At 32.7% G+C, this 72,089-nt stretch overlaps 2 protein-coding genes across 2 annotated transcripts in view; one reads left to right on the top strand and one right to left on the bottom strand.

The window, feature by feature from the left end:
• Nucleotides 1-9,234, top strand: part of LOC139492779 (uncharacterized) — a gene marked incomplete in the record, with an annotated part of 23,455 nt that extends 14,221 nt beyond the window's left edge. The window contains 6 exon segments of the mRNA XM_071280930.1: nt 141-192; nt 1,351-2,039; nt 2,634-2,870; nt 3,460-3,646; nt 4,114-4,453; nt 5,175-9,234. Of these exon segments, the coding sequence (XP_071137031.1) occupies nt 141-192; nt 1,351-2,039; nt 2,634-2,870; nt 3,460-3,646; nt 4,114-4,453; nt 5,175-5,399 (1,730 nt within the window).
• Nucleotides 9,235-20,505: 11,271 nt separating this feature from the next.
• On the bottom strand, nt 20,506-37,951 carry LOC139492778 (mucin-2-like). Its single transcript, XM_071280928.1, has 14 exons — nt 37,891-37,951; nt 37,231-37,560; nt 36,221-36,550; nt 34,454-34,762; nt 31,486-32,160; nt 30,218-30,721; nt 27,928-28,743; nt 26,938-27,171; nt 25,946-26,179; nt 24,955-25,188; nt 23,963-24,196; nt 22,971-23,204; nt 21,439-22,212; nt 20,506-20,855 (listed from the first exon to the last, which is right to left on the bottom strand). The coding sequence occupies exons 1-14, from the start codon at nt 37,949-37,951 to the stop codon at nt 20,506-20,508; spliced, it is 5,319 nt and encodes a 1,772-aa protein (XP_071137029.1).
• Between the last annotated feature and the right edge of the window lie 34,138 nt (nt 37,952-72,089).

Below are 72,089 nucleotides of genomic sequence, written 5' to 3'. Positions count from 1 at the left end.
GGTTAGTGTTAAGATAAATATTTTTGTCAAGAATAGTTTTAATTGAAATCAATTTTAAATTATTAAAAAAATGTTATCACCATTTAACATAAGCTTATCAGTCTTCAATGTAAATGTATATTTTCTTCATTTCAATACAGCATTTGTAATGTCAAATGATTCTGTAATTGTTTTGATATCAACATATTACATGTAGCTTAACCTTTCATGTATTTTGGTGTGAGCATTGATTTTTATAGATTCAGGAAAAATATTTTTTTTGTGTAAGAAAATTTGTTGCTTTGAAAAGGTCTGCAGTCAAGCCTCTAATTTTTTTGGGGGTTCATAACTAGAATTTCCTATATGATAGCAACGAAAATCGCATCCGACATATCAACTTATTATATATAAGAGCTTTTTGTTTTACAGTGACTTGACTGTTAGTGTTGCTCTCCACCAATTGCAACTCATTCAAAATTTTGACCCAATTGCAATTTGTTTTATTAAACCAAATTGTTCAACTGGTCAGAATATTGAACAAATTGTTCAGTCAAAATGTGAAAGTGCAAGGTGATAAAATAAAATATACTTACAATCCTATAAGACTTTAACTCCACTTTAATGATGTTGTGACAAAATTAGTTTATCAATTTGTATAGTTATATTATAGTCAATTCCATGCTGAAGAGGAACTGTTTATTTTGAATTGCTATAAAATTGTCCAAACTAAGCTTTCATATAGTTTTTCTTTCTAAAAGTATTCTATATTTATAAGAATCAGATACCCTTTTAAATAAAACATCATATATTCAGTAAAATATGTGTAAAATAACAATATGCTATTGATAAGTTTTCAGGGGAGATAACCTAAAATATTATTCTTTTGAATAAAGACTTTGAAAGAAAAGTTATTATCTCCCCCATGGAAACTTCCTACAAACATATATTGCAATTTTACACATATTTTATTGAATATGAAATGTTTTAATTCACATAATGTCTGATTCTTATAAATATAGAATACTTTTAGAAAGAAAAACTATATGAAAGCTTAGTTTGGACAATTTAATAGCAATTCAAAATAAACAGTTCCCCTTCAGCATGGAAATGAATATAATATAACTATACAAACTGATAAACTAATTTTGTCACAACATCATTAAAGTGGAGTTAAAGTCTTATAGGATTGTAAATATGTTTTATTTTATCAGCTTGCACTTTCATGACTTGGCTGTGGTTTTCTACAGCAGTTGGTTCAAATTTCTGACCAGTTGAACAATTTGATTTTATAAAACAAATTGCAATTTGGTCAAAATTTTGAATGAGTTGCAATTGGTGGAGAGCAACACTAACAGTCAAGTCACTGTAAAGAAGTGAAATTGAATGGGTTTTTTTCTGGAACAATAATGGCATAAATTTACACAAGTGTTTATATTTTGCAGGAACAACACTTACAAATGGCGAGCTTGAACGAAAAATAAGTATGCAGCTGAATGAACATAAACAATTACTTGATGAACAAGAAAAAGAAAAGGTAGGAAAAGATAAAGAAGAAACATATTGTGGAATATCAGACAAGGAAAAAGAAGAACAAAGAGTAAGAGAGGAAGCTTTACTGCTAAGACAAGAACAAGAAAGGGCAGAACTAAGAGAGAAAGAAAGAATACAAATGCTAAGACGAGAAGAAGAAAGGAAAATGGATGAGCAAGAAAGACACAGGTTTCTGGAAGAATTAAGAAGAAAAGAAGAAGTAATTTCTGGAAAAAGACAAGTTACCGAAACTGAGGAGATAGAAAATAGATTACAAGAGCAAAAATTGGCAGACGCATATGGTGAATGGAAATCGGCTGAATGGGAATTAGCATTGGAAACAGAACGATTGGAACATATAGCTCGACTTGAAGAAATTGAAAAGTTACGGGAACTTGGTGGTGATAGATTATTGCAAAAGAGACAAAAACAGGAAGAAAATATGTTTAAAAAGTCTGTATCATTCAGGGGAGATAACGAGGTCAAACGAGAACGACCACAGTCAGCACAAGTTCTTAGGTCTGATACTGGTATGTTTATTTTTAAGCGTTATTGTAACATCTATGCTATCAGTGATTATTTTAATGTTTTTAATCAAAACAAATATAATTATCACTGCAATATGCTAAAGGAACAAAATTCAATTTTTTTTAAAATTTACATGCATACAAATTAAAATGCTTATTTTCTGAATTACTTAATTGAATTTCACAAAATTTAACAACATCCATTTTTCTACCAGTTTTACCATCCATCATCAGGGATTTATATATATTCAAATATTCAAATGTTATTGCTCGTAATCATTTGTTGCTTGTTAAACTATGAAAAATATTCATTCATATTCAGAATAAGAACAATTAAAACAATGGATCTTGTAATAATAGCTTCTGAAACGTAGTAAGAATGGAATAAACATCAGTCAATTTCAAGTCGCACTGCAGTGATCAGGGACAGACCACTTGCCTGACAGAAAACAAGTTTATAGCTTCTTGGAAACCGAAGTTTGTGAATTGTGAATTGATGCCTTGAAAATTGGTACCGTTATCCAATCAAAATGAACGTTACAAACAATGTTGTTTTAGAATTACATTTCTCATCTTATTATGTCTATTTTGTTGTAGGTGAAGAACAGTTTGACTACAGGAGATTTGCTGTTGATGATATGGATATGTCCAGGAGAAGCAGATTAGGTCTTTATCGTCGCTCAAGAAATAAGTCCCCTCAGCGACCTGCATGGAAAAAATATTGGAAGAGTGATCCTGCTCCTGAGATCATTGCACCAAATACACATGGTGCATTCAGGGAAACAGCTCTGCAATGTCCTCTAGAAGCTAGAGATCAAAGAGGACAATATATTGGTAAGGAGGTTTAATATCACTTTGAGTTTGTTAACTGGAAAATCCAAATATGGAGCAAAATTCTCTATTAAGGACCGGTATATAAGCTTATCAACACATACTACATTTCATAGGAATTTGGCACAATATTACTGAAAAAGGAAAGAAAATAACTATGAATTTTAAAATAAATTCAAGCTGGCTTATGATAGTGTAATATGATGCACATAAAACTTGCCTTCCTTTCGAAACATGAAAAGAGTGCATTGAAAACCTGCTTTTAAGGTATTTTACTATCATAGATATTATTCTAGCCGAAATGTGGTTGTGAACAGGGGACATTTGTGTTACACTGACACTTCCTGTTTTTAAAATTGGCAAGATTAATTTAAATTCAGAAATTAAGAACCCTTGACCACTGTCAAAATAGTATTATACGGTAAATGTGATGGACAAAATTTCATGATAGGAAATCACTTCTGAAATTATAAATGTGTGGTTTTGTAAAAATCTGTCACCCTTTTTGCATTTATTAAAAAACATTGCAATTATTTTTTGAATTGACAGTGACTATATGCCAAGCAATAAGTATTTTTGTGTCATTTTACAGCTGAATGGACAAGTCCTATGTCTAAGTATGTAGATAATTACGCCACACACGACTATTCCAATTCTGTTGAATTACTCATGAGGCACCCACAACCCCCTCCTCCTAGTAAGACAAGGACAGAAGTCAAACGACAGGTGGTTCAAAGGCATCCAGCAGAAGAGAAGGAGGAAAGACGAATGAATTTTAGGTATAATATTTGTTGTAACCTTTTTGACCTCCTAAGTCTGTTCTGGGACAACGTATTGGCTCCACTTGTTATCCACATTTAAAAAAAAAGATTAAGCTCATGATTGTCTGATATGTGGCCATTTTTTAAAAGTTGTTGCGGCTGTGAAACATGTGAGAGCACAGTCCATATAGAAAAGATGAAAATTGTTGACCCAGACTTTGGCTGCTAGGTTCTATTCGAAAATCATGAAATATTTATTTTAACATTTATCCTTTGTTTTGTTATTAAAAAAACCCATCTTTTATTGCTGTTGTTCATCATAAGTTCACCTCCTTTCAGCCAAAATATGTCTTGACAGGTAACCTACTTTTTTGACCATCAATTTATAATTTATTGATCATTTTTAAAAATTTTGTGACGCCTACTCGAAATCTGTAAAAAATTGGTATCCATCAAAAATAATTGTATGAAATAATTCTTTGCAGGAGGCAGCAGGTACAAAATAGGCAGCAAGCTTGGGACAAAAGGTCAAGACAAGAAGACAGCATGAAAGAATTGATGCAAGACCATCATCGTGATCGTGTGATTGCTCAACTAGAACGTGACCACCAACGGCAAGTCAAAGAACAACAAACTGTAGAAAAAGCAAGGGAAGCTAAGAAACATATCAGTGCTGAGATACGGTCAAAGATAGAGGCTAATCAGCTGAAAGAGAGAGAAAGAGACCAACAACGAATAGATGCTTTGAGGCTGAGGAGAGAAAGAAGGGAGGCAATTCAGGGACAACGAGCTCGAGAAGTGGAGCAAGTTGAAATGAAAAGACAGGTATGAAAATAAAAATATTATGAAATAACATTTTTTTGCTTTAAATGAAAGAAGTTTTCTTTCATGGCACAATGAAGTGCTTATTTTGACAGTTTTATTTATGTATGATGAACTGAATATACAGCTATCGGCTAAAAATAATTTGAGATCCTAAACAAAAGGAAAGCAAGAAAAAAGTAAAATGTCAGTAACATAGAATTTTATATATTTATGTTCATTTCAAATAAATACACATTTTTTTAGTTTTTTTTTAACATATTATTGCTTCATCTCTGACTGCCAAGCAAAATGTAAATTGTGACAGAAACAGTTATTTGAACATCACAAGTGGTGCATGGTAATAGCAGGATAGCAGGATATTCATGTATTAATATTATATATGTTTATTGCATAAGTTTATTTGTACACAGTTTTGTGTGTAAAATTGCTGGTTGCAGGATATAAGTAGAGAAGCTTAAAACTTAAAGTTAGTTATAAAACAGAAAATGTTTTCTTGAATTGATAAGATAGATGATGGAATTTTGGTGTTGTTCCTTAGATTTGATTTCATGATGATTAATTTCTGTGGCTTCCAAAACATAAAAGTGGCATTCTTTGTAAATTAAAATTTCAGGTTTTAATTTCATGAATAAAGTCTATCCACTTAAATATATAGATAAAAACCCAAACTTAAACTCTGCTTTAAAAGTATTAAAAGATTATTTTTATGTTATGATTTCAGGAAGTCAAAGAGAGAAACTCACAAGCCAGATGGGATTCCCATAATCAGAGACTTATATATGAAGATAACCAAAATCATACTGAAGATTGTAGGGTGAGAGCCGCCAAAATAAATCGCATTCAGCATTTCCGTAAATTGGAAGAACAGGGACAAATGAGGAAGGATGCTAGAATCGGAATTACTAATCAACACATAGCAATGTACCAATCTCAAGTGTTACCATAGATACATTGTTCAATAGGTCAAAGGTGAAGGTCAAATTGTATTTGTATACTAGTCTGTTTGAAGAAGTAGAATAATGCTTTTAGATAACTCACTGAATGTGTTAACTGTCTTAAAAAACTAACAAAGGAAGACTTGTTTGCCGTTTTACAAGTACTAGAGAGATTATGAACATGATTTCTTTTTTTAAATTTGCAGTAGAAAAAAATGTGCTCTTTATTTTTAATCAGTAATTATTAGACCCAATACAAATAATCATGATTTCTGATCAGTTATAATTATTGGCTAATCAATGTTTTTTGTGCACACTTCTGAAAATATTACCAGAATGCTTTAAATTCTGAAATTTGTATTTACAGCAGAAGGTACTGTTTGATATTACAAATATAAGTTATCTCCCTTGTATAGTAAACTTTTTTCAAATCCGAGTTATCTCCCTCATATAGTAAAGGTTTGTTGGTATTTTCTGTCTCAATGTAAATATTAAATTAGAATCACCTAGATTAATGCGCACAGATGCCTTATAGATGTAATTGCTCAGTTTTGTTATAGAAGAATTAAATGAATTGTTACATGTATATTTTTATATATGACCCCAGCAAGAATGTGATAGTGTTTTTAGAAATTTATTTTATGTGATGATATGTGATAATGATTTTTGATTACAAAATATGTAAATGTAAAAATCTTTCCCAATTTCATGTTACTCTATAGACCATTTTAAAAGGTTAGATTTGAAGAAAACAAAACCATCTTATTATGGGAAATAAAGGCAACAGTAGGATATGGCTGTTCAAAAATAGATGGAAATGAATAAGAAACAACCATTGATGAATAGAACATTAATATTGATGAATAGAAAACAGATATTAATGAATAAAACATTATTAGAAATGAATAAACATCAATTTGATTTAAATAAAAGATATAAAAGTGTATCATATAAAGTCTTTTTATCATGAACATTCATATTATTTTCAGTTTTACTTTCATTTGTCATCATCATATATTCCAGTATGGAAAATTTGTGATTTATTCGTGTAAAAATGCAATTTTGTGATTTCATTATCATTATGGCATGTGTCTGTCAAACATTTATTTGTGAAAGAATAAGAAAATGTGTGTTGATTTAATTTAAGTTTTAAATTGTAGAATGAACAAAAATTGATTCTGATTTCTTTTGAATCAGAAAATGTATTGTATTGTATAATGAACATCAATATTTTTAGTTATCTCAAATGGAAACACACTTTTATAAATGTGTAGATGTTTTACAAATACATATGTCATTTGTACTGTATAAGGAATGTCTTAAAGTTACAGCTATGCATTTTTACTTTAATTACATTTAAAAGATTTTATCATGAAATCAGGTACTGTCAGTTTCAATTTTTTTTTACCATTTTATATATACAATAAGTAAATGAAGACGGCATTAAATGTTTATTTTCTTATATAAAATGTTTTATCTTCATGCTGTATGATTTATAATTACAGAGCTATTTTATTTCATGAAAACTTTTGTAATATAAATATCTTTGAAGAGTTACGCATCAGATTTTCACATAAGTGTGTATGAAGTTTAGAGCTATTTTTAATGATGATTGATCCAGAGCTATTTTTAGTTTTGTTTGTAGTGTAACTGATACACATACAGTCAAGTCAGGTAAATCATTTGTCTGGTAAGTCCTTGCTTTTTTATCAGACTTATAAAATGAACAGAATTACCGGCCATCATTGTAAATCATTTCATCATGGTGTGGAACTTTTCAAAGGCTTAAATGATCAAAATACCGTCCAAGCTAGTTGTCATTAATCATTATTAAATGTTACCCCAAACAGTCTGTTGTTCTTAACCTGTTTGTGTTTAGATTCATATTGTTTTTATGTTAAATGGAAGTAGTATTGCATATAGGGTACTAAATGGTCATCAGTATTCGATGAAATCATCAAGCTTCAAATGTTCATTAAAATTTCAGAAGAATCTGCAGTTTTCATGTTCTTTTTCATAGTTCCTAAGAAATTTGCTATTAAAATTGAAATTGACTTACTAAAAGAATTTCCTTGTGATAAATTTTTTATAATGACTAAATTTAAATGACGTATAAACTTCTACTAGAAGTGATAGAACACTACAGTCATTCTGAGTAGAAAGTATGATGTTGTTTCAATGTTAGTTTTTTTTACTTCTTGCAAATATTGTAATTCGTGTCTTGCAATTGGCAAACTTAAATGAATAAAACATTTCAATAAATTAATACATAGACAATTTTCATGATATTCCCATCATCCTTTTAAACTTTAAAAACTTTAAATGCTCTTTGTATATATATGTTAGAATCCAGTTTTAGTTCAACTGCCTTGTTTTAAAAATAGAATAGATTTTTTACTTTTATGTACTCAGTTTTTAACTTAGAAAATATTGTTCAAGTTTGATGTAAAAATTATCATACACAGAATGGGATTTGTAATTCTTAGTAACCTGTAAGGAAAAGTGTACATAACTATCCTGAAAAATTCAGAATCAACAATTGAAAACAAAATTGAAGTATATTGATTTTTTTAAATCACAAAATCAAGGGTTGAAAATTATTTTAGAATTTCCTAAAAACTTTTAGAAGGCCTGATAATACTAAAAAACTAAGACATATAAGGCCTGAGATTATTCAGAATTTGAGATATATTACAAATATGTTTCTCCTTTTGTAACAGGTTTTTGGTAAAATTTCCCCGAAGGTCATCATACAAAGCAACTTAGTCCATCTATTACTTTGGGTGTTAAAGAGACTCTAAGTACCTTAACTAACAATTTAAAGATCCAATTTGTGAAGATATTTTTGACACAGAACTTGATACAAAATAGATTCTATTGCTATTTGATAGGGTGGCTCATTAGAAAAAAACATTTTCCTTTTCGCTCTGACATCCAATGTTTTCTCTTGTGATGTTGCCTTATATGGAAATACCTATGATATCCATTATTTGTAATCAAATAGCAATAAGATTTATGTTTTTTGCTTTGCTCAACACATTCCAGTATTTATATTAGTCAGCTAATTTTGGTAGATTTTTCGATTTGTTATTCTTAACATGCATTCATGTAGTACAGATAGTAGAGGCCAAAATCTTCCTAGAAATGTTTTAGTGCTATCATACTGTATTAGTTTAATTACACATAAATAATTCCCAATGAATTCTTCTAGAAATTAAAATTGTTATATTTTTTATATTTTTCTAATTGATTTAAAAAAGGTTTACAAGAAATACATTTGTTAGTTAACAATATTTTTAAAATTAAACTAATTTAGCAAGCGCACAATACCTAGATTAAATTAGTTCTTTCTCTTTTCATTTAATCTGTTGAGTTTTACCATGTCTGATTTAAAACATTTAAACAGACTTTTATATCTATTTGACTTTCAACAGTTTGAGGGATAGTGGAATTATAAGTTAAATTAATGTAACCAGATATAACATTAGGAATCTCTGTCAGTCAGGTCTTTTTTTTTTCGAAAATCAAAATCTTTTTTCCTGTTCTTTATTCATTGTAACAACTTAAGTAAACACAAGGTGGCACTTTTATGATAGACAATTTGAACATTTATTTACAATAGACTGGTATCCTAATAAAATTGAGAGGAATACAGTCATAAAAAATACACAAGAAGTAGCGCCACCTTCTGTTTATTAAAGTTGTTAGATATTGTTATGTTTATGTGTTGTTTATCTGTTAACTATGTCTGTGATAATTGGGGTGTTGATTCACCAGATCAGGATTTTTATAGCTGATTGCTTGAAATAGATTCTGTTGTAGAAAATAAAATTGAAAACATAAAAATGTGTTGTTTTTTCTTACCTGATTCTAATATTCGTTAAAGAGAGATGTATGAATGCTCATCTTGCATTGTAAATGACCGTTAGAGAGTTGTATTTAAAAAGGGCTCCAGGGACCCCGTTCACTTTTATATGGAGCTTCATTTATGGTTTATGTATTGTTAAGTTTGGGGGTCCACTGGTCCTTCCTTTTTGAAAATTCTAGATTCGCAAATGACCATGACAGTGTAATCTATTGTATTAATTTAATATTACACAAAAAGAATTTCATGTTGCACATCGAAAGGAGTAGGTCCGGTAAGGACCGATTTTGGCCTCAAATTTCAGGTTTATCTGACGAAAGATGTTGACCACTTTTTAATCACTTAAGTGTCTATTTAATTTGATTCAAATAATTTATGTGAAAGATTTTAACTAATTTAGTCATTAAAATCGCTCCCATTAAAGCTAAAAATGAAAAATCTACCAAATATGCTGAAAAATATCACTTTTAAGATGGTTTTTGTCAAAAACGAAAGTGGCCACATCCGTGTTCATCCTCAACCTTTATATATGTTATGTATTATCATCAAATACAACTTACATTTAAATATTTTGGATGAACACGAATGCGGCCACTTAAGTTTTACACGGAAACCGTCTAAAATTTAACCAAAATGCTAGAATTGTGAAGATTTCAGTAATTTAGCATGACTTAATGGTGCTAGTACTCGATATATGTACATAGCATTGTCAAAAACAGCCCATATTTATGTAGCGGAAGCATTCTACTGTCCAATAAATAACTTAAAGTATACATTTTAACAATTTTGTAAAACTGCTATATTTTGGGGCCAAAAAGGGGTCTTACTGGACCTACTCCTTTCTTTCACTCTCCAACATACCATTATTTTGTGGCTGTCCAACAATGCAGTTCTCCATTTCTGCGTGTGACCTGTCAGAACCTACCCATTATATTAAGAATTGAATGCTGCCTTTTTATAAATTTATTGTGGTGTAAACATGGTAAAAGCGTTGACTGAAGTACATTTTGTATGAAGCACGGAAGCTGCTGGATGTTGACCAAGCAACAACCAATTATACAATCAAATAAAGAAAACCCTAATACTCATATGCTCTTTAATTAAGTTCTGGCATATGTCTCGACTTTGAGCCCTTACAATTATGTGAATAATTAAATGAAAAAGACCTTATTTAAGTTTTTTGTTACATGATCTCTCCTAATACTTTGAGTAATACCTTAACTGAATTTTGTCAATAAAATCATTGCAAGTTGACATTTTCATTTGACAGAGCTCACCTGAATTGACCTCCTTTTTCATTGAACTATTTCAATGGATTCGTAGTGGCGTGCTTGAGTGCAGGAGGTTCTTGGATTTTAACCGAGGCCGAATCAAATAAGACTAATTTGCTTGTTTCGGGAGGTCATGTATAATAACCCCAGCCGTATCAACCTAGACTTGAATAATGGTATTTGCTGCTTTTCTCATTAAACACGCGACACTATGGAGTTAGAGCAATTTCTGAATTGTTTGAATCAGAATAATTTGTCTGGAGAAGGTGAACTGTCTTACTATGAACTGTTATCTTTTTAACTAATACTTAAAAATCCGGCTCAGTGTGTTGGTCTTGTATAAGGTAGGTTTAAGTTCCAATCACATTTTATCATGTTCTCGTCCTGAATATACGTTTAATTTGTCACTGGATGTGAATGATTCACCATCAATCTTTTGTAACTGTCATACAAGTAAAAGGTTTATTTAGCTAAAAAGTCAGGTTTAGTCCAAAATGTTCTATATAAGAAAATGCCTGTACCAAGTGGAGAAAATGACAGTTGTTTTCCATTCGTTTGAAGTGTTTTCAGCTTTTGATTATGCCATTTAAGACCGGATACGTAGACATGATAAGCGTGTCATGCAAGGCATGCATAACCCACCATGGTAATTAACACTCGGTCCAAATGTTGCAATTGGGAATAGGGCACAATCGGTTTAAGTACAGATCATAAGACTTTACTGGTATCAAAAGATTTTAGACAGCAAACACACGTCGCTAGTGAGCTCATTGAGATATTGATCGTAGTAATGCAGCTCTTAAAGCAGATGTTGATTTATTGACCGTTCAGAAAGAATTTGCAGTCCAGAAACCAGAAGTCCAAGCATTGCCATCCGAAATTGTAACAAATAAAAGTGGAATAAACTCTGTATAATGCAAACACTAGAAAAGTTTCCCTTTGTTTTTACATATAACAACATAGTCTTTCGATTGAGAATTCAAATACTCCAGAATTGCATTCATATGCAACTTTACCGTGTGAAAAAAACAACTTATGTATTACAGTGAGTCTACCACAAGGCTCAAGTATACTTAAACTAAGCTTTCCGATCTTTCCTGGAAAAGAATACTAGTAAATAAATTGAAAAGGACCGTATTTAATTTATTCCACCGAGTTTGTTTATTAGTGGTTAGAGGTTTCAGAGGTAAGTATGAATAATTATACACATTCAGAGATGAGCTACAAATACGGATTGATAAATGCTTAACGTCATGTAAAATAAAGTTAGAATAAGTACAATTACAAACATATATTGCACAAAAATACACAAACATAGCATTAATGTGATTGAAGACAACTTGTTACTTCTGACAACATAACAACCCCAATTACACGTATCATGAAATACTCTGCAATGCACAGCTTGATACTATGACAAAGGGTGAACCCTAATCACTTGGAGCTAGTATTGAAACAACATTCAAGCATGATACAACTCTGAATTTAGAATGTGATTAAATACTTGTATACTTGCTGTCAAAGGAGGAATGTGGTTTCAGATAATTGAGCATTAGCCTATTATGGTCCATTATCATAAATCTAAATACATGTTATATTCAGCATACCAAAGAACCACCAGATTAGAATTTTTAATTAAATCGCATAATGTTTAATTTATCACTGGATGTGAATGATTCACCAATTAATCTTTTGTGAATGTCATACAAGTGAAAAGTTTATTTAGCCATAAAACCAGGTTTAATCTAACATGATCTACATAAGAAAATGCCTGTACCAAATTAGGAAAATTATAGTTGTTTTCCATTCGTTTGATGTGTTTTGAGCTTTTGAATTTGCAATTTGAGACCGGACACGTCGACATGATAAGCGTGTCATGCAAGGCATGCATATCCCGCCATGGTATTTAACACTCAGTCAAAATGTTGCAATTGGGAATAGGGTACAATCGGTTTAAGTACAGATCATACGACTTTACTGGTATCAAAAGATATTAGACATCAAACACACGTCGCTAAATTTTTGAGATATTGAATGTAATAATGCAGCTCTTAAAGGATATGTTGATTTGTTGACCGTTCATAAAGATGTTGCAGTCCAGAAACCAGAAGTTTAAACATTGCCATCCGAAATTGTAGCAAATATAAGTGGAATAAACTCCCTGTAATGCAAACACTAGAAGAGTTTCCAATTGTTTTAACATATAGCAACATAGTCGTTTGATTGAGGATGAATATTTTTTCAACAATGAATCAAATGTATTCAAATACTTCAGAATTGTATTCATATGCAATTTTACCGTTTACAAAATACTTTATCTATTACAGTGAGTCTACCGCAAGCCTCAAGTATACTGAAATTATAAAGCTTTCCGATCTTTCTTGAAAAAGAATAAATAAATTGAAAACGACCGTATGTACTTTATTCCATCCGAGTTTGTTTATTATCGACAAAGAGGTTTCAGAGGTAGGTATGAACGACATTCAGAGATGAGCTTCAAATATGGATTGATAAATGCTTAACGTCTAGTGGCATACATTTCATGTCAAATAAAGTTAGAATAAGTACAAAATATGAGCAATTTTTATTACAAACATATATTGCACAAAAATACACAAGCATAGCATAAATATGATTGAAGAAAACTTGTTACTTCTGACAACATAACAGCCCCTATTACACTTATAATGATATACTCCGCATGGCACAGCTTGATACTATAACAAAAGGCGAAACTTAATTAGTTGGAGCTAGTATGGAAACAACATTCAAGCATGATACAGCTATGAATTTGGAATGTAATTAAATACTTGTATACTTGCTGCCAAAGAAGGACAGTGATTTCAGAATTTAAAATGTTTTAATTGAGCATTTGCTTTTTAAGGTCCAATATTATAAATCTAAATACGTGGTTATGTTCAGCATATCAAAGAACCCCAAGATTTGAATTTTTGATGAAATCACATAAAGTTTAATTTTTGACACCTATGACCTCCATGTGTACTTATTGTGTTAACGCGACAAAATAGTTTGCGATTATAAACTAGAGGCTCTTAAGAGCCTGTGTCGCTCACCTTGGTCTATGTGCATATTAAACAAAGGACACAGATGGATTCATGACAAAATTGTGTTTTGGTGATGGTGATGTGTTTGTAGATCTTACTTTATTGAACATTCTTGCTTCTTACAATTATCTCAATTTACAATTAACTTGGTCCATTAGTTACAGAGGAAAATATTACAAAAATTTACAAAATTTACAAAATTATTAAAAATTGACTATAAAGGGCAATAACTCCTTAAGGGGTCAACTGACCTTTTTGGTCATTTGACTTATTTGTGTATCTTACTTTGCTGAACATTATTGCTGTTTACAGTTTATCTCTATCTATAATAATATTCCAGATAATAACCAAAAACAGCAAAATTTCCTTAAAAATTTCCAATTCAGGGGCAGCAACCCAACAACCAGTTGTCGGATTCATCTGAAAATTTCAGGGCAGATAGATCTTGATGTGTAAAACAATTTAAATCCTGTTTGAATTGCTCTAAATGCTTTGGTTTCAGATTTATAAGCCAATATCTATACATTTTACCCCTATGTTCTATTTTTAGCCATGGCGGCCATCTTAGTTGGTTGGCCGGGTCACGTCACACATTTTTTTTAAAACTAGATATCCCAATGATGATTGTGGCCAAGTTTGGTTTAATTTGGCCAAGTAGTTTCAGAGGAGAAGATTTTTGTAAAAGCAAACGACGGACGACGACGATGACGACGGACGACGACGGACGCCGGATGCAAAGTGATGAGGAAAGCTCACTTGGCCCTTCGGGCCAGGTGAGCTGAAAAAGTGGAGGAAAGGCTCACACATCATTAACAAGTTGTCTTTATATTGTATCCTTTTCGTGATTATTGTTTACAGACTTATATATTTATTTTGCATGTCATTTTTTTGCAAGCTGGCCTACTAGTATGTCAATTTTCCTTATAATGAATTCTGTTTTGTTTGTTTGATGGTGTTTATTTTAAATCGACTTTTAAAAATGGCTTCATGACGTTGCTCAGTTTTGAATAAATAATAATAAAAAAGATAATCTTTCTTTCAAGAGGATTATCACATTAGTTGAAATTTATCTTCCTCAGAGTCCTCAAAATAGTATTAACATATTTATAGGTAACAAGCTATTTTAATGATATATAATGAATGGATGGAAGAAGAGGGAGTTTTCGAACAGATTCCACGACCGTCGGTAAAATCATGGAAATTGTTGTGACAGTGCACAGTTACGACTCGGGTACTACATAACATAGAAGCGTCTGGATACAGGTTCATTCTATAGTGTTTTGACTATTCTTTGTTATTTGATATCATTTTCTACATGTCAATTTGTTGAAAGGAGAATTTGGTATGAATCCTGAATCTTGAATCTAGTATGTTTCTATTACTACTGTATTTCGTTGAAATTACGTTTCGCGGTTTTTTTTTACCTTAAAAATTGGTATCCACAAATATTTACGAATCCACAGTACTAGTATATTAACGGTTTTAACCCCAGGCCAAGTTAGAGCTTGCCATATTCTTTACAAATAATTCATACCATTAAAAAGAATAGATACCAAATTTCAATAGATAATCATAATAAGTAACTTTTGCATCACATTTACTTTATATGGTCATATATACATATGAAAAAATGCTATCCCAATCAATATATAAAACGTACAAGCTTAATAAGATTATCAGTACACATACTAATAAAGATGAACACATAAACAGATATGAATGCAACAATCATTTCATATTAATTTAAAACAAATCTTCAAAGTACTCTTTAAGTCAAACTCACATGAAATTGCAAAAACACAACATACAACACTAAGATAAAAAAGACAAACACTACTATCTGAAGGAAATATGAGTTCTATAGAAAACATTTTTTTTTAAAAGTACTAACAGGTACTAAAATGCAAATTCTATGAAAATCTAGTTATAGAACAACGAATATATAAAAAATAAATAAATAAAAAAGCCGCTTTGCATGCTATGCTAAAATCCCTGGTATTCAATACAAAGATAATTCTATTTAAAACGTTTAATTTGCTAGTTCTGACTGCACTGAAGTTTTTATATAAATCTGAAAGTCATCTGATACACATATATTTAAAATTGCTTGCTTTTGTTTAGCGTATTAATTTATAAGCGTGGTGTTTTTGATGATTTTTAACTAACAAATACTTATCTAAGTATGTGATTTATATTTCTGATGTTAACCATACCAGGATCAAGTTCTGTAAACACATGCATCGATTTTTCTGATGTGAGTCAATCGAAATGTGACTTTACGAAAATGCATTAAAAGTGGCTTGCAAGTGCCCTATAGCTATCGATTTTTCATCCGTACGTCCGTCTGTGGTCCATGAATAATTATTTTAAATGAAAAAAAAATCGGAATTGTTGGGAGCACGTTGATAATTTTTGTACAGCTGCTGTGCATCATATGTAGCTGTGGATGTCATAAAATGGAGAAAATAGGAAAATCATAATAAAAAAGTCTTTAAAAATCACAAATGCTGAGAAATAATTTTTATGAACTCACAATTTGAAAGTATGAGAAAGATTGCGAGACACTTTGGTGTCAGCATTAACTTTTCTTTCGCCGTTTTTAAAATGGTCTCCTTAATAGGATATATTATGTCCAGTTTCTCAAGTCAAACATTATCCATTGAATCTAATTTTCAATATATCTGTTGTTCACCTTTTATAAACATGGTGATTTTTTTTAATTGATTCAGTAAAACTCAATGGCAAATACAAATAGGCACGTTTTATCTGGACTAAATTTCATTTTGAGCTTGTGACAAAAACTAAAAAAATAGATTAGTTATGGACAATCAAGGAACGTTTACATCAAATTTTATCATTTCTATCGTTGCTCAACACAAAAATGTACAACTAAGCACCCAGTTTCATATTTGAAATTCTTGCTCGAAGGTTGTAAACAAGGCATGATAAACTTGATTGTTCATGTAGTATTAATCAAGAGTATGAAACAGGAACTGCACAAACTATAACAAGCAATTTAAAGCTTTCATATAGGTTTGTTCAATTAATATTATAACATTTAAAAAAATATAAATAGTAATACTATAGTTTAAAAGGGGATAACACCACTAGAAATTAATAAATATTTCGAATTAAAAATATCGTCACTATGTGTTGACTGATTCAAAATGGAAATATCTACCTAACAAAAAAAAATATATTTTTGTTTGGATAACAATGAAAGATATTAACATATATCATGTATATTAGTGAAATCTCTGGTCTTACAATTACTTCGTCATCCTCTGTTATAAAACATAGGCCAGATTTTATGTCCTTGCAAAACATATCTACTCTGCCAGTAAACCGCAAAATAAGAAGAAAGCTTAGGGTCAATTTTTAAACAGGCATTTTTTTATTTCCATATGTTTTATTGAATATGTTTTTCCTATGGTTATGTTTGTGAAATGTATTTTGTTTGCATTCATATAATATGTCACAAACCTTTTTGTAAGAGTTTATATGACAATAAACATTTGAATTTAATTTGAAAATTATACATTATCCCACAAAATGCTTAAATTCTGAGTGATCGTATTCAAGCGAAAACCGATATAGGCCATACTATTATGAATTATTTCTCGTGGACTACTTTTGTTCTATATATGTCTGTAAATCACCACCAAAAACACGGTTTTATAAGCCTGGCATCTTTGGTGAGGGTGAAAAAAATTATACAGAAGAAATAAATTTGAAATAACAAGTGTGCACTTTTTCTTCACAATATTTCACATTGCGCTTGTAACAAATATTAAAAATTGGAATAAAAGTGGATAACTCAAGTTCGTTTAGACCAAATTTTATCATTTGTTTTAGATGGTTCACACAAAAAATGTACAACTGATATTTCATTTTAATAGTACAGATTTATTGCTCGAAGTGCATGCAAAAACTTAATGGCCTCTATTGTTATTATAAAGATCGTAAAATGGGAACAGCATGAAATAGTATATGTGACGTAAATCATTCGCATTGGTGTATACAATCAATATGATGGAATCCGAAAAATGAATAGCAATAATATACACCAATAGAACAACAACACAAAAAATCAATAAATATTTCGGATAAAAATATCTTTCATTAGAATGAGTTGCAAAGTATGGGACTAGTTTTCATTCTTTTTCATGTATAATAATTACTTTAAACGTTAAATGTTTTATCAGCACCACAATCTATTTTGTAAAAATGTGTAGACTTCTGTTCCCTTAGGTCAGGTTTTAGAACTAGTTTACATTCTCGTTAAAATTCTTGAATAAAACAATATTTATGATATGCAATTATGGTTTCATAAAGTCTTCGGAAAGACAGACCATATCGGTTTAACAAAATACATTTGGTAAACTTAAGACATATATAATGTTTCACAAGAATTCGTTAGCTTGATTGAAAAAAATCAACATTCATGTGACACGTGCTTCTACAAAAATTTACCATTAAATAAAATCAAAATTTTGTTATTTTTTGTTTTCATTGTCTTATAAGTATAAATGTGATTATAAGTAATTATATTTTTGGTGTAAAAGTGGTGATCATGTACACATTTCTAAAACCGCGCTTCATACAAAATGTTTTGGTCAGCACTTTAACACCCTAAACATTACAAAAGTATCAATCGCTTCTTAAATATATGTAATTGAGAAAGAATCACATAAATGATTAGAAAAACCCAACAGAATAGCGGACTTCATGCATGAAATAATCTAGATAATTTTGAAGATAAACTTTTGATGAAGGTCATGATCATTTGATTGTATACTACAAACGCTTAAAAAGTGTACAACAATATAAACTAGAGGCTCTAAAGAGCCTGTGTCGCTCACCTTGATCATTGTGCATATTAAACAAAGGACACATGACAAAATTGTGTTTTGGTGTTGGTGATGTGTTTGTAGATCTTACTTAACTGGACATTCTTGCTGCTCACAATTATCTTTATCTTTAAATAATTTGGCCCAGAATTGACAGTTGAAAATAATTTGTCAAAATAAAAAAAATAAAATACAAAACTTACAAAAATTGTTAAAAATTGACTATAAAGGGCAATAACTCCTTAAGGGGTCAATTGACCATTTTGGTAATTTTGACTAATTTGGAGTTCTTACTTTGCTGTACATTATTGCTGTTTACAGTTTATCTCTATCTATAATAATATTCCAGATAATAACCAAAAGCTGCAAAATGTTCTTAAAATTACCAATTCATGGACAGCAACCAAAAAACAGTTGTCCGATTGGTCTGAAAATTTCAAGACAGATAGATTTTGACCTAATGAACAATTTTATCTACAGCAGATTTGCTCTAAATGCTTTGGTTTCAGAGATATGAACCAAAAACTGCATTTTACCCTATGTACTATTTTTAGCCATTTCGGCCATCTTGGTTCATGGGCAGGATCATCGGACACATTTTTAAAGTACATACCCCATTGATGATTATGGCCAAGTTTGGTTAAATTTGGCCTAGTAGTTTCAGAGGAAAAGATTTTTTTTAAAGATTACTAAAATTTTTAAAAAATGGTTAAAAATTGACTATAAAGGGCAAAAACTCCTTAAAGGTTTACTGACAATTTTGGTCATGTTTGACATATTTGTAGATCTTACTGTGCTGTACATTTTTGCTGTTTACAGTTTATCTCTATCTATAATAATATTCAAGATAATAACCAAAAACTGCAAAATTTCCTTAAAATTACTAATTTCGGGGGCAGCAACCCAACAACGGGTTGTCTGATTTGTCAGAAAATTGTAAGGCAGATAGATCTTTACCTGATAAACAATTTTATCTCATGTCAGATTTGCTCTAAATGCTTTGGTTTCAGAGTTATAATTCAAAATACATTTTACCCCTATGTTCTATTTTTAGCCATGGCGGCCATCTTGGTTGGTTGGCCGGGTCATCGGACACATTTTTTTAAACTAGATACCCTAGTGATGATTGTGGCCAAGTTAAATTTGGCCCAGTAGTTTTAGAGGAGAAGATTTTTGTAAAAGTTAACAGACGACAACGGACGACGGACGCCAAGTGATGAAAAAAGCTCACTTGGCCCTGTGGGCCAGGTGAGCTAAAAATAAAATGATATTTCAGATTACAGTTATCCTTTATAAGTATTCATTTTGCAGATGCAAAGTGATACCGATAATTTGGTGAAAATGATAAATTATTAAAACTAGAACCATGCACGTAATGTTGACAGATACTCTGATGGTTCATTGCACACAAACGAATCATTTGACTACATTAATTTTATTAAAAAAACGATTGCAATTTCAATGTATGAACATAACCCTGTCAAACATAATAAGATATCGATTATAGGCTCTGTCATCCAATAAGCCAAAAACGTTTTTATACATTGCTCGTCTACCTTGCGTGTATGATAATTCTGAAAATAGCAAATAAATTATTATCCAATGGTATGCATGGATGATTATTATGGAAGTTTGCATTTAGTTGTATTTTACTTTAAGAGTTATCACATTTACATAGTTGTTTTTAAAGGACCTGTAAAAAATATACATGAATGCTGTGTTTGCTCTTTTTTTTATAACAGTAACAAATGAATGCAAGTGACGATCACGTTTTAGCTAGATGCGACTCCGCTGAACTTGCACAGTGTGATTATTATCATTTTGTATAAATTATAAAAAAAAACCAACATGCAGATCTATAATTAGAGAAAGTCATATCTAGTTCAACGACAAGAAGGAAGAACTTTTTACCACCCGATGACACAATCTGCAAGGTATATTCCAAAGAGTTTATATTCACTGGAACGTTCTTGAAATATCAATTCAAAGGGTGTCCCGTTGAAAACGAAACACGTTTAAGTATCTTGCTTAAAACATGAAGTATGAAGTCAAATTTTGTAAGTCATCTAGTCTGACCCTTGTTCTGGTTCTGAAGTATCAGTTTTTCCTCTCTTCAATTTAGGTCTCAGGAAATTAATAAATGACATCATATCTATGATAACAACGCACAAGATGACTGAAACAATGAAGACTATTCCAAAAATACCAATAGACTGAGAAGACTTTCTATTATCTTTTGCACTGATCCTTTTATTAATCGTCGCCGATAAGTTGGATTTGTCAACTGATAATTCTTTTTCCAATTTTGCCAGTTGAGGACCTAACATTTCGAGTAGTTCAGCCATTGTATAGTTTGATAAATCTTGCCTTGCCCCAATTCCAAGAGAGCTACATGGACATTGACATGAAATTGCCTCTGCAAAATATCATTTAAAAAGATATAAAAAGGTACACTAGACTGTTCATCTTTTCCACGTTTAATTAAGCTTTTGCCAACGTGGATTATAGAGTAATTGGTACGTTGAAAGGGATGTGAAATGCACCATTATAATGGTGCACGTTGTTCATACTCAGTTCTGATAAATGCCACTAATTCTATATTATTCCTTTAAGCTATTAAAAACTTGTATTCCAAATACATTCTTATTAGTTGTACCAATGGTTTTTAATATTTAAACTTTCCCAAAAAAACCCAGCTACACACGATTTTTCGTTCGCAAATTGCTACGTTGTTTAATAGCAAATAAATATATTGGGACATCCCAAATGCTAAATGTAATAACCATCGAGACTTTTACTAAATCAAGTGTTGTTTGATACTTTGAACGCAGAAGAGAAGCGCCTGTAGATGAGAATTATATTACTTCGCTTTCTTTACTTTTTTGAAACTTGAAATATGAGCATTCCCTTTTCTTTTTACAAAAACAAATTAAAGCATTTACAAAATGTTATTAAACGATAAACTTTATAGAAAAAAAAGATTCCAATAAAACATTTACCAGGGTTTTTAGTCGTTTTTGATGTAGTTAGCAGCCTTGATGAAGATGGAGTTTCAGGATTTTGGGGTGAAGTGGATGTTGTTGATGAAGATGCAGTTCCAGGATTATGAGTTGAAGTGGACGTCCTTGAAGGAGATGTTGTTTCAGGATTTGGGGATGAAGTGGACGACCGTGAATGAAATGTTGTTCCAGCAGTTTGGGGTGAAGTGGCCGTCGTTGAATGAGATGCAGTTTCAGGAATTTGAGTTGAGGAAAACGTCTTTGAAGGAGATGTAGTTCCAGAATTTTGAGTTGAAGAAGACGTCGTTGTAGGAGATGTTGTTCCAAGATTTTGAGTTGAAGTGGACGTCGTTGAAGGAGATGTAGTTCCAGGGTTTTGAGTTGGAGTGGACGTCGTTGAAAGAGATGTTGTTCCAGTATTTTGAGTTGAAGTGGTCGTCGTTGTAGGAGATGCTGTTCCAGGATTTCGAGTTGAAGTGGACGTCGTTAAATGAGATGCAGTTTCAGGGTTTTGAGATGGAGTGGACGTCGTTGAAAGAGATGTTGTTCCAGTATTTTGAATTGAAGTGGTCGTCGTTGTAGGAGATGCTGTTCCAGGATTTTGAGTTGGAGTGGACGTCGTTGAAAGAAATGTTGTTCCAGTATTTTGAGTTGAAATGGTCGTCGTTGTAGGAGATGCTGTTCCAGGATTTCGAGTTGAAGTGAACGTCAATGAATGAGAAGCAGTTTCCGGATTTTGAGTTGTAGTGGTAGTCAAAAATGGATCTGTAGTTTCTAGGAATTAAAGTCAAACAAATCATATTTTCAATAGTTAAATATAACTTAAGTGGCTAAGAATTTGATACGTGATAGATGTTGTGACAGACGCCAGACGAACACCAGTATACCAAAAAATGAATATCATCGCGCGGTTTGACGAAAAGTAGCATTTTCGTGGATATTTGATTTCGTAGCTTTGCCAAAAACTTCATACAAACTTTAAGAAAATTTGAAATTTGTAGAGCGTTTGAATTCGTTGTTGATATGTACCCACAAACTCCACGAATTGTTGGTTTACAACCAATATTAACGAATTCACAGTAGATGACCTTCAAAAATGTTTCTCGTATCTCATTTTTCATGTAGATTAGACCGTTGTTCACGTTTGAATGGTTTTACACTTGTCCTTTTTTCGGCCCTTTATAGCTTGCTGTTCGGTGTGAGCCAAGGCTCCGTGTTGGAGACCGTACTTTGACGATGTTTCGTTTGCAAATTGCTACATTATTTAAGAGCAAATAAATGTATTGGGACATCCCAAATGCTTAATGTAATCATCATAGAGACTTTTACTAAATTAAGTGTTGTTTGATACTTTGGACGCAGCAGGGCAGCGGCTGTAGATGAGAATTATATTACTTTGCGTTCTTTACTTTTTTGAAACTTGAAATATGAGCATTCCCTTTTCTTTTTACAAAAACAAATTAAAGCATTTACAAAATGTTATTAAACGATAAACTTTATAGAAAAAAAAAAGATTCCAATGAAATATTTACCAGGGTTTTTACTCGTTTTTGATGTAGTTAGCAGCCTTGATGAAGATGTAGTTTCAGGATTTCGGGGTGAAGTGGATGTTGTTGATGAAGATACAGTTCCAGGATTATGAGTTGAAGTGGTCGTCCTTGTAGGAGATGCTGTTCCAGGATTTCGAGTTGAAGTGGACGTCAATGAATGAGATGCAGTTTCCGGATTTTGAGTTGTAGTGGTAGTCAAAAATGGATCTGTAGTTACTAGGAATTAAAGTCAAACAAATCATATTTTCAATAGTTAAATATAACTTAAGTGGCTAAGAATTTGATACGTGATAGATGTTGTGACAGACGCCAGACGAACACCAGTATACCACGAAATGAATATCATCGCGCGGTTTGACGAAAAGTAGCATTTTCGTGGATATTTGATTTCGTAGCTTTGCCAAAGTCTTCATACAAACTTAAAGAAAATTTGAAATTTGTAGAGCGTTTGAATTCGTTGTTGATATGTACCCACAAACTCCACAAAAAGTTGGTTTACAACCAATATTAACGAATTCACAGTAGATAACCTTCAAAAATGTCTCTCGTTTCTCATTTTTCATGTAGATTAGACCGTTGGTCACGTTTGAATGGTTTTACACTTGTCCTTTTTTCGGCCCTTTATAGCTTGCTGTTCGGTGTGAGCCAAGGCTCCGTGTTGAAGACTGTACTTTGACAATGTTTCGTTTGCAAATTGCTACATTGTTTAAGAGCAAATAAATGTATTGGGACATCCCAAATGCTTAATGTAATCATCATAGAGACTTTTACTAAATTAAATGCTGTTTGATATTTTGGACGCAGCAGGGGGGCACCTGTAGATGAGAATTATATTACTTCGCTTTCTTTTCTTTTTTGAAACTTGAAATATGAACATTCCCTTTTCTTTTTACAAAAACAAATTAAAGCATTTACAAAATGTTATTAAACGATAAACTTTATAGAAAAAAAAAAGATTCCAATGAAATATTTACCAGGGGTTTTAGTCGTTTTTGATGTAGTTAGCAGCCTTGATGAAGATGTAGTTTCAGGATTTCGGGGTGAAGTGGATGTTGTTGATGAAGATACAGTTCCAGGATTATGAGTTGAAGTGGTCGTCGTTGTAGGAGATGCTGTTCCAGGATTTCGAGTTGAAGTGGACGTCAATGAATGAGATGCAGTTTCCGGATTTTGAGTTGTAGTGGTAGTCAAAAATGGATCTGTAGTTACTAGGAATTAAAGTCAAACAAATCATATTTTCAATAGTTAAATATAACTTAAGTGGTTAAGAATTTGATACGCGATAGATGTTGTGACAGACGCAAGACGAACACCAGTATACCACGAAATGAATATCATCGCGCGGTTTGACGAAAAGTAGCATTTTCGTGGATATTTGATTTCGTAGCTTTGCCAAAGTCTTCATACAAACTTAAAGAAAATTTGAAATTTGTAGAGCGTTTGAATTCGTTGTTGATATGTACCCACAAACTCCACGAATAGTTGGTTTACAACCAATATTAACGAATTCACAGTAGATAACCTTCAAAAATGTCTCTCGTTTCTCATTTTTCATGTAGATTAGACCGTTGGTCACGTTTGAATGGTTTTACACTTGTCCTTTTTTCGGCCCTTTATAGCTTGCTGTTCGGTGTGAGCCAAGGCTCCGTGTTGAAGACTGTACTTTGACAATGTTTCGTTTGCAAATTGCTACATTGTTTAAGAGCAAATAAATGTATTGGGACATCCCAAATGCTTAATGTAATCATCATAGAGACTTTTACTAAATTAAGTGCTGTTTGATATTTTGGACGCAGCAGGGGGGCACCTGTAGATGAGAATTATATTACTTCGCTTTCTTTTCTTTTTTGAAACTTGAAATATGAACATTCCCTTTTCTTTTTACAAAAACAAATTTAAGCATTTACAAAATGTTATTAAACGATAAACTTTATAGAAAAAAAAAAGATTCCAATGAAATATTTACCAGGGTTTTTAGTCGTTTTTGATGTAGTTAGCAGCCTTGATGAAGATGTAGTTTCAGGATTTCGGGGTGAAGTGGATGTTGTTGATGAAGATACAGTTCCAGGATTATGAGTTGAAGTGGTCGTCGTTGTAGGAGATGCTGTTCCAGGATTTCGAGTTGAAGTGGACGTCAATGAATGAGATGCAGTTTCCGGATTTTGAGTTGTAGTGGTAGTCAAAAATGGATCTGTAGTTACTAGGAATTAAAGTCAAACAAATCATATTTTCAATAGTTAAATATAACTTAAGTGGTTAAGAATTTGATACGCGATAGATGTTGTGACAGACGCAAGACGAACAACAGTATACCACAAAATGAATATCATCGCGTGGTTTGACGAAAAGTAGCATTTTCGTGGATATTTGATTTCGTAGCTTTGCCAAAGTCTTCATACAAACTTAAAGAAAATTTGAAATTTGTAGAGCGTTTGAATTCGTTGTTGATATGTACCCACAAACTCCACGAATAGTTGGTTTACAACCAATATTAACGAATTCACAGTTGATAACCTTCAAAAATGTCTCTCGTTTCTCATTTTTCATGTAGATTAGACCGTTGGTCACGTTTGAATGGTTTTACACTTGTCCTTTTTTCGGCCCTTTATAGCTTGCTGTTCGGTGTGAGCCAAGGCTCCGTGTTGAAGACTGTACTTTGACGATGTTTCGTTTGCAAATTGCTGCATTGTTTAAGAGCAAATAAATGTATTGGGACATCCCAAATGCTTAATGTAATCATCATAGAGACTTTTACTAAATTAAGTGCTGTTTGATATTTTGGACGCAGCAGGGGGGCACCTGTAGAGGAGAATTATATTACTTCGCTTTCTTTTCTTTTTTGAAACTTGTAATATGAACATTCCCTTTTCTTTTTACAAAAACAAATTAAAGCATTTACAAAATGTTATTAAACGATAAACTTTATAGAAAAAAAAAGATTCCAATGAAATATTTACCAGGGTTTTTAGTCGTTTTTGATGTAGTTAGCAGCCTTGATGAAGATGTAGTTTCAGGATTTCGGGGTGAAGTGGATGTTGTTGATGAAGATACAGTTCCAGGATTATGAGTTGAAGTGGTCGTCGTTGTAGGAGATGCTGTTCCAGGATTTCGAGTTGAAGTGGACGTCAATGAATGAGATGCAGTTTCCGGATTTTGAGTTGTAGTGGTAGTCAAAAATGGATCTGTAGTTACTAGGAATTAAAGTCAAACAAATCATATTTTCAATAGTTAAATATAACTTAAGTGGTTAAGAATTTGATACGCGATAGATGTTGTGACAGACGCAAGACGAACAACAGTATACCACGAAATGAATATCATCGCGTGGTTTGACGAAAAGTAGCATTTTCGTGGATATTTGATTTCGTAGCTTTGCCAAAGTCTTCATACAAACTTAAAGAAAATTTGAAATTTGTAGAGCGTTTGAATTCGTTGTTGATATGTACCCACAAACTCCACGAATAGTTGGTTTACAACCAATATTAACGAATTCACAGTTGATAACCTTCAAAAATGTCTCTCGTTTCTCATTTTTCATGTAGATTAGACCGTTGGTCACGTTTGAATGGTTTTACACTTGTCCTTTTTTCGGCCCTTTATAGCTTGCTGTTCGGTGTGAGCCAAGGCTCCGTGTTGAAGACTGTACTTTGACGATGTTTCGTTTGCAAATTGCTACATTGTTTAAGAGCAAATAAATGTATTGGGACATCCCAAATGCTTAATGTAATCATCATAGAGACTTTTACTAAATTAAGTGCTGTTTGATATTTTGGACGCAGCAGGGGGGCACCTGTAAATGAGAATTATATTACTTCGCTTTCTTTTCTTTTTTGAAACTTGAAATATAAACATTCCCTTTTCTTTTTACAAAAACAAATTAAAGCATTTACAAAATGTTATTAAACGATAAACTTTATAGAAAAAAAAAAGATTCCAATGAAATATTTACCAGGGTTTTTAGTCGTTTTTGATGTAGTTAGCAGCCTTGATGAAGATGTAGTTTCAGGATTTCGGGGTGAAGTGGATGTTGTTGATGAAGATACAGTTCCAGGATTATGAGTTGAAGTGGTCGTCGTTGTAGGAGATGCTGTTCCAGGATTTCGAGTTGAAGTGGACGTCAATGAATGAGATGCAGTTTCCGGATTTTGAGTTGTAGTGGTAGTCAAAAATAGATCTGTAGTTACTAGGAATTAAAGTCAAACAAATCATATTTTCAATAGTTAAATATAACTTAAGTGGTTAAGAAGTTGATACGCGATAGATGTTGTGACAGACGCCAGACGAACAACAGTATACCACGAAATGAATATCATCGCGCGGTTTGACGAAAAGTAGGATTTTCGTGGATATTTGATTTCGCAGCTTTGTCAAAGTCTTCATACAAACTTAAAGAAAATTTGAAATTTGTAGAGCGTTTGAATTCGTTGTTGATATGTACCCACAAACTCCACGAATAGTTGGTTTACAACCAATATTAACGAATTCACAGTAGATGACCTTCAAAAATGTTTCTCGTTTCTCATTTTTCATGTAGATTAGACCGTTGGTCACGTTTGAATGGTTTTACACTTGTCCTTTTTCGGCCCTTTATAGCTTGCTGTTCTGTGTGAGCCAAGGCTCCGTGTTGGAGACCGTACTTTGACGATGTTTCGTTTGCAAATTGCTACATTGTTTAAGAGCAAATAAATGTATTGGGACATCCCAAATGCTTAATGTTATCATCATAGAGACTTTTACTAAATTAAGTGTTGTTTGATACTTTGGACGCAGCAGGGGAGCGGCTGTAGATGAGAATTATATTACTTCGCTTTCTTTACTTTTTTTGAAACTTGAAATATGAGCATTCCCTTTTCTTTTTACAAAAACAAATTAAAGCATTTACAAAATGTTATTAAACGATAAACATTATAGAAAAAAAAGATTACAGTGAAATATTTACCAGGGATTTTAGTCGTTTTTGATGTAGTTAGCAGCCTTGATGAAGATGTAGTTTCAGGATTTTGGGGTGAAGTGGATGTTATTGATGAAGATGCAGTTCCAGAATTATGAGTTAAGGTGGACGTCCTTGAAGAAGATGTTGTTTCAGGATTTGGGGATGAAGTGGACGACCGTGAATGAAATGTTGTTGCAGCAGTTTGGGGTGAAGTGGCCGTCGTTGAATGAGATGCAGTTTCAGGGATTTGAGTTGAGGAAGACGTCGTTGAATAAGATGTAGTTCCAGAATTTTGAGTTGAAGAAGACGTCGTTGTAGGAGATGTTGTTCCAGGATTTTCAGTTGAATTGGAGGTCATTGAAGGAGATGTATTTCCAGGGTTTTGAGTTGGAGTGGACGTCGTTGAAAGAGATGCTGTTCCAGTATTTTGAATTGAAGACGTCGTTGTAGGAGATGTTGTTCCAGGATTTTGAGTTGAAGTGGACGTCGTTGAAGGAGATGTTGTTCCAGGATTTTGAGTTGAAGTGGACGTCGTTGAAGGAGATGTAGTTCCAGGGTTTTGAGTTGGAGTGGACGTCGTTGAAAGAGATGTTGTTCCAGTATTTTGAGTTGAAGTGGTCGTCGTTGAAGAAGATGCTGTTGCAGGATTTCGAGTTGGAGTGGACGTCGTTGAAAGAGATGTTGTTCCAGTATTTTGAGTTGAAGTGGTCGTCGTTGTAGGAGATGCTGTTCCAGGATTTCGAGTTGAAGTGGACGTCAATGAATGAGATGCAGTTTCTGGATTTTGAGTTGTAGTGGTAGTCAAAAATGGATCTGTAGTTACTAGGAATTAAAGTCAAACAAATCATATTTTCAATAGTTAAATATAACTTAAGGTAGCACAGTACAAAGATTTTTTATCCCCAATCAGACATCTTTAAACTGATGTAATTCCACTCATCTTTCTTTAAATTGTATAAATGAGGTAATAAAAGAAAGAAGAAGGACCAATCTTTCAAATTGTGATAACTTTATTATGACATAATTATTACATCATTAATTGTTATGTAATTAGTTGCCATATTGTGATGTCTATACTTGAATGAATTTAGCTTCTTTGTTATTCATAGCATCCCAAAATATTTTATAGATTCGTGCACAACACAGTTTGACCTCCAAAACTGTGTCTCAGATTTTTCCTATTGTATTACATTCTCTCATAAATCTTCAATGAAATTTGCAACATCAATTCATAAGAGACCACTAAATTCAATTTGGTATAACATTTGTTCTATTGATGTTTTGGGAAATCTGAGACACAGTTTTGGAGGTCAAGCTGTGTTGTACAAGAATATATAAAATATTTTGGGATGCTATGAAGAACAAAGAAGCTAAATTCATTCAAGTGTGGACATCACAATCTAGCAACTAATTACATAATAATTAATTATGTAATAATTATGTCATAATGAAATTATCACAATTTGAAAGTTTAATCTTTCTTCTTTCTTTTGGTACCTCATTTATAAAATATAAAGAAGGATGAAATGAATTACATCAGTATAAAGATGTCTCATTGGGAGTGAAAAAATCTTTGTATTGTGCTACCTTAAGTGGCTAAGAATTTGATACGCGATAGATGTTATGACAGACGCCAGACGAACACCAGTATACCACGAAATGAATATCATCGCGCGGTTTGACGAAAACTAGCATTTTCGTGGATATTGGATTTCGTAGCTTTGCCAAAAACTTCATACAAACTTAAAGAAAATTTAAAATTTGTAGAGCGTTTGAATTCGTTGTTGATATGTACCCACAAACTCCACGAATAGTTGGTTTACAACCAATATTAACGAATTCACAGTAGATGACCTTCAAAAATGTTTCTCGTTTCTCATTTTTCATGTAGATTAGACCGTTGGTCACGTTTGAATGGTTTTACACTTGTCCTTTTTTCGACCCTTTATAGCTTGCTGTTCGGTGTGAGCCAAGGCTCCGTGTTGGAGACCGTACTTTGACGATGTTTCGTTTTCAAATTGCTACATTGTTTAAGAGCAAATAAATGTATTGGGACATCCCAAATGCTTAATGTAATCATCATAGAGACTTTTACTGAATTAAGTGCTGTTTGATACTTTGGACGCAGCAGGGGAGCGCCTGTAGATGAGAATTATATTACTTCGCTTTCTATACTTTTTTGAAACTTGAAATATGAGCATTCCCTTTTCTTTTTACAAAAACAAATTAAAGCATTTACAAAATGTTATTAAACGATAAACTTTATAGAAAAAAAAGATTCCAGTGAAATATTTACCAGGGTTTTTACTCGTTTTTGATGTAGTTAGCAGCCTTGATGAAGATGTAGCTTCAGGATTTCGGGGTGAAGTGGATGTTGTTGATGAAGATACAGTTCCAGGATTATGAGTTAAAGTGGACGTCCTTGAAGGAGATGTTGTTTCAGTATTTGGGGATGAAGTGGTCGACCGTGAATGAAATGGTGTTCCAGTAGTTTGGGGTGAACTGGTCGTCGTTGAATGAGATGCAGTTTCAGGAATTTGAGTTGAGGAAGACTTCGTTGAAAGAGGTGTAGTTCCAGAATTTTGAGTTGAGGAAGACGTCGTTGTAAGAGATGTTGTTCCAGGATTTTGAGTTGAAGTGGACGTCGTTGAAGGAGATGTATTTCCAGTATTTTGAGTTGAAGTGGTCGTCGTTGTAGGAGATGCTGTTCCAGGATTTCGAGTTGAATTGGACGTCGTTGAATGAGATGCAGTTTCCGGATTTTCAGTTGTAGTGGTTGTCAAAGATGGATCTGTAGTTACTAGGAATTAAAGTCAAACAAATCATATTTTCAATAGTTAAATATAACTTAAGTGGTTAAGAATTTGATACTTAATGCGCAATAGATGTTGTGACAGACGGCAGACGAACACCAGTATACCACAAAATGAATATCATCGCGCGGTTTGACGAAAACTAGCATTTTCGTGGATATTTGATTTCGTAGCTTTGCCAAAGTCTGCATACAAACTTAAAGAAAATTTGAAATTTGTTGAGCGTTTGAATTCGTGGTTGATATTTACCAATTAACTCCACAAAAAGCTGGTTTACAATTAATATTAACGAATTCACAGGAGATGACCTTCAAAAATGTTTCTTGTTTTTCATTTTTCATGTAGATTATAACATTGGTCACGTTTAAATGGTTTTACACTTGTCCTTTTTCGGCCCATTATAGCTTGCTGTTCGGTGTGAGCCAAGGCTCCGTGTTGGAGATTGTACTTTGACGATATTTCGTTCGCAAATTGCTACATTGTTTAAGAGCAAATTAATGTATCGGGACATCCCAAATGCTTAATGTAATCAACATAGAGACTTTTACTAAATCAAGTGTTGTTTGAGACTTTGGACGCAGCAGGGGAGCGTCTGTAGATGAGAATTATATTAATTCCCTTTTTTTACTTTTTTGAAACTTGAAATATGAGCACTCCCTTTTCTTTTTACAAAAACAAATTAAAGCATTTACAAAATGTTATTAAACGATAAACTTTATAGAAAAAAAAAAGATTCAAATACAATATTTACCAGGGTTTTTAGTTGTTTTTGATGTAGTTAGGAGCCTTGATGAAGATGTAGTTTCAGGATTTTGGGGTGAAGTGGATGTTGTTGATGAAGATGCAGTTCCGGGATTATGAGTTGAAGTGGACGTCCTTGAAGGATATGTTGTTTCAGGATTTGGGGATGAAGTGGACGACCGTGAATGAAATGTTGTTCCAGCAGTTTGGGGTGAAGTGGCCGTCGTTGAATGAGATGCAGTTTCAGGAATTTGAGTTGAGGAAGACGTCGTTGAAGGAGATGTAGTTCCAAAATTTTGAGTTGAGGAAGACGTCGTTGTAGAAGATGTTGTTCCAGGATTTTGAGTTGAAGTGGACGTCGTTGAAGGAGATGTAGTACCAGGGTTTTGAGTTGGAGTGGACGTCGTTGAAAGAGATGTTGTTCCAGTATTTTGAGTTGAAGTGGTCGTCGTTGTAGGAGATGCTGTTCCAGGATTTCTAGTTGAAGTGGACGTCGTTGAATGAGATGCAGTTTCAGGGTTTTGAGTTGGAGTGGACGTCGTTGAAAGAGATGTTGTTCCAGTATTTTGAGTTGAAGTGGTCGTCGTTGTAGGAGATGCTGTTCCAGGATTTCGAGTTGAAGTGGGCGTCAATGAATGAGATGACGTTCCCGGATTTTGAGTTGTAGTGGTCGTCAAAGATGGATCTGTAGTTAGTAGGAATTAAAGTCAAACAAATCATATTTTCGATGGGTGAATATAACTTAAGTGGCTAAGAATTTGATACGTGATAGATGTTGTGACAGACGCCAGACGAACACCAGTATACCACGAAAGGAATATCATCGCGCGGTTTGACGAAAACTAGCATTTTCGAGGATATTTGATTTCGTAGCTTTGCCAAAGTCTTCATACAAACTTAAAGAAAATTTGAAATTTGTAGAGCGTTTGAATTCGTGGTTGATATTTACCCATAAACTCCACAAAAAGTTGGTTTACAATTGATATTAACGAATTCACAATAGATGACCTTCAAAAACATTTCTCGTTTCTCATTTTTCATGTAGATTACACCGTTGGTCACGTTTGAATGGTTTTACACTTTTCCTTTTTTTCGGCCCTTTATAGCTTGCTGTTCGGAGTGAGACAAGGCTCTGTGTTGGAGACCGTACTTTGACTTATCATGGTTTACTTTTACAAATTGTGACTTGGCTGGAGAGTTGTCTCATTGGCACTCATACCACATCTCCTTCTATCTATGAATAAAAAAAGTCCGAATTATGGCTATTTTTGACATTTTTACCTATTATGTCCGTTTGTTTGTTAACAAATCGTTGTCAATATAATGAAATTAAATGCGATTCTCATACTTTTTAGCTAGTAATAAAACCAGGTTTTATCTACCATTTTCTACATAATAAAATACCTGTACCAAGTCATGACTATGACAGTTATTAATCATTCGTTTAATGAGGTTGAGATTTTAATTTTGCCGTTTGAATAGGGACTTTCCGTTTAATAGTTCAGTATTTTGTTATTTTACTTTTCATTAAAACCACTCTTTGCTTTTGTAATTGCATTTTGAATGGAAAGCAAGAGTGTATAATGGAAACTTGAAACTTGATTGAATAGAAAACAAGCATATAGCTTCATGATAACAAATGAAGTATTTATAACCATATAAAGACTTCTCATAAAAATTGCTTGAGCAGTCACGGCAACAAAAATCATGCACAGTTGTAGGCGTAAATATTTCTTTTATTCAGAAACATTAAGAAAAGATGCATTAAAATCGACTTTTAAGATGATTCAGATGATTCATTTTCATTTTTGAATTTGGGACATTTTATTCTTCTTTAAAATTATGAGGGGTGTCCTTCATTTCTATGCTTTATAAGTTTGGCCTGTTATTCTCTATTCTTTAATTTTTAGTGACCAATTAGTCTCTACATTCTAGCTGTTTGCGTGTTGTTTCTTATTTATCTATGTATCTATTAAGCGATATGTTGAAATTCTCAAATGAGAAAACTAATCAGTAAAAAGCTAAAATTATTTTTAAGGATGTACAGGTATACACTCTGAGGAGCCAAATATTTCTAGAGTTAAAATTTTTTCTTAACCTGATTTTTGGGTTTATATAACTGTAAATAAATGTTGAGGAAAACATCGTATGGTGGTGGACTTCTCTTGTTTTGCTACGGCCCTTTGAAAGTACCCAAAATTGAAGATTTTCTAATTTTTCATAAATTTTTACCCATTTGTAGGCAATTATCCTGAAAACAAATATAGTTCCACAATTAAACTTTTTTTTTCTTAATTTCAAAAAAGATGAAGTTGGTAAATTGAATAAATTAGAATTTAAAAAAAACTATAGTTAGGTGTTAATGTAAGAAAGTTTTATAATATTTTGTTGCTTTTGTGTGTCAAATTTACCCTGGTGTCAATTTTGTAAATTTGCGATTTTTCTCTATTTCTATGATGCATATCATTTCAACTTCATTGTTATGATAATTGAAAAAAAATATATATCTAGGAAACTTAAAAAGAAAAAAAAAACAAATATATGGGATGTACATGTTTCTGGTAAAATCATTTCTTGTACCCGTCACCAATTTTCTCAACATTTGGCTAAAAAGACTGACTTGATTGGTTATAAAATTTGAAAACAATTATGATGCAAAAACTTGTTGTAAGTACACAATTTGTTCTTGTCCATTCGTTTTTGAAGCGTTTTGTTATTTGAAATTGCCATGTGATTATGGACTTTCCAAATTGCTTTTCCTCTAAGTTCAGTATTTTTGTGATTTTACTTTTTATTTCACAGAGTAAGTTTGATTATAACATTTTTAAAATTCATTGATATTTTCCGCGTGTATCAAGAGTGTTTTGAAATAATTTCAAATGAGATTACAACGAGACTGAAACGTCAGAAGAATACATCATTATAACAAAGACTAATACCAACACACTCAGTATTCTAATAACAACACAAATACTTACTTCCGTTCACTTGTATATTAACTACAGTACTTGATGTTTTCCCAAAGATGTTTTCAGCTGTACATATATACTGGCCCGTGTCTGTAAAATCTGCCGATAATATATCCAGTGACGGCGAAGTTACTGAAGATCCAGAATATTTTCCACTTATGTTGTTTTCAGATGGAAAGACCCTCGTTCCAGACTCGGTTGTAATATTCCACTCTACAGAGGTGATATCAGGATAGGCTTCTACGCTACAGTGGATGGTATGTGCTGTTTGGTATTCTGCTACAATCGGTTCTGTAACCACATGTACAATAGGCTTATCTGCAATGTTACATGTAGATTATAACTGGATTATAATGAAATGAATTTGATCAACGTAACTTTTAATGTATTTTTTAATGTAAATTATAAAGTATAACTTATAGCTAATTTGGTTATGATTGTCTACAGGTATTTCGCATGTGTTAAGCTTAGTTGTTATTACTGTACAACATATTGGTAATGTCTTTGGGCGTCGCCATTTTTTTTCTGTGCTGATGGCCATTGTTGTGAAATTATCTTTTAACTGCAACTGTGTTTTTTGCGTAGAGAAATATGCATTGACAAAATACTGTATCTAACCGTGTATGTGTAAATCTATCAGGTCGAGAAATACTGCATGTTTTTGGCAGTTTAGGAAAATATAAATGATTTTTGAATTCTAACATACGTATCGTATTTTTGATGAAAACTGATAAAACTGAATTGGTTCACAACTGCGCCGCTGATGAGTCTTATATAGAAAATCATCCATAGCATCTCTGACGAGTTAAAACAAATATAATTTAACTCTTAAAAATCTAAAGGACGATTCTCTATTTGAATTATTGGTTGATTGATTGTTGCTGGTAAACGCAACTTTCGACACTTGACATTACGTCTCTAAGGAAACACCATATCAGTTGTACACAATTCAATACTTATATGATATTAGATTACATATTTTTTAGTTCATTTTGTGATAACAATAAAGTTAAAGTTTCGATAAATATACAAATAAGAAGACGTATGATTGCCAATGACACAACTCTCCACAAGAGACCAATTGACATAGAAATTAACAACAATTATAAGTCACAGTACGGCTTTCAACAATGAACACAACTCACAGCACAGTCAGTTACATGCTATCCCACTGAAATCAAGTTCTTGTAAGAGCAGACACGTAATTTTATATGTTTCCCCATGCTATTAAGGGTGGTACATCTGGAAGGTCAGATGTAAATTGTTTGACACAAAAAGACATACCTGTAACATGTTTTCACAATTTCAAAGACGCTACAAACCTCTATTTGATATTAGGGGTCGTTCTGGTTCCTTGTTTTGTTGGACTAATGTGTTTTATGATAAATAGTTATTCATTCGCACTAATAAAATGCTGTAGAAATAAATTGTTGAACTAATGGGTAATATTTTGGGTTTCAATTTGTATTTAGAGTGACAGAATATTTAGCCGGACTGGACGGAAGACCTATTCATTTTATCCAAATTTGTTATTGGAAATTATGCATTGTGCATCATTTAATTCGTTTTGCATAGTTTAAACATATTTATTTATAGTGGATTCGTTTTGCATGTACCAGAAAAAGTATATATTTTATATATTTCATACACTGTACATCTATCTTGACTTTTTAGATTTGCATTGTTTGCGAATTGCACATGTGTGTCCCCCTTTTCAATTACATTGTTAATTACACATTTCTCTACTTAGGAATACAGTGAAGATGTCATACTTACAACCAACAACAATGTCATTTCCACATTGTTTGAAATCTGTATTATTAACACAGCACTGGTAAGAACCTGAATCACTAATCTGTGCTTTGGAAATAACTAGCTCAGGACTTCCTGTCAGGTCACATACTAAGGACTTAGTTGATACCGCCCTACGCTCGGTGTTTAAAGCTGACAAAGTATCTTTAGAGACACATTTTGGGATGGTATTTGAATCTTTCTTCCACTTGACATATGTGGCCGGAGGAAATGCTTCGTACGAACAGGGAAGTAGTATGTCATCTCCAACTTCAAACTTATATTGACTAATCGATTCTTTGAAAACAGGAGCAGCTTAAAATATACAAAGTAAAAATGCAAATAAATTTTGTTTACTTACCTAAATGTATATTGATAACATCTTTGCTCATGACAGAGTTCTCGACATTTTTTGGTGGTGCGAGGGTTTATATTTACAACCAGGGAGACAACTTATAAAACTGTTTTGGTTCCCCTAATTTTTTTATCTCTGATCTCAGGTTTTACAAAAAAATCCAATATCATAAGCGTTTCAAGACAATTCCTATTTCGAATTTGAAAAGACATTTGCCCCTTTTGATTTTTATTCCGCTGCCTATGCATTACTTGAAGATAATAACAACCTTGATTTTTTAAATTCAAATAAATATTTAAACATTAAGTCTCAAATAATATAGTTTACATTTTACAGAAATAAGACTTTTCCACGGTCATAAATCATTTTCCTAACATCTCTATTATACAAATGCAAAACGTATAAACAGATGTATAGATAGCTACACTGTATGTAGAAAAAGTGAAAACTACCAAATATCTAATGCAACGATTGGCTAACAACGCCCTAAACAATGGGAATGCAACCAATAACTTGACGTAATTTTCAGGTTCAGTTAGATTTTAAAACGGGGAAATAATAGGTTTGTAATGCCCCCTTTGCTGTCTTCCTATTTCTTGAATAGTTATTCTTGTTTAGCCGATTTAATTTAAATAAACACCTCTTTGTAACCTAACGTAAATAACAGGACCAGATCCTGGTTCCGAAGCATAATCCGTGAAAGCTTGGCACTTATATTCCCCAATATCATCTGGCATAATGTTATATATCATTAATGAAGGCGAATCTACTGTAGATCCCCCATATTTCGCCACATCTGTATTGATAACATTGTGCACTCCATGTGATTTGTCAAACATATTTAGAAAGAACCATTTAATCTTAGTAACAGGGTCGTTGTTTGCAGAATGTTCACAGTTAAGTGTAATATTGAATCCAATGTCTTCTGTATAGGAAGTTGGACTTGAAGTCACAGTTGGGGGTTTGAAGTCTGTAAAAAAAAAATTTTTTTTCTTCAGAGAAGCATACATAAGCAAATTAAGCTATTATAATAAATTATTGTATTACTTAAATGAAAAACCGTTATGTGGGATTTTTCTCGCTGCGTTGAAGTCCCATTGGTGATCTTTGTCTGTCATCTGCTCTTTTTTGTCGGGTTGTTGTCTGTTTAACATATTTCTTATTTCTATTCTTAATTTTATATTCCGAGGTCGTAGTTTGTTGGTGCGGTCCATATGTGTTTTTAAATTCTCGTTTTTTATATATAAATTAAACCGTTTGGTTTCCAGTATGAATATTTTTTCACTAGTCGTTTTTATACCCTTTATATCTTGCTTTTCAGTTAGACCACAGGCTCTGTGTTGAAGGTCATACTTTGACATCTAGTTGAAAACTGTTTATACATTGTGACTCGGCTGCATACGGAGCATATATCTCCCGATTGATTTGATATTCCCGGGCTTACGCCTCTCTTTTTTCTGGAACTCTTTTTTTCGAAGGATATGCGCAAGTAAAGTAATCCATTTCTTACTACAGTCGATTTAGCATCACGTTTAGTTCGAAATAGTTTGATTGACAATTGTTGTTTAAAATCCAGATGCAAATATTCGTGTACATTAATGACGGGACGATTTTGTTTTATTAATCACGGTAGATGTGTACTTTTAGAAGGTCAACCTGGAATTAGGCCGAAAGTTCTGATTAAAATTGAGAATGTAAATGGGGAATATGTCAAAGAGACAAAAACCCGACCAAAGAGAAAACAACAGCCGAAGGCCACCGATAGGTCTTCAACACAGCGAGAAAATCCAACACCAGGAGGTGGTCCTCAACTGGCCCCTAAATACAATTGTTAACTAGTTCATTGAAAATGGACGTCACACTAAACTCCAAAACATATACATGAACTTAAATTAAAAAAATAACATACAAGACTAACAAAAGCCAGAGGCTCCCGACTTTATATATTTAGTTTTGATGTTATATTTGTATTCTCATCGGATTTTGTGAAATGTCTTATCGTTTGTAGTTGTCAATCTAATTTTTTTCCTGTTGTATTCATGTGTTATGGTAAAGATAATTGATCACCCAATTCATTTATTAGATTTTAGTTTGGGTCGACAACTAAATTTATACGATATATTTGGTTTGCAGTTTTATTTAGAAGAAATATTGACAAAGCTAGATAACACAATTGATTATCTAATTACTACCACATTTTTATATTTAAGGAATGACTGTAATATTTTTTCTGTCTATGAAGAAATAACATTAAAAATTTGGTGCACACTGAATAACGCGCGTAGCGAGTTATTTAACAGTGTGCACCACATTTTTTATGTTATTTCGAATAGACAGAAACAATATTACAGTCATTTCTTATAATTCAATTCTAAATTCCATTTTAAACCGTAGAAAACCATGAAAAAACGTTGATTACGTCACGGTCACATGACTAAATTATGTCTATGGACTCATAACAAAATAACGTCAGCCAATCAGAAGGCACGTTACATCCAAAATTAAATTTTTAATAAGTATTGTAATTTTCATTGTTATTTAAGGAATGACTGTAATATTTTTTCTGTCTATGAAGAAATAACATTAAAAATTTGGTGCACACTGAATAACGCGCGTAGCGAGTTATTTAACAGTGTGCACCACATTTTTTATGTTATTTCGAATAGACAGAAACAATATTACAGTCATTTCTTATAATTCAATTCTAAATTCCATTTTAAACCGTAGAAAACCATGAAAAAACGTTGATTACGTCACGGTCACAAGACTAAATTATGTCTATGGGTTCATAACAAAATAACGTCAGCCAATCAGAAGACGCGTTACATCCAAAATTAAATTATTAATAAATGCTATATCAGTATTACAAACCTAATCCTGAATTCTATCCTAATTCTATTCTATTGTTTAAAAATTTTTAGAAATTCAAAAGTTGTGCCCAATACGGCTTAGGGTTTCTGCCTAGGATAAGAACTTAGTATCCTTAGTATTTCGAATAATTCATACTTTTGCAAACAGTAAATTTAACAAAAAAGACTTTATAAGAGATATACATGATAACACCGAAGTGGTGACTAACTACAGAATAAAAACGAATACCTCAAGCAAATGTATAATAAAGAAACACATAGCAAAACGAACAGTAAATCAGTTTAAACGATGACGTAGTCCGATGTAAGAATAGGTTACAAAAGAAACTAAGCAAAATGACAATGATTCAAAAATGAACAAAGACTACTAGCAGTCTGATTGCAAATCTGAAAAACGGCATGTTGGATTAAAAACAGAATTTGGGCGTTGCAACATGTTTCCCTTTATCTCTCAAAAAATTGTTATAATGTATACAGGGAGTTTGGCTTGGGACAATATGTGAAAGAAGAAAATATCAGAGTAACAAATGGCGTTGCAGAATTGTCAAAACTATCGGCACCTTCGTTCAACTTTATTTCTGATTTATTTGTTACATTAGGAAAGGCAGAACCAGCGTTCGAGAAATATATTTCAACCACTTCAACAAGTGTGTTCCGATATTTTGTCATTTCGAGACTTTCAAATTTTGATATTCAAAGTGCAAGCTATTTAAATATTTAAAACTTTACTATTGAGAGTGAAGAAATATCATGATTCACGAGATTGAGTGGTAGAGTCTGATTCTCTTATGATTATTATCCTTCCTTTTTTAAAGATTTGCAGAAAATAATTTATATATATGACGTGTTCAGGCATGGTCGCCAATTGTCATGACATGAAACATGATTCTGGGAAGAAACCAAGAAATTCTGACGTCATAAATAAATTTTGGCTAATCATTTGCCGAGAACAGTTATATTACTAATGAAGAGAACATTTTGTTCACTATCAGTTGGGTAATGTGCAAAGAGCATTATTATATTTTGTCTGACAAATCATTACTGAGAAAATGAAAGTAATTAGTATTAACTAGAATCCCGTTAAGAATATAAATACCGTAACATGCTGTAAATAGTTCCTTCAAGTATTATTACAGTTTTATAAAAGAAAAAAGTATATGTAGATTGATGAGGTTGATGTGAAAGCATCACTAACTGGTTAAAGTATATCATTTTCTCTAATTCAGACTCGATTGATCCCTTTCAGGACCTGTTCATTTTTTAAATTTAAACAACGTGTGGCTTATGACGTAAATTATTTTGCTTTCTTGCGAAATTCTTTTGTGACGTCATGGAAAAAGGCGTCCACACTGCCTGTTGAAGTCACTTTGAAATAACACATCTTTTTGCAGGTCGTCCGAAAAAAGAAGGATTCAGATTATCTACATGTCGTAAAAAGTCATTCGAGAAATATATTCCACTACTAAATCTCTTCTAACACGATATTGATCCACCCTCGACAGCAACAGTTTAGATAATTAAAACGCTCGGCAAACCTCACGTTTTAAATTGGAAATTTTACTTTCTACAGTTGATAAAAATCCTACACAGTTCATGCACTGGTGTAATCTATATCTATCACACACGCATCGTACTTTTTATTGTTGATATTCTCATTGTGTCTATAACTATGTCATTATTTTTTGTTATTTATATCATTTTGAATCAACTATTCAAGATACTAGTATTAGTTTATATACAAAAACATATTATTTTCAAATAATGATTATGGATATAATGTATGAGTAACTAGTGACCAAAAGAAATTAGTTTTGAAATCAAAAATAATGTTCATACCTGGACATTCATCAAAAAAGCTGGAATGGGGAAAATTCTCTTCCTTACATTTATCAATGTCTGAAAAGAATATTAAAGAAAACTGAATGCTATGACTATGTCATACGTATAATGTTCATTTTGTTTCGTCTGCCAACCATCAGCCATTTGGTTAATAAAGTTAAGATGTTAGAAATGAATCAACACGACGGGTGCCACATGTGGAGCAGGAGATATCAGAGATCACCCCCAGGTTTTGGTGGGGTTCGTGTTGCTCAGATTTTAGTTTTCTATGTTATTTCTTGTGTACTGTTACTTGTATGTTTGTCTTTTTCATTTTTAGCCATGGCGTTGTCAAGTTTATTTTCGATTTATGAGTTTGACTGTTCCTCTGATACATTTCGCCCCTCTTTGGTTACAAATGACTACTAGTATTTCATCTGCCATCATACATATGTGTCATCTATTAGCGACCTGCTGTTTATAGGTTAACAAGTATTCCTAGTATTGCATGGTAATATATAGTTCCCACCGATTTAAAATCCTTGTACTGGAACAATATGCAAACTTCATTCATAGTCATGGTATAAAGTAAATATCAATTGCAAATTTATATTTTAAAGCATGATGGAAGTATGATGAACACTGATAACTTGCGTCTAATGCCCTTAACTCTGCATACAGTCATCGGACCGGAACAAAATCCACACTTGATCTGTAACTTGGCATGATAAAGCTATATACTCAACAGCAAATATTCAAGCACGAACAAAAAACTGTTGAAAACTAATTTGTCGGACTGACGGACCTAGAACATATAAAATACATGCTTTACAATGTTTTGAACGCTTCCTCTGTCACTGAAATGTTTCCATCAACAAAACACAAAATAAGGAATTTTATCATAATTAGGTATATTTGACTTTTTTCATATTACCTAATTTGCCGCAGGATTATATAATTTAACACACGTTATCTTTTCTGTAGAAGGACATCCAGGTACTCGGTCAAGTAAGAGCAACACAAAGGAGTAAAATCTGTTTTCGGATGACTCCGCCGTGTAAAGCATTTAGTTTTTCGCCAAAATTATATCGATTGAAAGCTTGGTTTTACCTCTTTACGTTGCCCTTATTTGAGTTTCAACCTACAGGTCCTACAGAGTAGGTTACCTGTCTAAAAACTTTAAACTTCGGAGTCAAATGTCGATAAAATGAAATTATTTTATAAAGTCTAATACAAAATTCCTATGATTCACATAAGGTTTAAATCGACAATTTGGATATTTTAATGATCGATATCTTTTGTTCTATTGCATAATGTCGATTTCTTCAAATTCGACATCACCTTTAATTTTGAAATACATCATATTTTTTATGAGAATATGAATATAGAAACAAATTTGATGTAAATATAGTGACTTAATTTCATATTTGTATTTTGTAAAATATAATCTTATCTGACTTTGAAATTGAGTCACAGTCACTTTATACCAAATAGAGCACATACATGTATTCGTAGTTCGAGTAATCTTATCAATTGATATTTTTCTATTAGTGTCTATTTGTTTCTAACATGTATCAGTTAAAAGGAATTCATTTTTATTTTGTTTTATTTTATGCAAATTAAAGAAGAGGGACGAAAGATACCAAAGGGACAGTCAAACTCATAAATCTAAAACAAACTGACAACGCCATGGCTAAAAATGAAAAAAAAGACAAACAAACAACAGCACACATGACACAACATAGAACACTAAAGAATAAACAACACGAACCCCACCAAAAAACTAGGGGTGATCTCAGGTGCTCCGGAAGGGTAAGCAGATCCTGCTCCACATGTAGCACCCGTCGTGTTGCTTATGTGATAACAAATCCGGTAAATAGTCTAATTCGGTAGGTCACATTCATGAAAGGAAAGGGGATTACGACGTAAGGAACATATCCGATATCATTTGTGAAACGGTTATTCCATAACGGTCACCCAACTCGTGATGGCGTCCGTAAAATTTACGAAGGGATGATTTCAACTTCACCATTTGGAACTTTTGGTTTAATAGCTTCCTTATAAATATGCACTAATATCATATCTGTCACATTCTTCACATTTGGACAGTGCTTATAAACCTGATCTCATATTTTGAATTTAGTTAACAAGGATCTGGTGCTTGATGGTTGTTCGGCAATTGAAACAAAATGATTAGCAATTTTAAATGACCCAATCAATTGAACCCGAAATGAGCTGGAGTAGTATGTATATTTAAATAAGAAGATGACCATCCTCTTAATGACTAAAAAGTGTCAAAATAAATTGACTAATATAAAGCATAGATATTTTAGTTGAAGTTGAGTGTGTACATTTTTTCTAAAGCATGTTCTAATTCCCCAATAAAACTAAAGTAAAGCTAGTAATTTTATAAAACAAAATAAAAATATTGGTGGCTCTGAGATACCATAGCGGATACGCATTACAAATAAAATGTTATCAATAGATCATTTTTTCAAATAAATGAAAACGTTAGTGTTATTTTATCAATATATCGGTAGTGAGCCTTTCTTTCATATATTTTCACAATGATTCTGCTATATTGGATGATACTGTAACGACTGATATAGTGGAAGAAAATAATAGATATGTTCTGTCATAAAAAAGATCTTAGATGAGAAAGAACAGTCCTCTAGTTTACAATATGTATTTACCATATACAAATTTGACTATTGTCTTCCGTTGGTCCGTACTACAACACCCAGTTCTAAACATATACTAAAATTTCCACCGAGAGTAAACATTGCTACATGCGGAGATGTTCTACAATCAAACAAAGTCAATTGGAGTGGAAGGAAAATGTCATCTATGCCAAAATGGAGACGACCGAATATCTCATAACAGGCTTTTAACTCTTTTTATTATCTTACTTCTGAGCTATAATTATGGAAAAGTACAGAAAAAGGGAAAACAATATAAAATTTGTAAGGGTAGGCTTGTCTCAGCTTAAGAATTTTTTTAATATCTATATAGATTAATTTTATTTTAGATTTAAACGACCCTGTTTTATTTGGAAATTCTATATAATAACGACTATATTTAGTTATTAGAGTTTCAACAGAACCCTGAGTTTGACCTTTGAACCTTCTCGAGTAAATTCAACATAAGCCTATTCTGAGGTAGACTTAAGAGAGTAACAAAATGGCGAAAAAAAGAACAGCAAAAAAGAGTGTGATACAACCAGGGTTTCCGCTGGCGGTCAAAAATAATAATTGTGGCGATTAAAATTCGTCATTTGCAAAAGAATTTGGTGAAAGAAATATATATAACGATTTATTTTGATCAATCTTGTTTTTTTTTACTTTTTTCAGGTTTCTCGGACTTTATCTTATCAGACAATACTCAGAATTCACCTTGAACTCATTAAGATTTTGACAGAAAATCAATAATCGGCTGATTCCATTTGATAGCTAACGACAACAAAGGACTAAATAATAAAGGTATTGATTGTATAGTTAGTCAAAATGATATTGTTACATGGCATCCGTCATTTGTCACATAAAGGACTTATAAACCACTTTGCGACGCACGTGTTCGAAGCAAATTTTCGACTTCTCCTCTGCTCTAGTCCTGAAAAGAAAACTGTTGTATGACGAAAAATGTTCAAAAGCAAGAAAAATTTCCGATTTAAAACTTTATCCTATGACTTTGATATAGATAATTGATTTGAGAGAGTACTTTAAAGTCGTTTGAGTGATACGACGTGTTTCAAGCATAGCTTTATGTCCCAACTTTCTCATTTACGACGGTGTAGAAAAGAAAACTATCGTTATGAATAAATCTCTTCAAAAGGTTGGTAACAATCCCTCGAATGAGAGTAACCCTACAATGTAATGACTACACTTTAAATAAAGGATCAATTTCAAGTGATAAAAGCTTTTGTTTTGTTGTAAAAACCACTTTTTAGTACAAAAGGACACATATTTTTCTTTTTAAGAAACTTTACCAAAGAACTGTACACCTTTCTGTTATTATATGGTCAAAACATGTCCAAACTTTTTTTGATATTCCGGGACTTATATTTTCTTCATTATTAAAAGTAAGTAGCACCTTCTCTTAGAAAAGTTGTTCAAAATATAATGAATTTTCCGTCTTTTAAGTTAAAAACAAGTTCGTCTTTTTAAAAGTAAATATTTAGTGTTTGTTCATTACCATAATGTAGAATAAATATAAGTTTGAGAGAATAATCATAGACAACAATGGGGAAAACTCATCGTATTTAGAAAAGGGGGAAGGGGGTGTAGAAAAAAAGGAAAATTGTAAACAGAAAATATATTTATGGTACTTGGCGAAAAAATAATAAGGGGCGAAAAACATATTGTTTTGGCGAAAAAGGTGGCGAAAAAAAATAGTGACCTAGGGTTTACCTGATACAAAATAACTAACAAAGAAATAAAGGAGGATGTTAAATGAAATTTTGTTTTGTTTGGATCTTTGTTCATGTGCAAAACATCTTCGATACTTTTACTAGACTATTTGATTTGCGCAGGGTTAAATGTCAATTCATTACGAAAATGTATTCCCTTTACACAAGGGACGAGGCAGAATGGTTTCTGAAATAACTGACTATGAATACATGATAGATTTAAAAAAAAATATTCATGTTACAAATTTGAACACAAAGTTGTTCAATGCATTATTAACGTTCATTAAAAGAAAAGTAACAACCGCAATTATATATTTATATCTTTTATTTTCAGAGTAAATTTGAGGTGAGTTTTCAATTCGAATGATCAATCGGGAAGGTTGCGCACATGCTCATTAAAGCCCCGGTCACAGCAGATCGTACGATTTTGTTTTGTCGTGGAAGGTCTATAAAATAGTTGTCGTGGCACTGCCGTGCAAAATGTAAAAAAGAGATATTTAGAGTGGTCACATCAGATACGACATGTCCACGATGGTTTCCCGATGGGTACACGACATAAGAACAAATTGTAATTGTACTGTCGTGGGTTTGTTGCAAGTCGATCGAGCGACAGTCGTACGACAATCGTGAGTTGCTTGGGGCTATTTTACAGGTTTTTATGTCATTGGATGCGCGTGTTACTGTCGTGTCATTGTCGTGCCACTGTCGGACGATTGTCGCACAACAGTCGTTGTTCACTTGCACGTTTGACTCCGAACTACTAGTATATAAAGAAGACCCGATATTTTGCGTGCCATTTGCCATTTACTTTCAATATTGTTCAGTGTCATTATAAGTTCGGTCAAAATAAACGACGTTTTTCGTATCAGTTTATATTATAATTCTTCAGCGAATTTAAACCGAATTTAAACCGTTAACAAAGTTATCTGTTCTCAAGAGTAATCATTTGACAGCGTTAACAAAGTTATCGGTTCTCAAGAGTAATCATTGGACACCGTTAACAAAGTTATCGGTTCTCAAGAGTAATCATTGGACACCGTTAACAAAGTTATCTGTTCTCAAGAGTAATCATTGGACAGCGTTAACAAAGTTATCTGTTCTCAAGAGTAATCATTGGACACCGTAAACAAAGTTATCTGTTCTCAAGAGTAATCATTGGACAGCGTTAACAAAATTATCTGTTCTCAAGAGTAATCATTGGACAGCGTTAACAAAGTTATCTGTTCTCAAGAGTAATCATTGGACACCGTTAACAAAGTTATCTGTTCTCAAGAGTAATCATTGTAATCATTGGACAGCGTTAACAAAGTTATCTGTTCTCAAGAGTAATCATTGGACACCGTTAACAAAGTTATCTGTTCTCAAGAGTAATCATTGGACAGCGTTAACAAAGTTATCTGTTCTCAAGAGTAATCATTGGACAGCGTTAACAAAGTTATCTGTTCTCAAGAGTAATCATTGGACACCGTAAACAAAGTTATCTGTTCTCAAGAGTAATCATTGGACACCGTTAACAAAGTTATCTGTTCTCAAGAGTAATCATTGAACAACATGACCAAAGTAAACGGTTTTCGAAAGTCATCAACGAATAGCATGCCTAAAATTATCAGTTTCCGAAAGCTATCATTAAACAATGTGAACATAGCAATCGGTATTCGAGAGTAATCATTGAAAAACGTGAACAAATAATCGTTTTTTCGAGAATTATAATTACACAGCGTGAACACAGTAACCGGTTTTCGAAAGCTGTCATTGAACAGCGTGAACAAAGTATTCAGTCATCGAACAGCTTGAACAAGGTAATCAGTTTTAGGAGTTTATCATTGATTAGCAAAAAAAACAAAGTAATCGCTTTTTGAAAGCTATCATTGAATAGCGAGAACAAAGTAATCGGTTTTCGAAAGTATCACTTAACAGCGTGAGCAAAGTATTTAGTTTTCGAAAGCTATCACTGAACAGCGTGAACAAAGTAATCAGATTAAGAAAGCTATAATTGAATAGTGTGAACTAAGTAATCGGTTTCTGGGAGCTATCATTGAACAGCGCGAACACAATACTTGGTTTTTCGAAAGTGATCGTTACACAGAGTTAACAAAGTAAAAGGTCACAGAGAGTAACTATTGAAAGCATTGCCAAAGTAATCAGTTTGCGAAAGCTATCGACGAACAGCTTGAATAAGGTAATAGGTTTTCGAGAGCTTTAATTGGACAGCGTGAACGAGATAATCGATTTTCGGGAGTTATCATTAAAACATGTACGTATAATGTAGATACAATGCAGATTATATAAACATCTAAATAGTAACAAATTGATGTTCCTTGTTATATGTTCTGTCTGTTTATCTGTTCTGAATAAAATACACTTTTAATATGCATTCAATTAACATCTCAATGATATCAAAATACGAAATAAGTACTTACTTTGTACCGTCAAGGAAACTCTTATGTCATGGCAATCTTTCATGTCAGAAAATTCGTTTTCATCTACAAACGAAAAAGGTATTAAAATTTATAAAATGAAATGTAGATTATCCTTTATATTACACAGTTGCAGATTAACTTGTTGTTGAAATAAAATTCACTTTGCGCGACAAAACATTCATTCTATTTTCAATAAGATTGTTCAAAGGACTATTTAATCAATAAAGCAAATTTCTGTGTTGAGAGGACCATCAAAAGCACTTCACCAGTTATTAACTTGCTACATTTTGTAGCTTCATGTCTGAATTAATCTGCTTGAAAGAGCATATCTTCTTCATTAGAAAATGAAGCACAATTCCTCTCGTTATGGTTCTAGTATAATATCATCATTAACTAATTAAGAGGAACATAACCCGTATCCTGCCAACCACGCCAATCAATATTGATTCCAAAATATTCCATCTTTATTAATAATATCGTAATTATATCTCTTCTGAAAAATTCTGTTTAAAGATTTGGTAGCTTTAAAGGTTTGATGTTAATCACGACATTTTGTGCTTTGTATAGCATATTAACATAAAAGTTGATATGATATCATTGTACCGATGATGAAATTTAGTAAATGTTTTGACTATTTTGTGATATCGAAAACCCTGATGTAAATTTCTTTTTGGAATAAAGAGATTTATATCGTTAAAATCAAATACTAGTGTGTTGTTACATACTCGATCAAATCAAACAAGTTGAGATACATGTGTATATACAAATCTATATTTGTAAGGTGTTTTGTACATCTGCTGAAGCCAGTAAATAGTTGGAACTTTCATTGTAATTTGATCTACTTGTATTAGACCAGCGGTAGAATAAAAAAAAAAATTTTTTAATGCACCCACCGAACACACGGCTAAATTATATATCATTGAAAAGATAAAATTATTAACTTTAATATTAATGATGCCGTAAGCATGAGAAGTGGTCGGAATTTTGCATAATTGAGGTCAAAGGTCAACAATTGAATATTACAAAATTTTGACTTTACTGTCTATTTTGGGCTAAACTTAGGAACATAAAACATATTAAACAATCAGGGGACAATATTTCATTCAACATATATGGAGCCTGTTGGGCATACCATTTTTTTTCTAAATACGTCATTTTTAACATTAAAATTGACGTTTTTCTTTATATGATACATTTTGTTTATTTATGACTTCATTTAGTTTCCATACAAGGATGACCTTGAACTTTGGTAATATTTTTTTTCCATAAAAATGAAGTCTTAAGACGACTTGCTACTATACAAAAGTTTAAAGTCAGGTAAAGGGTGATAAAAGTTAATTTCATTGATTTCAGGTTATTTCAGTAAATTATTTACATTTTTTTTGCAGACAAAAGCTGTCATTAATATTTTTGTTGTTCAATCAAAATGTATTCATATAAGGTTTATAAAATATGATATCATCATATCAACGTTTTTTTGACGTTTTTTAACATTAGGAATGCCCGATCGTCCTATCATAATAAACGGAAATAGCTTCAGTGTCAAAGTAAACTAAACGTATATTAAATCAACAGAAAAAGTGGACAAAAACTAAAAGCAGGTTTATATATGAATTAGCATTATTAAGACGTAGATAGGTCAGGTAATCTAGCAGGTAATCAAGCATCATCATCATCATCATCATCATCATCTATATCTGCCAGGTGTGTATTGATGTTTTTACAAAGGTCTGATGCTTGACATTGACACAGTTCAGTACAGAACAAATTCTGTTCAAAACACACACAACTTTTACTGCAAACTGATTTTCCTTTGCATGTGCACACCAAATCTTGAAGGAAGTCAGATGACATTTGACCTTCAAACAAGACAGGTTCAAGACCACACTTTCCTTCTTTCCAACCAAACTGTAAAGGCGACCTAATAGCAGTCTTGGCGATATGCGCAGTCATCCAGATTTTGGTTTGGAAAGACCTAAGGACGTGCTGTTTGAAAGATGCTTCACAAGGAGGGAGTCGGACCAAGCTAGAATCTTTACATGTGGCTAATTTCACCCGGAAACTGTTCAGATTAGTATGACAGCTTTTGGACTTTCCTTTGGGATCATAAAGCCTAGTTACGAGTTTTCGACTGACGGCTACCGAATCTTCTATATCTAATAAAGATATCTGGGACAAGTCATTGAAATGAACAGGCGTTTCTTTTAGTGCCTTTAGCATGGATTTCTTGCCTATGCCAAATAAAGACGATGTAGTATCACATCCTGTAATAGCGTGTGCAGCTGGTAGGATTTTACACAAAACTGAGTTTAACGACCCACACAGCTCATGAACAGGAATGTAACGCCGACAATCCTTAATACTAGTGATCATTCCTGTTTGAAACCACAATTCAGATATATGAGTCATCTGTGGGAAATAATGTATTAAAAGTACTAGCACGTCCGTATCCGGAGACTTTACAATAATGCGACCGTTTACATCGTTTTCCCTGTACAGTTTGTCAGCATTCAATGCATGCAGAACAATACGTGTATCTGCCTCTTCTTGTGTACTTAACAATTCACTGCAATCTGATATACCTTTGGGACTTATTATTTTCACTTATTTCTGGACTGGGAAATGATCCAGCAAGGTACAGTTTTTGTCCATCCATTAGACAACTATTTTCTTTCATATATTGCAAAGTGAATTCACCAAGAAACTTTATAAGTGACTGCTTGTTTTCACCTGAACTAAGAAATTTTTTCCAGTCTGGAATGATTCTTCCTTCGATTACTTGAAACACTTTTGGATTGAAAAATGACTTTGATCGACGTTCCCGTTCAGAGCTTTTAATGGAATTTTGAATGTCATATCTATCAAAAATGTCAGCAACCACTGAAGCATATTGAAAGCAAGCAACCTGATTGCGGACAAAATCTAAAGTCAATTCACCAAATGTTTTAAACCTTTTTGCATTGATAGATTGCAATAATGCCATGCCATCTCTTATATGGGTGGTTCGGGATATATCGAATATTGGAAGGATTTGACAGACTACTACATCATGTTCCAGTATGTGAGCTAAATCTGCCTTGCAAGTCTTGCGCATTGTACCATCGTCAAGAAACATGGATGTTGGGATTGGGCCAATTGGATAGGACAGAACTTTTTCAACTGTTACATCCTCTCGACAATTTGCCAAAGCTAAGGCACGCCTAAAAACTAACTCTGGGTTGATATGCACATTAACTGTGTCACCAGAACGACACTTTAGTCTAGTTTTTTTCGTCATATCCTCGAAAGACTTTAGTTTAGATCTTGATATCGGGTTATAGAAACTTCGAGACTGCCCATTCGACAAAGAACCATCAACAAAGGATTTAACCCTTTGTGTGCCCTCATTAATAGAATTCAATAAAGAATCTTGAACTTCTTTAGATGCGTGCATCCCAGTTGAAATGTTTATGAGAGGAACTGGATGTAAGGTAACATCAAAAGGATCTGTCATTTTGTTGATGATATGATCTATCAAATCACTAACCTGTTGGTTATCTCGTGTCATTGCTGCTGGTTTCATTTCCTCGTGAGATAAATCACTTTCTATGGACAAACCAGCTCTATCGCGCATTTCTGAACCGAAATGACCGAGAACATGTCTCGTTAATGTCCATCTAATCAATGCAGATTTTTTGCGGGTTAATCCAACAATCCCCCCATGCCCTTTAGAGTCTTTTATAATGGTTTTTTCGGTGGCCATGTCACTCCAAATGCCGTTAAAAGTTCCCTTTTTTGGGGGAATTGCAAATTCACCAGAATCAAATGCTGATTGAACTTTATGAGGGATATCAAGCATATCAAGAATATAAACCGGGGTCCATCTGGAGTAATTTGTTCTGTTGGTTATGAAGAAGTATGGCAGCATATCAGTAGTAGTATGTAAATGCAATGACCACAAACCCTCCCGTTCTGCACGAATGTTTTGAAGCATTACTTCAACCGCGTTCAGGAACATATCCCAGTACTTAAATGTCGGGGACTCGAGATATCCCCAGTTCCTGAATCTTACTGTTAATGGTAATACATGGGTGGTATACAGAATCGTTAACTCGTTAAGTACATCTTTGTAAGATTCCGATTCATCTGAAAACTTTGCTTGACATTTGGACAGCATCACCCATACATCCTTTGGTATTGCATCAATACCATCATTTTCCTCACACCATTTAAAAAACGAAGCAAACCATAACGATCGTAATGCTTCATATACGAGTGTTAAACCTCGAACTGATCGGTTAAACTGTTTCCCTAAGAGCATCTGGTCAACAGTGCATCCGGCATAAACACCAGAATCAACCATAAGATCACGAAGACCTCCATCTGCCCACAATTTGCCAATACAAGCTATAAAACAAGAAAGTGTGTGAAATCCACCAAGCCTCAAAATATGGGATTGAAAAACTTATGGCTTTGACCATTTCACTTGCTGTGATACTGCGTAAAATTGTTGATCAAACGTCTGTATTGCAAAGTCCTGTCCTACTTCTTTTGACATGTCCATATATTTCTTCATAGTTGTATAAACGGTTGACATATCGCTTGGCTTCGAGTCAACAACTGGTGCATATGTAACAAGTGTCCGACAAGGAAGTGATTCTGAGATTAGGCCATTAAACCCAGTCCAGAAGGGGATTGCTTGTTTAATTTGTTCTGGAAGTTCCATTGGAAATTTAATTACTTCTCTGAACAGAAGTCGCAGCAAAACCCAAACGGAGTCTAAAGAAGCCTCACATCTTTCTGAACAAGATTGTATATCACTATATGCATTCTCACGACGGGGAGGCTCAGGACGCTCTTTTGGCTTGTTGAATGGTACACAGTTTATCAAAGACAGTGTCTGCTCGTCGACTGGTAGAGATTTTTCCTGTCCTCGTTTAACTTTAACCTGTTCAGCATGTACAGCGCTTGAATCTGTCATTTCAGTCTGCAGTTGGAAAACAGCTCTAGCCATAGAATGGAAAGTATCCTTGCCATCCACCGTTTCCATGTTTATGTCAATGTTATCTGATCCTTCCTGGATAAGACAACCATTGGAAGACAGAGGTACAATATCGTTTGGAACATACACGCCATTTTTGATCCTATCAATTTCATGACTTGATAAGCTTGTTAGGTAACGCCTAACCTCATCATACGAACTGCAAAACCCATGAGCATTTAATGTTTCAACTAATTGTTTTGGTCCAAATTCGTGATACACTTGTAATGCAAGACCAATTTGAAATGGAGTGATAACATTAGTACTCATTGAAACTATGCTTTCTGTAAGCGACATACATTTTCGCATTTTTTCTACGGTAGTATGGTTTTGGTTTGAAACGGCCAGAAAAGACTTTTCATCTATTAACCAACAAATAAATTTGGTCAGGTTTGGGGGCATTGATTGAATTGACAACGGCAGAGAACATTCGGAAGGGGTTGGGTAATAATCATTGTTTAGATCAAGGCTATGTATATCACGCCTTAAAATATTGGCAGCGGTGTGTAAAATCTGTTCTTCACTTGTTGTATTTTTGGAACTTCCAATTTCCAAATCTAACTGTGCTATTTTGAGTTCAGATTTTAGCTGACTTGCAGCTTTGATTGCGTCACCGATAGATATAGAGCTGCTGAACATGATATTTGATTTACCCTGGCCTTGTTGTGGTTGTATGACAATTGAATCGCTGTAATAATTCATTAACCTATTTTGCAATTTATATGTTGTGTATTTGTCGGCATAGTCCTGTGGAAGAAAGAAACGAAATTTCTCAAGCAAGTTGGACATCATAAAAGCCTTATGCTTTACCATCAGGTCTGAATTAATTTCTGATACCAACTTCACAAATGCAGTATCGTGGTCAGAAGATTCTGCTTTTACTTTTTGGGGTGTTTTCAGTAGATATTTAGTTATACAGGCCGAATGATAAAGGGCATTTTCAGTAAAATTTTCATGTAAAACCGTTGACTCAATTTCATGATCCGAATTAATTCTAGCTGCCTCAAGTATATTCTTTATTCTGTCTTCTGATTCCACTTTGTGCAATTTAGCATCTTTTTTGTAAGTTTTGTTCTTACAAAAAATACAGGAATACCACTCTGATCGAGTTGTGATTCTAGATGTGCTTGCAGCAGGTGAAAAAATGCAAGCACCTGTCCACCTATATTCTCCTCCGTTTCCATAAAATCTTGTTTATAACAAGATAGATTCTGCTTACTGGTGTAAGATTTACAACAAGATCTATGGTATTTAACATCAATATTTTCCGAAAAAAAATGATTAATAGAAGACAACTCTTCTACAATTTTCAAATAGATCTCATCTTTCCGTAGTTTAGTAGCTTCAATAAAACTAACTTTGCCCTTGTCAGTGAAAATATATAATTTTTCCGGGCTTTTAATCCGACAAATTATGCATTCCTGCCAATCTAAGGAAGACTTCCCTCTCTTTGCACTTGTTGGGGTAAGTTTTAAAGGACTACCGAACTGTGACATTATCCGGAAAATTTTCACAACAGATCCGGAATAATTTTTAAGCGATTACTCAACACAATGTAAACAATGATAAAAAAAAACCAATATATTACCACTCTGGGTATTAAAAATAACAAAAAACAATGAAATCAACAACAAAGCAAATATAAAACTAGTGTAAAGACAAATATAAACCCTAAAACTGATATTAATCAAACAATTTCAATGTGAAATGCTAATCGACATTTGGCTTGTACAGTGATAGAACTGAACGGAGTGAGGATTAAACAAAAATAAATGTCCCGGACCGTAATTCCGGAATTAAATAAATGTGTAACAGATTGAGGTGTTCTATTCAAATTAAAAATTTCTTGTTAATCGAAGAAGAAATATTACAAACGAAAGTTTTTTTGTATAAAGTAAATATCGAAGTGTATATTTATGCCAAATAAACACAAATGAAGTGTTTTATAATTATCCTGTTATTAACGGAAACCGGTGAAAATCGTGTTAATCACAACTACTGATTACAGAAGTAAAACGGGTTTTAAAATGTTAATGGTAAATGTTTTTAAAACATTTATTGACTATTTTTATCGTCAGTGAAATATTCTTACATTATCAATTTAAAAAATAGCCGTACTATTGTGATTCGTAATAATAATTAACATTTTAGTGTATCAGTGATTTTTTTTTATACACTACATAACGCTCTAAAAAGCCATTTTTACGGAAATTCGACCATACGATTTTCTTACGGCATGTTTAAAATATAAGTTTAACATGTATTCTTTCATTTAAAAAAAATTCAGGTGTGTGTTCTTTGGGTGCATTAAACTCCTTAACTAAGCGTCTTTTCAGATTTCGCCGCTGCACTATAATGAAACCATTTTTTTGTTCACAGACAGTTTAGATATCTGTATTGTTTTATTCTTTTCTTAAATTGCGAGTAAACCCCCTTTTGATAATAAGCTGACATATACATAAGAAGGGCTATTTTGTAATCAAATACATGAAAGCAACTTATGTTTAAAGCCTTTCAATCAACAAATGCATTTGCAATCGATTCTGTGTGTTATAATTATATATGTTTAAATGAACCGTTTCATTGTCATGTAGTGGCTGACAATTCGAAGATGAATTAATGCCTATGCTAACATAATCAACAACAGGTCTTTATCAAACACTACACTGTGTCATATGAATAGAATACAAAGTAACTTTGAGACTGATCACGTGACATGAAATCAAACAGAAGTAAAAGACTGCTCTTGAAAATCCAATGCTACTGTGCGTTCGCTTTTTCAATGATACATCGTATGATTGTAAATCTGACACATTAAAAATTGAATAATTGACGGAACGGTGTACAAATTTTGAAAATTTCGAAAATAAAATGTAATTAGTTAATTTCATAAATATATTTATAGAATAACTAATCGAAGATTTCAAATAACGAGTGACCGAACAACACATTAATTCACAAATGCGCGTAGCGCATGAGCTAATTATCAGTGTTGTTCGGTCACGAGTTGAATATTTTTCGACATTTGAATTCTTTAATTAGTTATTCTTTTTATTACATTGGCAAATGGCTTTTTTAAAAGAAATTAATGTAAAACATGTAAGGAACTATATTTTTTTCTACGCATTCAAAATTTGTTTTGATCCGACGTTAACGACGTCTTGACAATGCCTATTGTTGTATGACGTTATAGAGTGAAATAACCTGGGATGTGATAATTTATGGTTACATATCTGTTAAAATTAAGACGGGGGCATAGAGTAAACATATGTAAATTAAGGGTATGTAATACAAAGTTTCCCATCGAAACAGGAAGATGGAGAAATGTACCACGAAATGATAGGATTTGTCCACTCTGTAAAGCTGGTCTTGGAGATGTATACCACTATATATGTAAATGTACCAACTGTGAAGTTAAGGATTTAAGGGGGAAGTTCATACCTCCATATTATTTAAAATATCCAAATGAAAAAAAAGTACTTGGCATGCTTAAATATAGTAATAGTAATGTGCTGTCTAAGCTGTCAATTTTTATTCAAAAGGAAGAAAAGATGCTTGTTTAATTTAAAACTGTAATAAACACAAACTTATTTCTGAAGATGTATAATTTAAAAATGTATTCTGTTTGTATAATGAACTATGTTGTAATTAATATTGTGTATATAAATATGCTCCTGTTACGCAGTCTTCTGCGGCTGAGTTTTCTCTAATAAACTAAAAAACTAAAACTAATTGTTGTAAAGTATCATTAACAGATGATCGAACTAGGCCGTACGGTTGTTAATTTCTGTGTTGTTTTTGTCTCTTGTGGAGAGTTGTCTCATTGGCAATCATACCACATCTTTCTTTTGTTATATGTAGCTTTTTTTTAGCCTTTTGTTTATTTTCGTTTTGATCATCTGCTCATTAGATTCGACGAACGGATTTCATGCCTGTAAGAGTTGTCGTTGTAACTTTGAATACGTTTGTAAAAAAGTAGGTAACTGTTGCCTTTAAAAGTAAAAGCTTTTCTAAGAAGCTTATAATTTGATATGTAAAACGTAACAACGTCAAACAAGTGATTTCAATGAGCAGAAATTCGTTTTAATGCTACTTTGCGTTCACTGTTGCATTGAAATGGGGGAAAGTGCATAAGTTGTATCTGACCGAAAAAGCTTATAATTGGACAAGTAATGGTCTTTTTACAAACTTAACGTCTGAAAGATAATTATAAAGCCATTTGCATATCAATTATATTAATTGCAGTGTAGCACCTTTACAAGAATAATATATGGCAAAATTTTGTTTTGATTACAAAAAGTTAAGGCATCAACATGACTAAACTTTAAAACAACTTAAATGATAAAAAAAAACGTCTTCATTTATGACAAAACAATAAAAGAAAAACACAAACAACTGCCAGTTACAAATGAAACACCGATAATAATCATTCAAATGACCATATGAATCCATTGACAGAAGATAGAATAAGCCTTTATTAAGGGCATGTCGAAAGCAAACAAAACGTTCTGGTTTTTATTTTTTTTTGTTAAATTCTATACATTAAATTTTTTTTGTGAATAATATCAATCACATAGAAAGCCTATTTGTTGGATTCAAATGGATACATAGATGTATCCAGTATTTTAAAAAGTCATTCCTAGAGAAGCCCATTGAAACATAAGTGGATGCAGCAGTAAAACAATGTATAATTGTATAATTCGACTGGAGGTCGTGAGAGGGACAATGCTACAGCTATTATGTTCGCAACTTTTTTTCATGCTGCTTTTGGAAACATTACACTTTATTTGCCAGATGTAGTATCTTTTCGAAAACTCTAATTTATAAGTTGACATTGCTTTTTTAGTTTGTCTTCGACTTGCGAATATTCTTCTCTTATACTAAAATTATTTTGTTGACTATTGGAGTTATTTAACTTGTTCCAACAATAAAATTTAAAGAATTGTAATGTATCGTTTGGAATGAACTTTATTATAGACTGACGTTTTTTTTTTTCTGCTGACAAACAAGAATTCAAAGACATCCACAGAACAATTGTTCCTACATTTAAGGTGATGAGCAACAAGATTTCCAAAAAAAACAATAGGCCGTATTTAACAATGTTTTAATTTGAAACAATCGAAAATTGTGATTTCAAATATATGGCAATAAAACGTGGTGGTTTTAAAATTCAGCTATTAATGTCAGGATTTTTTATTTCTGCCAATACAATCTTGCGCTTAAAACTTAATGAAAGATATGGTTCATACATTGGAAACTCCACAAGATAACAATCTTGACACTTGCATTTTTTAACATATTCTCACCCATTCTTGTCCAATAGAAAATCTTTTTTTTTCTCTTCTTATTTTCATAGTACATGGTTTTCCATGAGCAATTCTTTACATGTGGTATGATTATAAATGAGACAACTCTCCACAATAGATAAAATGACAAAGAAATTAACACTATAAGTCAATATGCGGCCTTCAACAATGAATACAGCCTATTCCTTATATATTCAGCTATAAAAGGCCTTGGTTTTCCCGTTTTTATAGTTTTACACTTGTTATTTTTGGGCCCTTTATAGCTTGCTGTTCGGTGTGATAAAAGTCTCGGTGTTGAAGACCGTACTTCAACCTATCATGGTTTACTTTTACAAATTGTGACTTCAGTGGAGAGTTGTTTCATTGGCACTCAATCCATATCTTCTTATATCTCTCGAAATAACAGATGTAAAATTTACGGCCTAATGTATGTTAAAATTAATAAACGAACAACCAAATTAATTACACAACAAATAAACGACGACCACTGATTTACAGGTTCTTGACTTGGACTGGCACAAACAGATGGTGGTTGGTTAAACTAATTTTTTGTCGCCAACCATCACCTGATCCAAGCCTGGGACAGTGGTGTAATAGTACAACAAAAGACCAAACAATTAAAAGGCTTAACGCATATAAATGCAATAGAAATACATCTCACAAAAGCACATAATTAACGAGGACGGGAACTTAAACATACACACAACAGAAAGAAACTAGGTGCTGATATGAGAGTACCCACAGTTACTGATAGCATTAACATCTATGACTTTCCATTGTAGAATAATTATGAAAGTGAACTCTTAATATCTACAATAATGAAATGTACAATCCCCTGAGCCATTTCCAAAAGAAAACAGCCTACTGATTGAAGATGAAAGCGAATTAAAAAAACATATATTATAGTATTACATCTATGTATTAAAACAACAAAAAATGAAAAAGGGACAATGGTGAAGGTTAAATAATATTTAATCAATTTTTTTAACCACCCAAAGAAAACAATGACTTCTTATATACATGTATAAAGCAAATGAACTGTTCGAGGAAAAAAACCAATATGTGTACATTCATCAATGAAAAGTAATTATCTGATGTTGAAAGACATATTCCTTAAGTAAATTTTATGATTATCAAAACATAAATAAATTTCATAAAGCTTATTTATATTATATTTTGTGCTTTTAATAATCAAGATATTTATAAGTTATACAAGTATTTAAATTCGTCTGAAACAGAAAAAAACAACCTAAATATTTGAACAATTTATCCTTTTTGTCCTCGCAAAACTATCTCAGTGCTGGTTCATTGAAATGTCAATTATATATGATTTATATTTCCACTTTTGTTGAAGTCGACATTTATTATAAAAAGCTTTGAATTTGTATTGAAGAAAACACCTATCCGTAGAAACAATATAACAGTTGCATTTGAAATTGTCAATACAATTTCAAATTTGTAGATACGACTGATTTTTAATTCTTTTTGGTACAGGCAATTACAAAATTTCATTTGTTTCAAACTACACGGTTCTGATTCCATTTCTGAACATAATTAATTTCCGAATGGATTTGTTTCCAAGCAATATCATCAGAGTGTCTGCTTATGTCATTACTGACTGGATGAATACACATATAATTCGTCTATAAATGGAAGGTACGTTGTTATTAAAACATATAAGACAAAGTACAAAAGAAGAAATATTTATAATTGTCATTGTAAATAAATTCAATGTATTTTTCAACAATTGGGTGTACATAAGATGATTGGCTAATTGTAAATGTTTTGCATTTTTCATTTTGGAAATTGTGAAAGAAAACATCCCAACTTGAAATACAGCATTTATTATAGTAATAACCCCATACAATGCCGCTACTGTGTTCATATCATTATGATCTAGAAAGCACGCTAAATACGTTGAAGAAAATAAAATGTCATCCGCCGTGGCACATGTGAGTATTATTATGAAGATAAAGCAGAAGATTAACTACATTATTGTCTTCTTTCTAGAGAAAATGCGCTCATACTTGAAAGGGAAGACGATATATATAACCTGTATGGGGGACATAAGCTCTTAGATGTGTTCAAATACGCTTAAATTGAGCGAAGATAAAACTGAGCTGATAATTTTTTCTCCGAAACACCGAGTAAAAGAGTACTCAGACTGTCACCTCACTTTTGGCAAAAACATCGTCAGTGATTCAGCATGCGTTAAGAACCTTGAAGTGTTTACTTTGACAAAATATTGGCGATGGACCAACAGATTAGTTCGACCTCGAAATCTTGTTTCTACCAGATCAGAAATATCGTCGAATTCTTCCATTCATTACAGAGAATGCAGCAAAGACACTTGTTTACTCTTTAGTGACGTCTCGCTTGGACTACGGGAATGCCTTGTTATATGGACTTCCCGCAAATGCCATCCAACGATTACAGCGTGTACAAAACACCGCCTCAAGGAAAAAGAAAAACGAACATGTTAGTCCAATTATAAAAAAATCTTCATTGGCTGCCAAGAACATTCCGTTGCAATTACAAAGTGTTGCGTTATGTGTTTAAAGCTCTAAAACAGGAAGCACCCGTGTACCTTCAAGAAATAGTTAACATTTAAAGGCCAACAAGAACTCTTTGGTCAGAAAACAGTATGCTTCTAGTCAAACCAACAGATAGAACAAAACGGAGAGAGACGGTTTGATAGAGCGGCCGCCGTTTTATGGAATGACTTCCCGGAAGAACTGCGAAACACGGAATCTGTGAATGCTTTCAAGAAAAACATAAAATCTAATTTATTCAGAGAGGCTTTTCCACATTATTAATAACCAGACGGTATGAGACTTTTATTCGATCTCAGTATATATTTTAATGTATCATACTTACATGTTATTGCATTTTTATTTCCTTTACACTTTTAGTTTTAGACATGTCTCATGCTTACTTATTTTTAATTGTAGTTTTATTTCCTTTATACTTTTTATTTTTAGACATAAAGCTAAAGTCCAATTTCTAAGTTGATTTTCTTTAAATATTTTTTTCAAAATTTATCTATATTTTAAAAATATTTTTAATGAATAATTTTCAATTTTCATATATTGAGTTGAATTTTTACGGTTTTTATTTTGATTCTATTGAAACATTGACACATAGATTTTTTTTTTTTGATTTTTTTTTATATATAGATGTACTCGTATCATTGTTTTTATGCATTGCAAAGGGCTTGTGGTAGATGTTTATTTAGATAAGCGCTATATAAGCACTGAAAATAATAATAATAATATATGCGAATTTTTCAATTGCTGCTAAGGTTAACACGATATGCTGAAGAAATATAGTACCTAGCACGAAAAATGAAAAATGAAGCTATATGTTTCCGTTTAACATCATTCCAGAACATTATGGTGAACAGCGCATAAAATAATGTTTCTATAATCAACAATACACACCGCAGAATGTTGGCTTGATTTGTAGTTTAGGTTTGCACCATACTAATTGAACAATTGAATAATTCATTGAAGTTACAAATGAAAGTATATAAGCAAAACATGTTGCTTGTATGAGAACAAGCCGTTTGTTTTTATAGAATAATTCAAGATTGTAGAATTCAGCCTTTTTTACTGATACCCTTATGTTTTTCATGTCTATTTTCGTTGTTCCATGCAAATCTTTTCAAATATCAGAAAAACATAAGAAACATGAAAATCATAAAAAATGTCAATAGCTGGTGTATAATCAATCGAATGAAAAATGTCTTGATAAAAGAAACAGTTATTATGTGCCTGCTATTGGCCTTCATTGCTTAGGGTTTATCTTAATTCATAACATTTGATTTTTCTTAATGTGTCCAGTAGCTAATAAAAAATTTACAAAATATGAAGTGATTTTTGAAAACAAATATGTCATACTCATTTTGATTGTATTCGAATACAAGACAAGTTACCTTTATTCACTTCAGATAAACCTCTTTGAAATCTAAAATCGAGTCAATAGAAACGGAGAATATAAATAAAGAGCAACTTAACCTTTTTATAAAGCTACAGAATACATTGTCTCAAAATATAAATTTATTTGTGCAAAGCTTAGAAACAGGTAGAATACGAGGTTCGGTCGAGCTTTTCGGGAAAGTCAGTTATTGTTGGTTGAGGAAGCAGAAGTGATGGCAGAGATTCAGTCACCTGCAGACGGAAAACTGACAATCCTTGTCTATTAGTTTGAAGTCGAGCGCACTTGTCACATACGGGATATGAACTCACAACTTCAGTGTTGACAGGCTAGTAATACATCAGTTCGACTACTTCGACCACTCGGATACCGAGATCCACTTTTGTAAAGTAAAATGAAGTTCTAACATGGGTTGTGGTAAAATATTATGTACTCGTTCGATCATATAACTTCAAATATCAGCGTGGACAGGTCAACAGATCGGCAAGTCAATAAATAAATAAATTGTCGAATATATGATGGTTGACTAATTGACAATGCAAATTTTAAAAGACAGGTTATTTTATTTTTCTTTCCGTGCATAACTGAATGATTCGATATACAGAACACACTACAAAACATAATGACTAACATCTTCAATGTTAAACTGATCGACACAACCTGGTGTTTTAAAGAAATGAGCACGCATATCATTAGCATTCCAATTGCTGCTACTGTGTTTGAGATTGGTGTGGAAGACATCAAGAATCCTGTTTTCAACCTAATGAAGTTGTAAATGCGTGTATGGTTACTACATGATTAACGTAAAATAGCTCCAAGTTGGTTTCAAGCCCGAATTTTAGAAGAATAAAAGAGAGTTCGAATACAGTTGCAGCCTAATTACTGGAATTCAATCATATCTAAACTAGGCTATATTGATAGTGTAGTACAAAACAAATCACTTGGCAGTGATTGAATTTTGTAAAATTATTGTAAAAGAGGGGGGGAAATACCAGAGGTACATTCAAACTCATAGATCGAAAATAAACTGACAACGCCATATTTAAAAAGAAAAAGACACACAGAGAAATAATAGTACACACGGCCCAACATATATAGAAAACTAACATAGACGGGTCCAGGGTGGCCTTAGGGGGCGCAACCCCCCCCCCCCCCTTTTTGTGTGGGAAAAAAATAGTTGATTATATAGGGAATCACTGAATCACGACTGGAGCGCCCCTCCCACTTTTTTAGGCTAATCAATGAGTTTTAGGAAAAGTTGTAGATTCGCCATTGACTAAAGACTAAGCAACACTCAACCCATAACACCAAAAACTAGGGGTGATATCAGGTGATCCAGGCGTAAGGTTTGACAAATCATAACATTTTTGCTAATTATTTTAAAAATAATCATACATAAAACAAACTGTAAACAACAACAAAAAACAGTTAGATTCTGTATTGATGTCATAATAATTTGAATGTACAAATAGAAAAGTAGACGTATCAACAATCATTCAGACGTTTTGGAAGGAAATAAACTGACACGATTTCGTAAAATAGTGATTTCATTTGTATATGATTCTATATAAACAAAACTACATACTGAGGTATGTATGAAAAATGTTACAAACAAGGCGAAAAATATATGTTCACCCCAATTATCCGAATGGAGCTTAAAAGTGTTTGTGTCGGACATCCAGCAACCCAACTAAAATGTTTACCTGTACTTAACCTGTTATGTTCGCAACTTGAATAGCCCTTGTCAAAACCGGCTCAATTTTAAACAGTAAGTTCAATGATGAAACAAATCAGTTTCGTTTTTAATTTTAATATTTTTTTTGAATTTGTAATTTTCATTCCTTGTGTTATTATGTGTACACAAAAAAAGAATAAAAACCAAAAGAATATACAAATGAAATATTTGTCCTACCTTAATTTTTATAGTACTGGAGTCAAATAGAATGGAGCTTATGTTACTTATTTATATATAGCAAAGAAAATTATTAACATCTGTCAGAGTATCTACATATCAAATGACAATTAAGTAAAAATGATAAACATTTCGTTTATACATGTATAAATGTTGATCAATGTTCAGTTATGGAATATTTTACAATTGAACAAAGAAACGATTTGCCATACCATTCGTGTCAATCAATACAAAACATCACGTGTTTGTCAATGATCAAAACAATCTTGGTTTATTCCCGATTGTCACACTTTTTCAAATTTTAGAGTTCTGATTGTCCCACATGAAAAGTTCTGATTGTCCCACATAATTTTTTTTATGTGAAATATTCTTAAATAAACATATGACTTTGTGTTTATTTTGTTAAAATAACAATAATTAATTATTAACTTTTATATAGTATTATTTTTGGATTATATCCATTTTATTAAGTATAAGATATGATTTTTTTTTAAATTATGAAATTAATGCACTTTTCATTAAATAATATAACATGTCGTTTCTAAAAACATATCTAAAATGTTCCTTTTAATTATAAAACATATACATATAACAACATACATAATTTTTGTTTTGTTAAGATTCTAAAAAAATATCAATATAATGCATACATTTAACCTGTTTAAAAAAAAGAAGAGTATAAATAAATTTAATATTTTTTTGTTAAAATTCTAAATAGGTATTAAAATAATGCACACAATCAAAAAAAGAGTATAAATTAATTTAAATTGATTTGATTTGATAATCTAATTAAAGTTTGTAATTAGTGTTTTGTATGAACAGAGGATGATCTGAGAACATTGTTCATGTCACACAGCCCAAGCTGCTGAATGTGATAAATATGGGATGCTCAGACCTACAACACCTGGCAAACAACGACAACAATACAATCTACGCTGATGGTACCTTCTACACATGTCCATCAATCTTTGAACAGCTGTATACTCTACATGCACTGATTGATGGAGAGATGTTCCCACTGGTTTTTGCACTTTTACCTGGAAAGTCAGAAGACATCTATACCAGATTCTTCTCACTACTGAAGAATGCTTGCAACCAACGCCAGATTCAACTGAACCCAACTACTTTCTTCATATATTACGAATCTGCTGTACAGAATTCTGCCAGATCATCTTTTCTGGGAATTACTATCAAAGGCTGTTTTTTCCACTTTGGCGTAAAGTGCAATCAACAGGGCTCGTCACAAACTACAAAGGGGAATCAGACATCCACCAACTGATACGCAGGGCAGCAGTTCTCCCACTCGTACCAACAGCAGAAGTAGAAGACGTCTGGTTCCATGCACTAGAAGAGTTGGAAAATTCAGACTCAACTGCAAATACTACACCTTTTACAGATTATGTCACTACTTACTGGGTTGAAGCAAACAGACAGCTGTGGAATCACTACAAAACAGAAGGACCAAGAACAACAAACCACCTAGAAGGTTGGCACAGCGGCTTGAAGAAAATGATCCAAGTGCCACACCCAAACATATATACACTACTAAATTACCTCAAAGAAGAACAGGCATTTAATGAGATAATTCTTATCCAGTACAATGCCGGGGGAGTAAGACCTACAAAAAGAAGGAAATATACCCAACTCAACCAGCGCTTTCAACAACTGAAAGATCAACTATAGAATGGTGATATTACTGTATTTCAGTTTGCAGAAACTGCCTCCTATTTGCTACATTTGGACTAGATTTGTTTAATGATATTTTGTGCTATGTATGATTAAGCTTTAATGGTATACTTATGTATTGTGTATGCTTTAGTGTTGAACCTTCTACAATACGTGTGCTAAATATATTATCAATTGTGTTCCAAAATGCTTGATTGAAACCCTTTATTATACATTATTGAAGAAATGAGTAGTGCTTGATATATTATATTTTATGACTTTACAATATATTCCATTTTTACTGCTATTTCATATTAATATGTGCAAAATAAAATATTTAATAATCATTTTATCTTCTTTTTTTTCATATTTTACAAGTTAAATTGCCGAAAAATTATTAGTTACCTGTAATTACCTACTTCACACAATAACACAGATTAATCACAATAAAACCAATTCCCGATTGTCCCACAATTAAACTTCCCAATTGTCCCACAAACATCTTCTCGATTGTCCCACAAAAAATCACTACCTTTTTACCTGTAATTTCAAAAAGTGGGACAATCGGGAAGACACCACAATCTCAACTAACGCTCTCTCATTGCATGTGTCTTCTCAACTTTCTTTGTGACAACTTCCGGTTTTGTTCTGATTTGGTTTTTGTTTTGCAATATGTCAACATAATTATTTGGTATATGATGAAAATTATGCAACATGTTAAACAAATTTGAAACCGTTTCCCTTTAAACAAACAGTTTTATTTCTTTTTTTAATTTTCAAACAGCTGCCTTAAGTTTTCGTCAATTTATTTTTCAGGGAAATAGTACATAATTGTTTACACCAAGAAACTTTTGGCGAGTACGGATATATATATAATGATACAAAATCTATTTCTAAATGAAAAGTTTTCTGAAACAAAATATAGAATCGCTAACGAATGAGCTTATTACTAAAAACAGTTGTACGATGTAAAAGTTCGAGAAAGCTCGACAACACAATGGCAAAACAAAATATTTAGAAAAAAACCCGATTGAAGTAAAAACAATGTATATCACCCGTTCTACATGGAATCGTCGTGTTGGGCATTTCTCATCAGCCCAATTTGTTGAAGTTGTTCTTATGGAAAAGATGTTGAAATAATTGCTACGTTTTTTTCCATGATTTTTCCCTTGAAAACCTATTTTTCTCAGGAATTCTGACATCGTCAGACGTAATTTGATGATGGAATTCCAATTGAACTGACAGTTTCAAACGTTTTTTCATCTTATCGTCAAATATCACTTCATCAAAATTTATTTGTGAGGACACTGACAATGTCAAATTAAACATTACATGTAGTGTCAAACGTCATTTCCTCAAAACTTTCCTTGGCAAAATTCTAAAGATTTCCTGAGGAAACGGACAGTGTCAAAATAATTCATCATAGATACCAGGATTAAGTTTGGTATTTACGCCAGACGCATGCTTCGTCTACAAAAGACTCATCTGTGACTCTCAAAGACAGAAAAGTCAAAAAGGCCAAACAATCTACGAAGTTGAAGAGCATTGAGGACCAAAATTCCTAAATGTTTTGCCAAATACAGCTACGGTAATCTATTACTGAGGTAGAAAAGCCTTAGTATTTCAAAATTCAAAAGTTTTGTAAACAGCTAATTTATAAATATGACCATATCAATGATAATTCGTGTCAGCACAGTGCTGACTACTGGGCTGGTGATACCCTCGTGGAATTAAAACTCCACCAGCAGTGGCATCGACCCAGATGTTGTAAATAAACTCATCAATTAATTTTACGTTATTTTCAAACGTCATTTCCTCGTACATTTTCATAAAGGATTTCCCAAGAAAACTGTAGGAATGTTGAAAGTTCAACAGTTTCGTCGTGTTCACCTGTCATTGTGCTCTAAAGTTTACTTATGTATTGTTTTTACATAAAAAAAAAAAACTTTTGATAACTATTTACGTCTCTCAAACATTTTGTTTATTCTTTGGTGAAAGCTCCTCTTTATCTGTGTTTTTCTTTGACAAAAGATACAGCGGGATAAAAAAAAAAAGCTAGAGCAAACTTTAAAAAAAATATATACTATGGATAACTGCAGTTATCCCTCCAAAAGATTAAAAAATGAAATAAAATTTGAGTTAATACCGTCTCCATATATTTAACCTTCCTGGAACGTTACAGGTAAAATATTCTAAAAATGATTGATTTGCAGGTAAGTTTTAAGCTTTCGTTGATCAAATCACAATCAATGTTAGTTTTTAATAACCTTTTAATTCGGAAACAATGTTGTCTGTACGTTTGACGTTTTGTGATTTTACAACACGGGGAACTAGCGGTAGATTTAGAGTGCATTTCTTTCTAACCAAAATTTTGTAAACGTTGTGTGGCGTTTGTTATTGTTTTCTAAACGCTACAAAAGTAGAACCAAGTACATCGTTTAAAACGTGTTTACTGGTCCTTTTTGAACTTTCAATAATGCATACACATGTTGTTGGTAAACAGACTTATTACAAACGTAGAAACAAATACATCGTTTAATCAGGTTGAAGTTAGAAACAAATGTAGCGTGTGTACTAATAATCGATGAACGACAAACTGTAGACGCATTTTTAACGAGTGCATAGGTTGTCAAAGTTAACTTTATGTTAACTTTGCAAGCGTATGTTAGAAAGAAATGATCAAAACATGTGGGCGCTTAGCCGTTTGCATCGTATATGCACTCTTGAATACTAGTAAATAAGAAATACACAATTTGTACTTGTTGTATCCAAACTAAATCAATACAATTACATAAAACAAAGCTACATATGGAAGTCCATAAAACAATAACAATGGCACAGTCTGCTGGAATTCCTTAACTGTAGCAATACGGGGTCCGTATTATAACGTTCTGAAATCCTCCCTCCTACATTTTCTTAATGTCTCTTTTCATATCAAATGTTGAATTGCTCGAACATAAAATGGCACTAATTAATATTAATTTGAAAACTGATCTTAAGTCTAAATTCAGACTAATCACAAGTACTACTTTAAATACGCTATATTAAATTAAACTCAACAATAGAAACCGCGCGTTTCATCTACAAAAGACTCATCAGTGACGCTCGAATAAAAACAAAAGACATTTGTATATATTTATCATAGGATCCTTTGTTGGTAGCCATTTTGGTTGATGAATCTGCTACAAAGTAACAGCACTAGGTCAGCACCAAAAAGAAACAGTCATGCTATGTTTGGTTTCATTTAATTCGGTGGTTCTGTAAAAGAAAACATTCGTATTATTGTCCATAAGGTCCTGTGCTAAATGAAGTCCCCCACTGGCGGTGTCTTGAATGATGGATTGTCTTTAAAGTAACAACACTTGGTCACTCGAAAATTCATGCTAGTATGTTTTGTTTCATTCCATTCAGTGGTTCTCTAAAAAAAATGTATATATTTGCCATAGGGTCCTATGTTAAACTAAGTCCCCACTGGCGGCCATCTTGGATGATTGATCGACTACAAAATTACAAAATTTGGTCAGCACCTCAAAAGAAACATTCCTACCATGTTTGGTATGTTTTCTAGAAGAAGATATTTTTATGTTTTAACATAATTATGGTTCTTTGTTAAACTAGATTCCCCCTTTGCGTCCATCTTGATTGATGGATTTGCTACAAAGTAACAACACTTGGTCAACAGTTCATAAAGAACAGTCATGCCATGTTTGAATTCATTACATTTAGTGGTTCTGTAAAAGAAGACATTCGTATGCATTGTTTATAAGGTCCTATGTTAAATGAAGTCTCCCCACGGATGGTCATCGTGGATAATTGATCGCCTACAAAGTTACAACACTTGTTCAGCACCTCCAAGGAAACATTCGTATCATGTTTGGTATCAATCCATAATGCTTTTCTAGAAGAAGAAATTTGTATGTTATTCACTTAATTATGGTCCTTTGTTAAACTAAGGAACATCCATGCCATGTTTGATTTCCTTTCATAAAGTGTTTCTCTAAAAGAGGACATTTGTATGTATTTCCCATAGGGTCCTATGTTAAACGAAGTTCATTGCTGACGACCATCTGGGATGATGGCTGGGCTTCAAAGTAGCAACACTTCGTAAGAAACGTGCATGCCATGTTTGGTTTCATTAAATTCAGTGGTTCTCTAATAGAAGACATGTGTATGTATTTCCCGCAGGGTCATATGTTAAACTAGGTCCCCTCGAGTTGCCATCTTGGATGATGGAACGACTTCAAAGTAACAACACCTGATCAGCACCTCATAAGGAACATTCGTGCCATGTTTGATAACGTTTCAGTCAGTGGTTCTCTAAAAGAAGACATTTGAATGTATTGTCCATGGAGTCCTTAGTTAAACGAAGTCCCCTGTTTGCGGCCATCTTGGATGCTGGATGGGCTTCAAAGTAACAAAACTTCGTCAGCACCTCATAAGGAACATGCATGTCATGTTTGGTTTAATTCCATTCAGTGGTGCTCTAAAAGAAAACATTTGTATGTGTGTCCAATAGGATCCTATTTTAGAAAAAGTTCTCCGTTGGCAGCCATCTAGGAAGATTGATAAGCTTCAAAGAAACAGCACCTCATAAGGCACATTCATGCCATGTTTGGTTTCATTCTATTCAGTGGTTCTTTTGAAGAAGTTTGAAATGTAAAATGTTTATGACGATAACTGACACAGACACGAAGTGAAGGAATAGCTCACTTGGCCCTTTGAACCATGTGAGCTTAAATCTTAAGTTAAAATGTATTTGAAATTTACATGCTTTTTTCATTCTTCAGGAGGGCAGAATAATGGAGAACCAGATGCTCGGTATGGCGCAGCTTTATACAACCGCAGAGCACCGAATGAATGTGGTCTAATAAAATTAACAATTTATTTTTTTTGCTTTTGAGCAATACACTATGCTGTTGAATATTTTAAAATCGCCTGAAAACAAATATTTTTTTCTTTTTAATTTCTGAAATCTGAAATGAGAGAAATTGTACCCCCCCCCCCCCCCCCCCCTCCCCCTTTATTTTTTATTCACCTACCCCTTTCCCTTATCTCAAAAATAATCTCAATTCAAATTTCTAATGGAGTTTGCAACAATAACTGCTCATTTAAATTCATCATAAAATATTGAAATATAAAATGACATTCAGTCATGGTTAATATAAATTGTAACTTCTAAAAATAAATTAACAGCTAATGATCTCAAGACAATAATAATTTTCTAGAAACAGTTTAAAAAATTTCATACTAGAACTAGCAAAAATATAGCAAAGAGTACCAACATAAAGAAACAAAGCTAAAGTAATTGTCCATTAACCAGGAAACCCTTGTTTTCCCCCTTTTTTTGCCCTTAAATCATGAACAGATTGAGTCATAACTGCAAAACTCCAATCCTAACCATTCTTTTGTGGTGTGAAAACTTGTGATACAATTTTAGGCAATTCTATACACTGTTCCACAAGTTATTGTCTGGACACTAGAAAAATGCTTATTTGGGCCCCTTTTATACCCCTTATTCCTAAACCAAAGGGTCCATAACCCCCAAATCAATCCAAACCTTTCTTTTTGTGGTTTCAAACTTTGTGTTTAAATTTCAAAGATTTATATTTACTAATACTTAAGTTATTGGCAAATTTCCAATAATGCTAAAATTATTGGCAAATTTCCAATTATACTTAAGTTATTGGCAAATTTCCAATGAAGTTTATTATACTGAAGTTATTGGCAAATTTCCAATGTAGTTTATTAATACTGAAGTTATATACATGTTTATTGGCTAATTTCAAATACACATATTTAATAGTAGTGTGAAGTAGTTCAAATATTACTTTGGATTACCTCCCTTACACTGCTTTCAAATTGTCTTAACTGTCCTTTAACCAGAAAAAAAAACTTGTTTTCACCTTTTTGCCTTAACTCATAAATGGTTTGAGCCATAACCCCCCAAAGTCAATCCTTACCATCCCTTAGTAATATGGAATCTTGTGGTATAATTTCAGAAAGATTCATACACTTTTACACAAGTTATTGTCTTGAAACTACAAAAATGCTTTTTGGTCCCTTGACTGTTTGCCCCATTAGCCTTAAAATAAATCCCAACCTTCTACTTATAATATTAAACATTATGGTACAATTTAGAGCAATTGA

The sequence above is a fragment of the Mytilus edulis genome, chromosome 10 (assembly GCF_963676685.1).
Source record: "Mytilus edulis chromosome 10, xbMytEdul2.2, whole genome shotgun sequence".
Taxonomy (NCBI): Eukaryota; Metazoa; Mollusca; class Bivalvia; order Mytilida; family Mytilidae; genus Mytilus; species Mytilus edulis.
This window is presented reverse-complemented; position numbering and strand designations above follow the sequence as displayed.

Bases quoted from the DNA above. Each gene is read 5' to 3' on its own strand.
- LOC139492778 (XM_071280928.1), bottom strand. From the start codon at position 37,951: ATGTCAAAGTATGACCTTCAACACAGAGCCTGTGGTCTAACTGAAAAG. The intron at 34,763-36,220 runs GTAAGTATGACA...GTAACATTGCAG, and splicing joins AAATGACATTGTTGTTGGTT to ATAAGCCTATTGTACATGTG. The intron at 30,722-31,485 runs GTAAATATTGTA...TTTAATTCCTAG, and splicing joins AAAAACAACTAAAAACCCTG to TAACTACAGATCCATCTTTG.